Source organism: Bombina bombina, chromosome 7 (genome assembly GCF_027579735.1).
Source record: "Bombina bombina isolate aBomBom1 chromosome 7, aBomBom1.pri, whole genome shotgun sequence".
NCBI lineage: Eukaryota > Metazoa > Chordata > Amphibia > Anura > Bombinatoridae > Bombina > Bombina bombina.
In genome coordinates, this window is record NC_069505.1 from 484253005 (window position 1) to 484325093 (window position 72089).

Here is a 72089-nt window from a genome sequence, read left to right on the forward strand (position 1 = left end):
ATCTACATGTTTGTAGAAAGCCAAACCAGTACTGAAACGAGAATCAGCAGAGGTAATGGTATATATAAGAGTATATCGTCGATCTGAAAAGGGAGGTAAGAGATGAATCTCTACGACCGATAACAGAGAACCTATGAAATAGACCCCGTAGAAGGAGATCACTGCATTCAAATAGGCAATACTCTCCTCACATCCCTCTGACATTCACTGCACGCTGAGAGGAAAACCGGGCTCCAACTTGCTGCGGAGCGCATATCAACGTAGAATCTAGCACAAACTTACTTCACCACCTCCATCGGAGGCAAAGTTTGTAAAACTGAATTGTGGGTGTGGTGAGGGGTGTATTTATAGGCATTTTAAGGTTTGGGAAACTTTGCCCCTCCTGGTAGGAATGTATATCCCATACGTCACTAGCTCATGGACTCTTGCTAATTACATGAAAGAAATATGTTGGGTTTGAATCTGAAAGCGGATATTAAGGATATATGTATTTCAGATCATGCAATTATAACCTTAGAAATTCAGAACGTAATATCAGCAGGGGGTGGTAATGGTAGAATTAGATTCCCTAGACACCTATCGTACAATACACATTTCAAGAATTATATTTTAGAAAAATGGAAGGAAAATAAATTTTTTAACAGTAGTTATACTGGCAAATGGGAGATATATTGGGAAACAGCTAAAGCATATATTAGAGGGAGTGTAAAAGCATGCCTGTGTAAATGGAAAAAGAAAAATAGGGAACGAGAATGCCAACTTAATAATCAACTCAAGAACACATATAGAGCCTACATAAGCAATGTTAATCCACAGACTTGGCTGAAGTATCAAAATAGTAAACAAGAAAAAGATATATTCACAAAACAAATGGTTATACAACAAGAGGAAAAAGATAGAGCTAAATACAGAGGAGTCTATGGAAGATCCGCTAAATATATAGCTAGATTAAGTAAAATGCAGAGACAAAGGAGCTATATATCTAGTTGTTTTGGGAACAACTAGAAACTAGGAAACTTGAAGAGGCCGACAGAGAGGGGCTAAATCTACCAATAACAGAAGAAGAGGTAATTCAGACTATTAGGCAGATGAAAAGTAACAAAGCACCGGGACCTGATATGCTCCCGGCCGAATTTTACAAAATGCTAAGTAGTGAAATCACACCTACGCTTACTAATTTATATAATAGCTATTTTCTAAAAAGGGAAATGTACTCTAAGTATTTTGCGGCTTCCTCTATTACGTTAATTTTAAAAAAAGGCAGAGCCCCAGAAGATCCAGGATCCTACAGACCGATATCACTGTTAAACAGTGATTATAAGATACTAACCACTATCATAGCGAATAGACTTAAAAAAATACTACATAAAATAATTCACATAGACCAGGTAGGCTTTATGACGGGACGCAACCCAGCCAGAAATATCCGTAAAGTTCTCGTTACACTAGATCAGTGCTGTCAAGACACGAAGCAAAATCTCAATAAAGACTGCCCAGACTTAGCGGTGTTAGCAATAGATGTGGAAAAAGCATTTGATGCTATAACCTGGGACCATCTTTTTACAGTATTAGGGAAGTTTGGAGTGCAAGGGAATATTGAGTCCTTTATAAAACTTATATATAGAGAACCGACATCTAACTTAATAATTAACGGTGAAACTACTCCAGACATTGTGCTTAAAAAAGGTACAAGACAAGGTTGTCCCTTGTCTCCCATGTTGTTCAATCTATCAATAGAGCCATTAGCTATTAGGCTAAGAAAAGAGTTCGAAGGCATTAAAATTCACCAGCAGAAGATCGTTCTTTCTTTATTTGCGGATGACTTACTACTGTTTCTTTCGAATACTACCAATAGCATTAAAAAACTCCTGGACATTATAAAGCAATTTAGTGCATTTCCGGGCTATAAAGTCAATGTAGATAAATCAGAGATTATGTGGTTATATGGATCAAGCCAGAAGTGTAAAGACTGTCCATTCAGGGTAGTTGAACAGATTAAATATTTAGGCCTAACTATTACTAGGAATCTGAAGCAATGGTATGGCAAAAATATTACACCATGTCTGGATAAATGTATAGCAGATTGCAAAAGATGGTGTAACTTACCTATTAATATCTCTGCCAGAGTTATGTTAATTAAAACAATAATTTTCCCTCGAATATTGTATCTTCTGCAGAATTTACCTATTATAATAACACAGAAAGACTGCATTAGTTTTAATAGGATGTGTAATAGGTTTATATGGGCAGGAGGGAAAGTAAGATGCACTTCAGAAACAACAACTCTTCCCCTCAAAGCTGGGGGGCTGGCACTTCCAAATCTCCAAGCTTATAATATAGCCGCATTGGCAAAATATGCGATAGATTGGATTATTGAGGGAAACTATGTTTCCTATGGTCCGCTAGAAGCAGAGATACGCGCTCCCTATACGCTGAAAGCACTTCTGCATTGTGAATCCAAAAATCTCCCAAAAAAGATTAGGCAGCGGTTAACGTTTAACAACATTATAATAGCCTGGCATAAACTGGGTAAAGGAGTAGGAATAATCATGTATAAGTCAAGGTACTTATCGATACTAGGGAATCCGAAATTCCAAGCAGGATGTAGCGAAAGTGGAGTCTTTCATAGATGGCGTAGGAAGGGCATTGTTAATTTGATACAAATTGAGGAGAATACAACACATATAGTTAAATCATTTGATGAATTAAAAGATGAATTTCAGCTAAAGAATACAGATTTCTTTGCATATCTGCAAGTCAGGCACTTTCATAATGAGTTACAGGCTAAATATGGGAACGACTGGTCATTAGGAGGATTAGATAAAATTATTACAGTATTTGCACAAAAGAAATATGCGATCAGCATGATCTATAATTTCCAAATGAACTATAAAATAGAAATACATTTACAGACGTTGAAAGATAAATGGAGGAAAGTACATGTTATAGTGTCAAGGGAGGAGCTAGCAGATAGTCTCAACACCGTCCTAAGGACAACCAAGGTTACTACTTGGAGAGAGTCACATTTTAAAGTAATCAATCAACTATATGTCACACCTAGTAAAATAGCAAGATGGTACAAGAATATGGATAGGGCTTGTTATAAATGCGGCGCTAAAGAAGCTGACTTAGAACATTGTTTGTTTGTCTGCCCAAAAATTCGGCAGTTTTGGTATAAAGTACAATTTTGGTTGAATAGGTGGCTAGACCAGAAAATAAACAATAAAATGGTGCTCTTTTTATATCAGGGTACAGATTGGCACGAAAACCCCAGTCTTATTAACACAGCAATCCTCCTAGGCAGATCACTGATTTTGGGTAATTGGAAAACCTTAAAAGCACCAAGTATTTCACAGTTGGTAAGAGGGATGAAGAATCAGATGATCTTAGAACAATATGATATCTATCCAGATGTAGTGAGGGTGTGGGGGGCAAGAAAGTTTATGTTATTGCAAGAAGAACTGTATTTGTGTTGACAAAATGTGATTGACCCTTCAAACATATATATATCTGTATAATAATTTATAAAACAATAAAAAGATTTAAAAAAAAAAAAAACTTTGATTTCCTGACTTCCATCAGAAAAATCTTCATGGATATGGAATCATATCTTTTCTTAAGAAAGGTACCCTTGTAATTGTGAATAAGGAACTCTTCCATATTTTCCTTCCACCTGTGAAACTGCAGGAAGGATAACACCATGTCCATATAAGATCATGCTTGTTGAAATGACAGCGCCTGGACTACGATGTTGCCCCAATAGGGCGCCACTGCAATGCCCTGCACTTGAAGCACCGCCAACAGCGAAACCAGAATCTGTGAAAATTCTGGGAACTGTGGCAAGACCGAAGGGAAGAAACATGAACTGGAAGCGTTTGTCTAGAAAGGCAAACCCTAGGAACTTGTAATGCCCCTATAAATGGGAACATGCCGGTGCCCGTTTGTTAAATCCATTGTTGTCATAAATTGACCCTCTTTGATCAAAGGGAGAATGGCACGAATAGAGTCCCTCTTGAAGTTAAAATCATCCTGAAGGTTCCCTCCGTCTTTGGGAACCACAGAGAGAGTGGAATAAGAACCCAGACCCTGTTCCAGTACCAGAACAGGAACAAGCAGTCCCAGGTTGAAAAGGTCTCTTACGCCGAGTAAGAAAGCCCGTCTGTTTTGCAGATAATCTTGAAAACAGAAACCTGCCTCTGGTAGGAAAAACCTTGACCTCTAACCTGCATCCCTGGGACACGATTTCTATTGCCCAGTGATCCTGAACATCTCAAAACCTAGCCTGAACAAGGAAGGAAGTACTGTCCCACAACAATATCCAGTCCCGGATTGGGGCATGCCCTTCATTCATGCTGTCTGTGATTCAACAGCAGGCTCCTTCAATTGCGCCTTCTTTCAGGATTGATTAGATCCATGCAGGGTAGATTGTTCCTGTTTGGGACAGAAAGGAACAATTTCTCTCGAAATTCCGAAAGGAATGAAAATTATTCAGTCCTTGTTTGCTCCTCTTATCCTGGGGAATAAGATAACCCAATACCTCCCCAGCCTTGTAAAGAATAGCTATAAGCTTAGACTTAGAGAATACATCCGCAGACCAAGGCTATAACTATAACCTCTGCAGGCTAGAAGGAAGCATCCGTAATAAAGGAATTAGACCTTATTTAAGAGCTTTTATCCTATCCTCTCTCTCATCCAGGGGAGTGTCTGTCCTAATAGCTTCAGACAACTCAACTACTATGACGCCACACTAGTGATGGTAGCAATACACACAGCTGGTTGTGTAAACCCTGGTGTATATACACATTTTGAGTAACCCCTCTAATTTCTCTTATCTTGCAAGGGTACAGTAGTTCTAGTGGCAGGAATGCCCTGGGTAGCCAAAAACTCCTCAATTAATAAATGGAGGTATTCTAGCTGCAAAATTAAAAGCGAACAACCTCAGGATCAGATAAGAATCTTATTCCATCCTTACAGGGAAGAAACGTTCCGTATAGCATTACTGAATCAATCTTTCAAAATTGAAAATACGTCCTCTAGTACTGGTTTTCTAGAGGACATTGAAAAAAACAGAAAATGCATGAAATGCAGAGTAACTCCAGGTGGAGTGTGAAAGGAAGCGCAGGGCACTGCATGTGGGCCATAAATTATTTGGGATACTATAGGAGGAGAATTGTGGCATAGCTTGACGATTGTCAAACTCTTAAAACAACAAAAGTCTTAGAAGGAATAGGTTCAGAAAAAAGTTAAATTTTTCAATAAAAAACAGAATTTATGTTTACCTGATAAATTTCTTTCTCCTACGGTGTGTCCGGTCCACGGCTTTATCCTTACTTGTGGGATATTCTCTTCCCCTACAGGAAATGGCAAAGAGAGCACACAGCAAGAGCTGTCCATATAGCCCCCCTCTGGCTCCGCCCCCCAGTCATTCGACCAACGGTTAGGAGAAAAAGGAGAAACTATAGGGTGCCGTGGTGACTGTAGTGTCTGGAATAAAAATTTCTAAACCTGACTAAAAGCCAGGGCAGGCCGTGGACCGGACACACCGTAGGAGAAAGAAATTTATCAGGTAAACATAAATTCTGTTTTCTCCTACATTGGTGTGTCCGGTCCACGGCTTCATCCTTACTTGTGGGAACCAATACCAAAGCTTTAGGACACGGATGAAGGGAGGGAGCAAGTCAGGTTACCTAAAAGGAAGGCACCACGGCTCGCAAAACCTCTCTCCCAAAAACAGCCTCCGAAGAAGCATAAGTATCGAATTTGTAAAATTTGGCAAAAGTATGCAGAGAAGACCAAGTCGCTGCCTTACAGATCTGATCAACAGAAGCCTCGTTCTTGAAGGCCCATGTGGAAGCCACAGCTCTAGTAGAGTGAGCTGTAATTCGTTCAGGAGGCTGCCGTCCGGCAGTCTCCTAAGCCAATCGGATGATGCTTTTCAGCCAAAAAGAAAGAGAGGTAGCAGTAGCTTTCTGCCCTCTCCTCCTACCAGAATAAACGACAAACAAGGATGATGTCTGTCTGAAATCCTTTGTTGCTTCTAAATAGAATTTTAAAGCACGGACCACATCTAGGTTGTGTAACAAAAGTTCCTTCTTCAAAACTGGATTCAGACACAGAGAAGGAACAACTATTTCCTGGTTAATATTCCTGTTGGAAAAAAACCAGGCTTGGTACGTAAAACTACCTTATCTGTATGGAATACCAGATAGGGAGAAGTACACTGAAAAGCAGATAATTCAGAAACTCTTCTAGCAGAAGAAATAGCAACCAAAAACAGAACTTTCCAAGATAGTAACTTAATATCTATGGAATGCATGGGTTCAAACGGAACGCCCTGAAGAACTGAAAGAACTAAATTTAGACTCCAAGGAGGAGTCATGGGTCTGTAGACAGGCTTGATTCTAATGAACGCCTGTACATCTGGCATGGCTGCCAGACGTTTGTGTAACAAAACAGACAGAGCAGATATCTGTCCCTTTAAAGAACTAGCCGACAACCCTTTATCCAAACCCTCTTGGACAAAGGAAAGTATCCTAGGAATTTTAATTTTACTCCAAGAGAATCCCTTGGATTCACACCAACGGATATATTTTTGCCATATCTTACGGTAAATTTTCCTAGTTACAGGTTTTCTCGCTTGAACCAGAGTATCTATAACTGAATCTGAAAACCCACGCTTAGATAGAATCAAGCGTTCAATTTCCAAGCAGTCAGTAGAGGGAACGGTGGAAACACATAAGCTAGATTGAACGACCAAGGCGCCACTAATGCATCCACTAGTGTCGCTTTGGGATCCCTGGATCTGGACCCGTATCGAGGAACCTTGGAGTTCTGACGAGACGCCATCAGATCCATATCTGGAGTGCCCCATAGTTGAGTTAACTGGGCAAAGACCTCCGGGTGGAGTTCCCACTCCCCCGGATGGAAAGTCTGACGACTTAAATAATCCGCCTCCCAGTTGTCTACTCCTTGGATGTGAATTGCAGATAGGTGGCAGGAGTGATCCTCCGCCCATTTGATGATCTTGGATACCTCTCTCATCGCCAAGGAACTCTTTGTTCCCCCCTGATGATTGATGTACGCTACAGTCATGTTGTCCGACTGAAATCTTATGAATCTGGCCTTCGCTAGGTGAGGCCAGGCCAGAAGCGCATTGAATATCGCTCTCAGTTCCAAAATGTTTATCGGGAGGAGAAACTCTTCCTTTAAGTCCACGGTAGTCATATATTGACCCTCCTGGATTGTTGGTAAAATTGTCAGAATGGTTTCCATTTTGAATGATGGAACTCTGAGGAATTTGTTTAGAATTTTTAGATCCAGAATTGGCCTGAAAGTTCCCTCTTTTTTGGGAACTACAAACAGGTTTGAGTAAAAACCCAGACCTTGTTCCGCTGTTGGAACTGGGTGTATCACTCCCATCTTTAATAGGTCTCCTACGCAATGTAAGAATGCCTGTCTCTTTATCTGGTCTGAAGATAAGCGAGACATGTGGAACCTTCCCCTTGGAAGAAGTTCCTTGAACTCTAGAAGATACACCTGAGAGACTATTTCTAGTGCCCAGGGATCCGGAACATCTCTTGCCCAAGCCTGAGCAAAGAGAGAAAGTCTGCCCCCTACTAGATCCGGTCCCAAATCGGGGGCTACCCCTTCATGCTGTCTTGGTAGCAGCAGCAGGCTTCTTGGCCTGTTTACCCTTGTTCCAGCCTTGCAATGGTTTCCATGCTGGTTTAGGCTGGGAAGTGTTACCCTCTTGTCTAGAGGCTGCAGAGTTAGGAGTCGGTCCGTTCCTGAAATTGCGAAAGGATAGAAAACTAGATTTGTTCTTAGCCTTGAAAGGCCTATCCTGTGGGAGGACATGGCCCTTTCCCCCAGTGATGTCTGAAATAATCTCCTTCAATTCCGGCCCGAAAAGGGTCTTACCCTTGAAAGGAATATTAAGCAATTTTGTTTTGGACGACACATCCGCCGACCAAGATTTTAGCCAAAGCGCTCTGCGCGCCACTATTGCAAAACCTGAATTTTTCGCCGCTAACTTAGCCAATTGAAAAGCGGCATCCAAAATAAAGGAATTAGCCAACTTTAGTGCGTGAATTCTGTCCATGACTTCATCATATGGAGTCTCCTTTTGGAGCGAATTTTCTAGTTCCTCGAACCAAAAAGACGCTGCCGTGGTGACAGGAATAATGCACGAAATTGGTTGAAGAAGGAAACCTTGCTGAACAAATATCTTTTTAAGCAATCCTTCCAATTTTTTATCCATAGGATCTTTGAAAGCGCAACTGTCCTCAATAGGAATAGTTGTGCGCTTGGCCAACGTTGAAACTGCCCCCTCAACCTTAGGGACCGTTTGCCATGCGTCCCTTCTGGGGTCGACAATGGGGAACATTTTCTTAAATATAGGAGGTGGAACAAAAAGGTATACCTGGCTTCTCCCACTCCTTAGTCACTATGTCCGCCACCCTCTTGGGTATCGGAAAGGCATCAGCGTGCACAGGGATCTCTAAGAATTTGTCAATTTTGCACAACTTCTCTGGAATCACCAGAGAGTCACAATCATCGAGAGTAGTTAGCACCTCCTTAAGCAGGGCGCGGAGATGTTCCAACTTAAATGCCACAATATCAGGTTCTGCCTGCTGAGAAACTTTTCCTGAATCAGAAATTTCTCCCTCAGACAGACCCTCCCTCACTGCCAATTCAGATTGATGTGAGGGTATAACAGATAAATTATCGTCAGCGCTAACTTGCTCATCCTCTGTATTTAAAACTGAGCAATCACGCTTTCTGGGAAATGCAGGCAGTTTGGATAAAAGATTTGCTATAGAATTATCCATTACTGCAGTTAATTGCTGCATAGTAACAAGCATTGGTGCGCTAGATGCACTAGGTATCGCCTGCGCAGGCAAAACTGGTGTTGACACAGAAGAAGAGGATGATGAGCTATCCCCACTACCTTCATTTGAAGAATCATCTTGGGCAACCTTATTAAATGTGACAGTACTGGCCTTACTTTGTTTGGACGCCATGGCACAATTTGTACATACAATTAAAGGGGGAACCACCTTGGCCTCCATACACACAGAACATGCTATCTGAAGGTACAGACATGTTAGACAGAATTTGGCAGGCTATTAATGCAGTAAAAACGTTTTTAAACAAAACCGTTACTGTCTCTTTAAATAATAAAAAGAGCACACTTTATTTCTGAATGTTTGAAAAACTATGAAGGAAATATCCGATCTCTACACAATTTACACCCCAGTGTCTTAATGCTTTGAAAGTATTGCACACCAAATTTCAAGTCTCTAAACCCTTAAATGAGCAAACCGGAGCTATTTGTTCAATTTACCAGTTTAAACACACTACAGTCCCTGCCACAGACTTTGCTGCGGCTTTTAACTTCCTTCGGAAGGCTTATTTCTGTGGTGAATAACCCGAGTCTGTTTCTCAGCCACAGGACCCTCTCACATGAAGCTGCATGCACTGCCTTTGGAAGTAACTGCGCAACTGAGGCACGAAAATGAGGCCTCCTCCCTCTGCATACCAGAGTGAAGGGGCCTTTCTGACTAGATTAGGCGTCTAAACCAATGCCAGGCATAATTAAAACGTTCCCAAAAGTGTTTCTAAGTTCATAAAACACTACAAATGTCATAAGAATATGATATAAGCAAATCGATTTAGCCCACAATAGTGTCAACCAGTATAGAGCCCAATTTATAAGCCTTTAATCTGTTACTGAGTCTAAGAAAATGGCTTACCAGTCCCATAAGGGAAAACTGACAGTCTTCTAGCATTACTATGTGTTAGAAAAGAGACTGGTCATACCTGAAGCAGATAAGTCTGCAAACTGTTACCCCCAACTGAAGTTCAACAGTCCTGCGTGGTAACAGCAATGGATTTTAGTTACTGGTGCTAAAATCATACTCTTAACAGAACTCTTCATCACTTTCTGTTGTATAGTAAATAGTACAAACCGGCACTATTTTAAAATAACAAACTCTTGATAGAAGAAATAAAATTACAACTAACACCACATACTCTTTACCATCCTCGTGGAGATGCTACTTGTTCAGAGCAGGCAAAGAGAATGACTGGGGGGGGCTATATGGACAGCTCTTGCTGTGTGCTCTCTTTGCCATTTCCTGTAGGGGAAGAGAATATCCCACAGATAAGGATGAAACCGTGGACCAGACACACCAATGTAGGAGAAATGAACACATGAAAAACGTTACTGTCTCTTCAAATCTTAAAATGTAACTTTTTGTGTATAATTAAAATAAAACAGCACATAATCACTGCAGAACCTAGCTACACCTTGACTAAACCTTGCTGAGGTACCCAACTGCCTCTCTAATATCCAAAACATTCTTACATTTTTGGGCATAACGGCAGTTACCATAAAAACATAATTTATGTAAGAACTTACCTGATAAATTCATTTCTTTCATATTAGCAAGAGTCCATGAGCTAGTGACGTATGGGATATACATTCCTACCAGGAGGGGCAAAGTTTCCCAAACCTTAAAATGCCTATAAATACACCCCTCACCACACCCACAATTCAGTTTAACGAATAGCCAAGAAGTGGGGTGATAAGAAAAAAGTGCGAAAGCATATAAAATAAGGAATTGGAATAATTGTGCTTTATACAAAAAAATCATAACCACCACAAAAAAAGGGCGGGCCTCATGGACTCTTGCTAATATGAAAGAAATGAATTTATCAGGTAAGTTCTTACATAAATTATGTTTTCTTTCATGTAATTAGCAAGAGTCCATGAGCTAGTGACGTATGGGATAATGACTACCCAAGATGTGGATCTTTCCACACAAGAGTCACTAGAGAGGGAGGGATAAAATAAAGACAGCCAATTCCTGCTGAAAATAATCCACACCCAAAATAAAGTTTAATGAAAAAACATAAGCAGAAGATTCAAACTGAAAACGCTGCCTGAAGTACTTTTCTACCAAAAACTGCTTCAGAAGAAGAAAATACAACAAAATGGTAGAATTTGGTAAAAGTATGCAAAGAGGACCAAGTTGCCGCTTTGCAAATCTGATCAACCGAAGCTTCATTCCTAAACGCCCAGGAAGTAGAAACTGACGTAGTAGAATGAGCTGTAATCCTATGAGGCGGAGTCTTACCCGACTCAACATAGGCAAGATGAATTAAAGATTTCAACCAAGATGCCAAAGAAATGGCAGAAGTTTTCTGGCCTTTCTAAAACCGGAAAAGATAACAAATAAACTTGAAGTCTTTCGGAAAGACTTAGTAGCTTCAACATAATATTTCAAAGCTCTAATAACATCCAAAGAATGCAACGATTTCTCCTTAGAATTCTTAGGATTAAGACATAATGAAGGAACCACAATGTCTCTACTAATGTTGTTGGAATTCACAACTTAGGTAAAAATTCAAAAGAAGTTCGCAACACCGCCTTATCCTGATGAAAAATCAGAAAAGGAGACTCACAAGAAAGAGCAGATAATTCAGAAACTCTTCTGGCAGAAGAGATGGCCAAAAGGAACAAAACTTTCCAAGAAAGTAATTTAATATCCAATGAATGCATAGGTTCAAATGGAGGAGCTTGAAGAGCCCCCAGAACCAAATTCAAACTCCAAGGAGGAGAAATTGACTTAATGACAGGCTTTATACGAACCAAAGCTTGTACAAAACAATGAATATCAGGAAGAATAGCAATCTGTCTGTGAAAAAGAACAGAAAGAGCAGAGATTTGACCTTTCAAGGAACTTGCGGACAAACCCTTATCTAAACCATCCTGAAGAAACTGTAATATTCTCGGTATTCTAAAAGAATGCCAAGAAAAATGATGAGAAAGACACCAAGAAATATAAGTCTTCCAGACTCTATAATATATCTCTCTGGATACAGATTTACGAGCCTGTAACATAGTATTAATCACAGAGTCAGAGAAACCTCTTTGACCAAGAATCAAGTGTTCAATCTCCATACCTTTAAATTTAAGGATTTCAGATCCTGATGGAAAAAAGGACCTTGAGACAAAAGGTCTGGTCTTAACGGAAGAGTCCACGGTTGGCAAGAGGCCATCCGGACAAGATCCGCATACCAAAACCTGTGAGGCCATGCCGGAGCTACCAGCAGAACAGACGAGCATTCCTTCAGAATCTTGGAGATTACTCTTGGAAGAAGAACTAGAGGCGGAAAGATATAGGCAGGATGATACTTCCAAGGAAGTGATAATGCATCCACTGCCTCCGCCTGAGGATCCCGGGATCTGGACAGATACCTGGGAAGTTTCTTGTTTAGATGAGAAGCCATCAGATCTATTTCTGGAAGTTCCCACATTTGAACAATCTGAAGAAATACCTCTGGGTGAAGAGACCATTCGCCCGGATGCAACGTTTGGCGACTGAGATAATCCGCTTTCCAATTGTCCATACCTGGGATATGAACCGCAGAGATTAGACAGGAGCTGGATTCCGCCCAAACCAAAATTCGAGATACTTCTTTCATAGCCAGAGGACTGTGAGTCCCTCCTTGATGATTGATGTATGCCACAGTTGTGACATTGTCTATCTGAAAACAAATGAACAACTCTCTCTTGAGAAGAGGCCAAGACTGAAGAGCTCTGAAAATTGCACGGAGTTCCAAAATATTGATTGGAAATCTCACCTCCTGAGATTCCCAAACCCCTTGTGCCGTCAGATACCCCCACACAGCTCCCCAACCTGTAAGACTTGCATCTGTTGAGATTATAGTCCAGGTCGGAAGAACAAAGAAGCCCCCTGAACTAAACGATGGTGATCTGTCCACCATGTCAGAGAGTGTTGTAAAATCGGTTTAAAGATATTAATTGAGATATCTTTGAGTAATCCCTGCACCATTGGGTCAGCATACAGAGCTGAAGAGGTCGTATGTGAAAACGAGCAAAGGAGATCGCATCTGATGCGGCAGTCCTAAGACCCAACATTTCCATGCATAAGGCTACCAAAGGGAATGATTGTGACTGAAGGTTTTGACAAGCTGATATCAATGTTAAACTTCTCTTGTCTGACAAGGACAGAGTCATAGACACTGAATTCATCTAGAAACCTAAAAAGGTTACCCTTGTCTGAGGAATCAATGAACTGAATGGTAAATTGATCCTCCAACCATGAAATTGAAGAAACAACACAAGTCGATTCGTATGAGATTCTTCGAAAATGAGAAGACTGAGCAAGTACCAAGATATCGTCCAAATAAGGAAATACCAAAACCCTATTCTCTGATTACAGAAAAAAGGGGCACCGAGAACCTTTGAAAAAAATTCTTGGAACTGAGGCTAGGCCAAACGGTAGAGCCACAAAACTGGTAATGCTTGTCTAAAAAGAGAATCTCAGACACTAAAAGTGATCTGGATGAATCGGAATATGCAGATACACATCCTGTAAATCTATTGTAGACATATAATGCCCTTGCTAAACAAAAGGCAGGATAGTCCTACAGTAACCATCTTGAATGTTGGTATCCTAACATAACGATTCAATAATGACAGATCCGGAACTGGTCTGAAGGAATTGACCTTCTTTGGTACAAATGAAGAGATAAAATAAAACCCCAGCCCCTGTTCCAGAACTGGAACTGGCATAAATACTCCAGCCAACTCTAGATCTGAAACACATTACAGAAATGCTGAGCCTTTGCTGTGTTAACTGGGACACGGGAAAGAAAAGAATCTCTTAGCAGGAGGCCTTAACTTGAAGCCAATTCTGTACCTTTCTGAAACAATGTTTCTGAAACCAGAGATTAAGAACGGAATTGATCCAAATTTCTTTGAAGAAAACGTAATCTGCCCCATACCAGCTGAGCTGGAATAAGGGCCGCACCTTCATAGGTACTTAGGAGCTGGCTATAGGTTTCTATAAGGCTTGGATATATTCCAAACTGGAAATAGTTTCCAAACTGATACCGCTCCTGAGGATGAAGGATCAGGCTTTTGTTCCTTGTAAGGAAAGGAACTAAAATGATTATTTACCCTGGAAAGAAAGGGAAAGCAAAGATGACTTAGAAGACATGTCAGCATTCCAAGTTTAATCCATAAAGTTTCTCTAGCTAAAATAGCTAGAGACATATACCTGACATCAACTCTAATGATATCAAAAGATGGTATCATCAATAAAATTATTAGCATGTTATAGAATAATAATAATGCTATAAAATTATGATCTGTTACTTGTTGCTCTAAAGCTTCTAATCAAAAAGTTGAAGCTGCAGCAACATCCGCTAAAAATATAGCAGGTCTAAGAAGATTACCTGAACATAAGTAAGCTTTTCTTAGAAAGGATTCAATTTTCCTATCTAAAGGATCCTTAAATGAAGTACTATCTGCCGTAGGAATAGTAGTACATTAGCAGGAGTAGAGATAGCCCCATAACCTTAGGGATTTTTGTCTCAAAAAACTCTGTCAGATGGCACAGGATATAATTTGCTTAAACGTCTAGAAGGAGTAAATAAATTACCCAAATTATTCCATTCCCTGGAAATTACTTCAGAAATAGCATCAGGGAGATAAAACACTTCTGGAATAACTACAGGAGATTTAAAAACCTTATTTAAACGTTTACATTTAGAATCAAGAGGACCAGAATCCTCTATTTCTAATGCAAATAACACTTCTTTAAGTAAAGAACGAATAAATTCCATCTAGAACAAATACAAAGATTTATCAGCATCAACCTCTGAGACAGAAACCTCTGAACCAGAAGAACCATTATCAGTATCAGAATGATGATGTTCATTTAAAAATTCATCTGAAAAAAGAGAAGTTTTAAAAGACTTTTATGTATACTAGAAGGAGAAATAACAGACATAGCCTTCTTAATGGATTTAAAAAATAAAATCTCTTATGTTATCAGGAACACTCTGAAAATTAGATGTTGACGGAACAGCAACAGGTAATGTAACAGTACTAAAGGAAATTTTATCTGCATTAATAAGTTTGACATGACATGCAATACAAATAACAGCTGGAGAAACAGATACCAAAAGTTTATAGCAGATACACTTAGCTTGGTAGCTCCAGCACTGTGCAGTGACTTTCCTGAAGTAACTTCTGACTCAGTTGCAACGTGGAACATCTTGCAATATGTAAAAGAAAAAAACAACATATAAAGCAAAATTGATCAAATTCCTTAAATGACAGTTTCAGGAATGGGAAAAAATGCCAAAGAACAAGCTTCTAGCAACCAGAAGCAATAAAAAATGAGACTTAAATAATGTGGAGACAAAAGTGACGCCCATATTTTTTCGCGCCAAATAAGACGCCCACATTATTTGGCGCCTAAATGCTTTTTGGCGCCAAAAATGACGCCACATCCGGAACGCCGACATTTTTGGCGCAAAATAACGTCAAAGAATGACGCAACTTCCGGCGACACGTATGACGCCGGAAACGGAAATAGAATTTTTGCGCCAAAAAAGTCCGCGCCAAGAATGACGCAATAAAATGAAGCATTTTCAGCCCCCGCGAGCCTAACAGCCCACAGGGAAAAAGTCAAATTTTAAGGTAAAAAATGTTAAATTAAAATGCATTATCCCAAATATGAAACTGACTGTCTGAAAAATAAGGAAAGTTGAACATTCTGAGTCAAGGCAAATAAATGTTTGAATACATATATTTAGAACTTTTAAAAACAAAGTGCCCAACCATAGCTAGGAGTGTCACAGAAAATAAGACTTACTTACCCCAGGACACTCATCTACATATAGCAGATAGCCAAACCAGTACTGAAACGAGAATCATCAGAGGTAATGGTATATATAAGAGTATATCGTCGATCTGAAAAGGGAGGTAAGAGATGAATCTCTACGACCGATAACAGAGAACCTATGAAATAGACCCCTTAGAAGGAGATCACTGCATTCAAATAGGCAATACTCTCCTCACATCCCTCTGACATTCACTGCACGCTGAGAGGAAAACCGGGCTCCAACTTGCTGCGGAGCGCATATCAACGTAGAATCTAGCACAAACTTACTTCACCACCTCCATCGGAGGCAAAGTTTGTAAAACTGAATTGTGGGTGTGGTGAGGGGTGTATTTATAGGCATTTTAAGGTTTGGGAAACTTTGCCCCTCCTGGTAGGAATGTATATCCCATACGTCACTAGCTCATGGACTCTTGCTAATTACATGAAAGAAAGGAAAATTATGCTTACCTGATAAATTTATTTCTTTTACGATACGAGTCCACGGATTTCATCCTTACTTATGGGATATCGCCTCCTGGTCAGCAGAAGGCCAAGAGCTCCACAGCAGAGCTGCATAAATAGCTCCTCCCTTCCCTCCCACTCCAGTCATTTGACCAACGTTAGGAAAGAAAGGAAAAGCCAAAGCAGAGGTGACTGAAGTTTAACAAAAAATAAACACTTGTCTCAAGAAAAATTACAGGGTGGGCCGTGGACTCGTCATATCGTAAATAAATTTATCAGGTAAGCATAAATTTCCTTATGGAAAATAAGGTAAGGAGAATCACATTGTAATGCCGAAAGCTCAGAAACTTTGCGAGCAGAAGAAATAGCAACCAAAAATAAAACTTTCCAAGATAAACTTAACAATTTGGTCTAAAGCAATTGGTCTAAACACAGGCCGGATTCTAGTCAGGGCCTGACAAAAATATTGAACATCTGCCAGACGCTTGTGTAGCAAAATAGACAAAGCCGAAATATGTCCCTTTAAGGAACTTGCTGACAACCCTTTCTCCAATCCCTCTTGGAGAAAAGATAAAATCCTGGGAATCCTAACCCTACTCCATGAGTAGCCCTTGGATTCGCACAAATAAAGATATTTACGCCATATCTTATGGTAAAATTTTCTAGTAACAGGCTTGCGCACCTGAATCAAAGTATCAATGACCACATTCGAAAACCCTCGCTTAGATAAAAAGCGTTCAATCTCCAAGCAAGCAGTCAGCTGCAGAGAAATTAGATACGGATGATGGAAAGGTCCCTGAATGAGAAGGTCCTGCCTCAATGGAAGCTTCCACGGCAGCAGAGAGGACATGTCCAACAGATCGGCATACCAAGTCCTGCGCGGCCACGCGGGATCGATTAGAATCACCGAAGCATCATCCTGTTTGATCCGTGTAATCACCCGGGGAAGGAGAGCAAACTGTGGAAACACATAAGCTAGGTTGAACAACCAAGGCATCTATCAGTTCGGCCTGTGGATCCCTTGACCTGGATCTGTATCGCGGAAGCTTGGCATTCTGAGACACCATAAGATCCAATTCCGGTCTGCCCCACCGGCTGCAAAAACCTCCGGGTGGAGTTCCCATTCCCCCGGATGAAACTTGTTTTCTCACAAAATCCGCCTCCCAGTTGTCTACTCCTGGGATGTAGATTGACGACAGATAACAAGAGTGAGCCTCCGCCCACCGGATTATCTTGGATACTTCCGTGATCGCTAAGGAACTCCTTGTTCCTCCCTGATGATTGATGTAAGCCAAAGTCGTGATGTTTTTACATGTAAAGGAAGAAAAGACAGGCGCACAGGGCACAATTCAAGTGTAGAGTTTTATTGTACTGATGAGACACACAAATAAATAACACTTACTAGATTAAAATAAAAGTTCTGCATTGAGAGCATATGCTCTTGGGATTTTTGCAGCTCCTGTGGCACCAGGGAAATAGATGGTCCCTCTCCTCTCCGTTCCAAACAAGGACTGTTGGGCAGCGGTGTTCCGGATCCTGATGCCCAAGTCGTTGTCCCCCTGGTGCTGAACAGTACTCGTAACTGCTTTCCCTTTAATCCTTTTGCGGATGCCTGACGCGTTTCCCCCGACTCCGATCGGGCTTTATCAAAGGCTATGTGGATTTGAGTACTGTTCAGCACCAGGGGGACAACGACTTGGGCATCAGGATCCGGAACACCGCTGCCCAACAGTCCTTGTTTGGAACGGAGAGGGACCATCTATTTCCCTGGTGCCACAGGAGCTGCAAAAATCCCAAGAGCATATGCTCTCAATGCAGAACTTCTATTTTAATCTAGTAAGTGTTATTTATTTGTGTGTCTCATCAGTATAATAAAACTCTACACTTGAATTGTGCCCTGTGCGTCTGTCTTTTCTTCCTTTACATGTAAATACAACTGAGCCAAGACCAGTGGGATAACTGGCTGCGACCAGGCGGCACTCTAGCGGCACTCCAATCAAAATCCGATTGCTTCAAACTGAATATTTTTCCTGCATTAATTCAGGAACATCTATGGAATTCAGAAACATTCCCTGCCTTTAATATATAAGGTACTGTTTTCCCGCTAAAACCGCATTTCAGGATTTTAGAACTTTTAAAGACTCGAAAGCAATTTCTCTCTTGCTGCTATTTCATTTAAAGTCTTCAAAGCCTTTGGAACCTGTGTACAATATATGTTTAAATGCACAGCAAACAACAACAAGTGGGTTTTATGTGATTTCATTGTTTATATTACTATTATTATTTTTATAGTTGATATAACTTGTCATTATTTTATACTGAATTTTTAGATAGATTTTAATTATTTATAAAAATCTTTTTAACTGTTTGTAAAAGCAACCATATCCCCTATAAGTCACATTGTTTCCATGTGGTGACCACAGATAGCAATCCACATATTAGGGTTTTTTTATATCTTACTCATTGAGGAATAGCTGTTTTTGAGTCAGAACATAAGCGCATAAAATAACAGGTTTTTTGTTTTTAAAGTCGTGATGTTGTACGACTGAAAACGAATGAATTTGGCCAAAGCCAACTGAGGCCAAGCCTGAAGAGCATTGAATATTGCCCTCAACTCCAGAATATTGATTGGAAGTAGAGACTCTGCCCAAGTCCACACACCCTGAGCTTTCAAGGAATTCCAGACTGCACCCCATCCTAGTAGACTGGCGTCCGTTGTCACTATCACCCATGAGGGTCTGCGGAAGCACGTCCCTTGGGACAGATGCTCCAGCGACCACCAAAGAAGAGTCTCTTGCCTCCCGATCCAGATCTATCTGAGGAGACAATTTTGCATAATCTCCATTCCACTGACTGAGCATGCTCAGTTGCAGAGGTCTGAGATGAAAACGAGCAAACTGAATGATGTCCATTGCCGCCACCATCAATCGATTACCTCCATGCACTCTGACTTCCGTCAAAAAGATTTTCATGGATACCGAGTCTATTAGAGTTCCTAGGAAGGGAACCCTTGTCTGAGGAATTAGTGAACTAATTTCTAGTTTCGCCTTCCACCCGTGAGTCCTTAGAAAGACAAGAACCATGTCGGTATGAAACTTTGTCAGATAAGACGCCTGGAACAGAATATCGTCCAGATAAGTTGCCACTGATATACCCCGCTGCCTGAGAACCGCCAGCAGAGACCCTAGAACCTTCGTGAAGATCTTTGGTGCCGTGGCCAGTCCAAAAGGAATAGCCACGAACTGAAAATGTTTGTCCAGGTAGGCAAACCTCAGAAACACTGGTGATTATCCTTGTGGATAGGAATATGAAGATATGCATCCTTTAAGTCCACGGTAGATATATATTGACCCTCCTGGATCAATGGAAGAATTGTCCGAATAGTGTCCATCTTGTTTAGAATCTTGAGATCTAAAATGGGACGGAACTTTCCCTCTTTTTTGGGAACCACAAAAAGGTTTGAGTAAAATCCCTGCCCGTCTTGGAACGGAACAAATTACTCCCATAGTGGAGAGGTCTGTTACACAACATAAGAACGCCTCTTTATCTGGTCTACAGACAATCATGAAAGAAGAAACCTTCCCCTTGGGAAAGAATTTTTGAACTCCAACTGATACCCTTGAGAATTTCCAGGAATCCTGAATGTCTCTTTTCCAAGCCTGGGCAAAGAGAGAAAGTCTGCCCCCTACTAGATTCGGTCCCGGATCGGGGGCCACCCCTTCCTGCTGTCTTGGAAGCAGCAGCGGGCTTCTTGGGTTGTTTACCCTTGTTCCAAGACTGGTTGGGTCTCCAGACGGACTTGGCCTGTGCGAAATTCCCCTCCTTTGAAGCGGAAGAGGGGACTCCCTTGAAATTTCAAAAGGAACGAAAATTACCCCTCTGCTTAGATGTTTTATCCTGAGGTAGGAGATGACCCTTACCTCCCATAATATCAGAAATGATCTTTCAAGCCAGGCCCGATTTCCTCTAAAGAAGTCGGTCTTAAGATACTCTTTCCAAGGCATCAAACCAAAAGGCAGCTGCGACTGGTATAATGCAGGCCGTCTGTTGTAATAGAAACCCCTGATTAACAAATAACTTAAGACCCTCCAACTTTTTATCCATAGGGTCTTTGAAAGCACAACTGTCCTCAATAGGGAGAGTTGTACGCTTAGCCAGGGAAGAAAAAGCACCCTCCACCTTAGGAATCGTTTGCCAAGAGTCCCGAACGGTGTCAGGAAAAGGGTACATTTTCTTAAAATTAGGGGAAGGTGAGAACGGAATACCTGGTCTTTCCCATTCCTTGGAATTTCCGAAATTCTATTAGGAACTGGAAAAACATCAGAAGATGGAACTTCTAAATACTTGTCCATCTTACACAATTTTTCTGGAGGGACCACAATAGTCAGTCGTCCAGAGTCATCAAAACCTCCCGTAGTAATAAGCGGAGGTGTTCAAGCTTGAATCTGAAGGACATCACGTCCGAATCTGTCTGGGGTATTGCACTACCTGAGTCAGAGCCTCCCTACCCCCCCACCCTCAGAGCCCTGGGAGGGTACATTGGAGATTGCCATCAAAGAATCAGAAGTCGCATGGACCACTTGGGTTTCTTTTCCACTACGTTTGCCTGTAGTGCAGGCAACTTAGATAAGACTTCTGTAAGAGTGGATGACATAACTGCAACCATATCCTGCAGAGTAAATGAAGCAGACGCCGTTGAACATGGCATCCCCTGTGCAGGCGTTAAAGGCTGTGACACTTGGGGAGAAATGTGCGGTATACCCAGACTACCATCAGTCTGAGAACAGATATATCTTTATTAAAGAAAATCTGTTCTTTACACTGTAAAGCCCTTTCTATACATGAGGGACAAAGTGTAACCGGGGGTTCCACAATGGCATCTAAACATATGGCATGTGGTGTGTTCAAGATCATCCATGTTAAAGGGACAGTCAAGTCCAAAAAAACAACCTCATGATTTAAATAGGGCATGCAATTTTTAACAACTTCCCAATTTACTTTTATCACCAATTTTGCTTTGTTCTCTTGGTATTCTTAGTTGAAAGCTAAACCTAGGAGGTTCATATGCTAATTTCTAGACCTTGAAGACTCCCTCTAATCTGAATACATTTTGACCACTAGAGGGCATTAGTTCACATGTTTCATATAGATAACATTCAGCTCATGCACGTAAAGTGACCTAGGAGTGAGCACTGATTGGCTAAACTGCATGTCAAAAGAACTGAAATAAGGGGGCAGTCAGCAGAGGCTTAGATACAAGATAATTAGAGGTAAAACGTGTATTTTAACTGTTGGATATGCAAAACTGGGGAATGGGTAAAGGGATCATTTTTCTTTTTAAACAAATTCTGGTGTTGACTGTCCCTTTAAACAGAATGAAAGGCTACCTTGATCGTGTCTTTCACAATAAGTATAGAAAATAAAAAGCGTGTGCTACTGTACCTTTAAGAAGCAAAACAGTCCCAGCTTTTTAGCTAAGCGAAAATTGACAAAATACCCCTTGGAGTATAATATATATTAAATGTTTATACACAAACTTATTGTCACCTCGCAGTAGCTCTGCTGCGGCTCCTACCCAACTGACCAAGAAGCCTCCGCTAAATAACGGCGTGTCTAAGGATACTCTGGTTTATACTTCGGAACCGAAGAAACTATCCTTAGTAAGAACTGACTGTGCGGCTTTAGGCGCGAAAGATAGCCCCGCCCTTCAGCCTCCGTTCACCAGGTCCCCCTAGATATAGGATATGAAGTGAAATGTGCACATAAGCAGTGACTCGCCTGTTGCGTCAGCAATTGTGACTAACGCCGTTCCCAGTGCATCTAAGTTTATCTAATCTACCAAATGAGCTGGAAAGGTCTAACATGTTGGAATCCCTTTTGTAATAAAGACAGCCCACACATGCTACCCAGGGAAACCCTTACCGAGCCCTTCCCAAAATAAAAGGTATAGTACAGTCAAGTTCTGGGATATGTTGCAGCACCCCAGAAAAAAAAACAAAAAAAAAAAACGCACTTACCTCTATGCTGAGGAACAGCATATTAATCTTACAGTATCACGAGGTCCACTCTTCCTCCTGAGGTCCTGTAAGGTATAAGGGTCTTAGTCAATATTCGATGACTGCACAGAGAAGCAGCACAGTTGTGGGAGGCACAGTGAAACTAAAATCCACTAGTTCCCATAGCCAGTCAGCTATCTTCAGATGTTTCTCTGTAGAAAAATAGTACCATCGGCACCATATAAAATAAAAAAACTCTTGATAGAAGAATTCAAACACCTCACTTTACCTCTTCCTATCACTAACACAGGCAAAGAGAATGACTGGAATGGGAGGGAAGAGCTATTTATGCAGCTCTGCTGTGGAGCTCCTGCTGACCAGGAGGTGATATCCCATAAGTAAGGATTAAATCCGTGGACTCGCTCAGCAGGTTTAAGAGGTCCTCTCCCTCCCATAGCCCTGTGGATAATGATAAAGCCCGAGTAATCTTGCTTAGGTTATCAGGATAAGGGCAGCATAAATGTATGGGAGGCACAGTGAGAATGGTGTCCCACCAGTTCCCATTGCTCTAGAGACACCAATGCCCTACTGAAGAGACTGATATGGACTACAGCTACACCCTAGAACAAAGCAGCACAATCTTGTACTACTTAAGATTCTTCAGTCAAGAGTTTATTTTTAAAGACCTCACTTTACCACTTCCTATCTAATGTAGGCAAAGAATACCTGAAGTGGGAGGAGCTATTTAACAGCTTTGCTGTGGTGCTCTTTGCCTCCTCCTGCTGACCAGGAGGTGAATATCCCATTAGTAATTAAGATGATCCGTGGACTCGTGTCATAAAAAAGAAAAGCAGTTTTACTCAGTTTATTAGGCAGGTACTGAATAAACCCCTTATAGTCTGCCAGTAGGCATTTAGATGGTAACATTTACTTTAGGATTAATACAACACCTATGCAAAGTGACTGTGTAGGCTAGTACAATACACATTTTCAACTTTACCCATGCTTAGATACCCCCATATTAAAGCCTTACGTTACCCCCACTGATCATACATATGGGATCCTGCCCTTCCACAAAACATAGTAATGTTTGTCCAAATAGCCAACAATGTCCCTAACCTTAAGATCTACCATGTGTACCCCACCAGGTTAATGGGTCCAGATGCAAACTTGCCAGCAATATAACTTGTGACTAGTTTGCCCCACCATATACCTAGATGTCACATCTAATTGTATAACAGATACAGAGCAGCATATTAGGGCAAAAAGGTCTCTAACTTTATATTTCCCAATCATGGCACCATTTCCACACGTGCGTACCACCTAAACTATGTCAGGATCTACATTAGAGAATTCTATTGGCAAGCCTGGGGCTTGTGAAATGTCATGCACTGGGCACTACAGGATTTAAAGAACCCTTTTACACTGGTTAAATTGGCATGGAATAGCTATACATCACATAGCTCTGGGAGCCATGGAGTTAAATAATCCACAAACATGCTAAATAAAAAGGACAAAACTTGAGATATTAAATAAAGTTTTATGTATAGTAAGACTTGGCAATATACTTCATGATTTTGTCGTTTCAATATAATTTAGTGAGACTGCTCTTCCTGCTTTCTCAGCCCCTTCCAGTGGGTGTCCCAGCCTAAGTTCAACATCATTGCTTCTAAAGTCTTTTTAAAGTTTTTAAAAATGTTTTACACTGGATTTTTAGATCAGTGTCTGTGCATATTCTTCCTAGTAGCATCTATTGCATGCAGTTATATAAAAATTTGTATATACTATTTATTCCTTTAAATCTCAGGCCTAGAAAGGGAAACTGGAATTTCAAGATATGTAGCAGGGTCCTGCAAACGCACACATCAGGGATTCCCCATCAGCTTTACTCCAGATTTCAGATAAGTCACAAGACATATTGAGGACGACAGTGGAGTTGATATTTAGGATTTCATAGCACCATTTTTTCAAACAAGCAACATGGATAATACCTCAAAATTTTATTGAGATGTGCAAGTTCACCAGCACAAATGTACAATTAGATTTTTTTTCTAAAAAAAGTCACAGAAAAAAAACAAACATAAAAAGTGTCTCCCATGAGGAGACAAACTATATTAAACTATGATGGCAGAGGTTTAGCTGCGTCCGGTGTTAGGAAGCATGCTGGGCAGTGGAGAAGCACAGCTTCAGGGTGTAAGGGTAAGGTCCATCTGCAAGATAAGAGAGATCAATGCATCACGTATTTTCAAATAAAATGTTCAGAAACCATTGTAGCAACATTAATGAATACCTTACTGTATCAAATTAGGACTAAGCATATCAAATGTACTTCTTATCCCTAATATACATTCTCTTGGTATCCTTGGATGAAAATCATACCTAGGGTAGCCTTCTGAACAGCAATGCACTACTGCTAACTAGCTGTAATTGGTGGCTGTGCACAAGCCTCATTGGTTCACCCCATGTGTTCAGTTAGGTCAGAGTAGTGCATTGTTGCTCCAAAGATTACCAAGAGAATGATGGAAATGTAATCATTAATTGGAAAGTTATTAAACTATTCTAATTTGAATAAAAAAAGTTTGGTTTTATAGCACTTTAAAAGAAGCCACAAGTTATTTATACTAGATATGTGCATTCAGCTCTTTTCGGAACCTGATTAAATCTTAAGTAAAAATACACCAAGATCTGCATTTGCACAAATCTTAGTGTGTTAAACTTTTAAATCTGGCTTCAAAAAGAGCCGAACGCTGGGAGTGGCTGCCTTCTGAGGCAGTTTATACTTACTGGGATTCTTCATCTGGTGGTGATTAAGGAAGCTGAGAGTTTCAAGAGCATCACTCTTGTTTTCCCACTCCAGCAGACCAGAAGAACTCCGCTCACCTAAAAAAAAAAAAAAAAAAAAAAAAAAAAAAAAATTAAAAAAAAATTGTAGCCAGCAAAAGAAACGGTGTGAGGAAAAACACATCTGGCCACTAACAGCTTGCATGGAAGGGTTAGGACAAATACACTAATCTACTCACTCTTTCCAGAGAAAACTTTGATCGATGCAGGCTTCTTTGCTCCAAGCTCTTCACAAATCTGTAAAGACACAAAAACGTAAGTTAAAGGGACACTCAAGTCAAAATGAAACTTAGAGCAATTTTAAACAACTTTTTAATTTACTTCCATTAACAAAATCTACTCTTCGTTTGATGATCAGACTAAGTGCTTTTGCATTGTCTTATCTTGCATTTGTCGATTATGCAAATCTGTTTACTGGTCCTTTAATACATCACAAGCAAAACTACACATTAAGAGTAGATTACACAACCATCTTTCAGGCCGCTTACCTCCAAGAAGTTCTGTTCAGTCACCTCTGGGGGTGCATTGAAAAAGTGCAGCACGTTGCTTGGTTGTTGGATGCGGTTTTTGGCAGCCTGTTCTGGGGAGGAGAAACGATTGTTGCGGGAGCCGCTGAACACTTTGAAGCTGCAGGAGCCATCCTCAAGGCCATACGACTGTCCTGGTACAATGGATTGCTGCTTAGACACACTGAAAGAAAGGAAAGACCGCTTACTACAAGCGCCCTACCACACAGCGTTTGAGTGACCCTGAGCGCAAATATGGAGCAACTGGTGCCAGACACTGGAGAAGTAGTTAAACGAGTAGATGACAATCTTCAAGGGTGGAGTCAAATACAGAGCAGTTAAGAGACAGGTCAACAAGTGCCTTCAGAAAGCTAGAGAGCAACTACATTACTGAAAGGCTAGGTCTCTACTGCCCCCTCACATTCAAGCTCACACATCAAATGCATCATCCCCATTTACAAAAAAAAAAAAAAAAAAAAATATATATCACATGCAGCAACAAGACTAACATACCAAACGCTCAACTTCTGTCCAAACATGAAATTATTGTTCAGGTGAGTGAGTGCCCGATCAACAGCATATCCATCAGCCATTTCCACCATGGCAGCCCCTGGCTTACTCTTCATGAACTTCACCTGTAGGGGAGGAGGTCGGGGGGGGGGGGGGGGAAAGAAAAAAAAAAAAAAAAAAAAAAGTTAAAAAAAAAAAACTTGCTTCCAAGCCGAGAGGCCCTCAAGCCAACATAGAACCCATCTACCCCACTCACCTTCTCCAAATTGCCATAAAGACAGAAGACGTTAAACACACGGTCACAATTCATCTTGCTGGGATCCAGGCCATACACCATCAGAACAGGGCTTTCAGCGTGTGGGCCATACTCTGGGGGTGGAGGTGGCGGGTGTCCATACTGAGGAGTGTAGCGTGCAGGGCCACCTCCTCTGCGTGGAGCTCCAACTGGAGGAGGTCCCATCCTGCGACCTTCATAGTGTGGAGGTGGTGGACCATATGCTTCTTCATGATAATGACCATGGTAGGCTGCGTGAGGAGGACCCCCTGCTACAAAAATAAGACATGTTAAATGTAATATTACATTTAACTTATTTCTAACCTAAGAACCAATTATACTTTTTCGGAACATACTGCACTCATGACAAAATGGTTGGCAAACAGCGATGTATAAATATGATCTTTAGTAGGAAGTAGCTTGAGACTAATCCATTGTTAAAGGGACACTTTCATGATTCAGATAGAGCATGCATTAAGAGACTTGCCAATTTACTTCTATTATCAAATTGTGCACATCTTCAATACAGATGTTGAGGCAGGGTATACATATACTAGCCTATTTGGCTGTTCGCTATCACATGATACAAGGGGCCAGTAAACAGCAGGGGTATTTTATTTAGAGGTCCTTTAAGAGCAGAATCATTTAGTCTGCAACAGTTACACAAAGTAACGATAGTGCTGTTCTTACCATACTCTGCAGGATGATCTCCCAGTAATGGTGGGTTTCTCTGGCGCTTGTTGTTGGGGTTAGCAGCAGGGTCACCTATAAGCAGACATCAGAATGATCAAGCTGGTAGTGATAGTAAAAGACCATTATAAATCAGAAAAGGCTAGAAACCCTGCCGGCTGCCCAGAAGGGAGATTATGCTTGAGGTCTGTGTAGCAAGGTGTCAATTGCCAAAATTTACAGAGGTATTTTGTTTAATACAATTTTGTCTACACAATCACTCTAAACTATAAGCATATAAAAGCACAGATAACCCACCAGCCCCCAAACCACTAAGCATTAAAAAAAAAAAAAAAAAAAAAAAAACACAAGAGAAACTAAGCATTGTTTAAAGGGTTATTAAAGCCAAATTTTATTTCATGATTTAGAGAGAATGCAATTTTAAGCAACTTTTTATTTTCTTTGTTCTCTTGGTATCTATTTGATAAAGCAGGAATGCAGGTTGTCAGCCCATTTTTGACTCAACACCCTGGGTAGCGCTACATTTAGCCACCAATTGGCTAGCGCTACCCATTTGCTGAACCAAAAATGGGCTGGCTCATAAGCTTACATTCCTGCTTTTCCAATTAAAGATACCAACAGAACAATTAATAGGAGCACATTAGAAAGTCGCATGCTCTATCAGAATCTGAAAGAAAAAATAATTGGATTTCATATCCCTTTAAAAACACATTAAACCACCTTGCTTCACAGCCCCTTCCCACTTAGAGAATACCCAAAAGGAAAAGCAAAATTGTATATCAGATTTGAAGGGAAAGGTATCACAAAGATTGATAAAAGTTACTTACAGAAGAGCACAACGTCCCAAAAACATATCTGTATTTCTCTTACCATTGGATACCTCATGTGTGCGTAAGCAGAGCTCTGAAAGGTGACGCCCCGCCATACACACGCAGCGACCCTGCATCACATGGTTTTACACTGATCAGTTACATGGAAGGGCAAACAACAACAAATCTAAAAAATATATATATTCACGTGTTGCTAACGTGTTTCCGTGTTGTGTGCACTCCATGTACATGTTCTTGTAATGTGCGCTATTGCGCTGGTACTGTGTGCTTCCTGTTATGGCGCCCGCCTCCCCTCACAATGGAGGGGGCTGCAGGGAAGCCTGTCCTCCTTGATAAAAAGGAAAGTAAGGTATGTTCGGATCTTCTGAGCTTGGCGCATTGTGATTTTGGTGAGAAGACTGCTGTGGGATTGAGGCTCTCGTAGTGTTAATGTGGCATGTTCCGCCCAGTCTCTGCCTGCCGTGGCATGTTGAAACCCATTTCTGTACCTGTTACATGACTGTGTTGCTCAATTACATGCCTATAGCGTGTGGCTCAGTTTGCAGTGGCATGAATAAGCCCCGTTCTGTGCTTGTAACGTGTAATGTTGAGAGCGGTCACTGTACTTGTAACGTGCCTGCATCGTGTTGGGAGCGGTCTTTATACTTGTGGCATGTTGGGAGAAGCCTCTGTGCTGTGGCATGTTGAGAGCCCCCATTTCAGCGAGTTTCTCTTGGTCACCGTGTGTGACGTCTGCAGATGGCCTGTCATTGCTGCGATGAGTGTCTTCATGCTCACTACTCTGAGTGTTAGTTAAACAAATGTGTAGGCCAAGGCCAGTCTGTCCTGGACCCCAGGGGGGATTCGGGAAGTGTCCCATTAACGGGAGGCCCCTGAAAACAAAACTGCCACCTCTGGGGTCAGTTTGAGACACAGCGGGCAGCACTGAGCTGGCCTGTGCACAATGTCTTCTAGTATGTACCTTGGAAAAGAAATGTGTTATAGGCTAGTCGTGTAATGCCATCGCTTGATCTGGGTATAAGGCACAACAGGGGTCAAATAATTTGCACAACTCACATCGGCATGGGCTTAAAACTACTTAAGCAGTAGGAAATGACGTGCATTACATACTTCTGTTCCTTCAGATTTAGAAAGGGAACTGAGCACTGTTTATAATAAATGCCCTGTGGGGTCAGTGCCCAGTATGACAACCAGGAATCAGTGCAATGGCATTACAGAGCGTGGAGTGCCACTTAGGTGCTTTATATCAGGCTAGTGAAAGTCATGTATACATAGCAAAGAGTGAGACAGATTAATTACCTTGTCCGCTCAAGGCAGGGTTGGTGTAATCCCAGGTGTCCTGATCATTCTTGAAAACATTAAGTCTTGTGGGCTGGAAAACAAGAGAAAAAGTGAGCCAAAGAGAGAGAGCGAGAGAGAGAGCGAGAGAGAGAGCCAGAGAGAGAGCGAGAGAGAGAGCCAGAGAGAGAGCCAGAGAGAGAGCCAGAGAGAGAGCCAGAGAGAGAGCCAGAGAGAGAGCCAGAGAGAGAGCCAGAGAGAGAGCCAGAGAGAGAGCCAGAGAGAGAGCCAGAGAGAGAGCCAGAGAGAGAGCCAGAGAGAGAGCCAGAGAGAGAGCCAGAGAGAGAGCCAGAGAGAGAGACAGAGAGAGAGCCAGAGAGAGAGCCAGAGAGAGAGCCAGAGAGAGAGCCAGAGAGAGAGCCAGAGAGAGAGCCAGAGAGAGAGCCAGAGAGAGAGCCAGAGAGAGAGCCAGAGAGAGAGCCAGAGAGAGAGCCAGAGAGAGAGCCAGAGAGAGAGCCAGAGAGAGAGCCAGAGAGAGAGCCAGAGAGAGAGCCAGAGAGAGAGCCAGAGAGAGAGCCAGAGAGAGAGCCAGAGAGAGAGCCAGAGAGAGAGCCAGAGAGAGAGCCAGAGAGAGAGCCAGAGAGAGAGCCAGAGAGAGAGCCAGAGAGAGAGCCAGAGAGAGAGCCAGAGAGAGCCAGAGAGAGAGCCAGAGAGAGAGCCAGAGAGAGAGCCAGAGAGAGAGCCAGAGAGAGAGCCAGAGAGAGAGCCAGAGAGAGAGCCAGAGAGAGAGCCAGAGAGAGAGCCAGAGAGAGAGCCAGAGAGAGAGCCAGAGAGAGAGCCAGAGAGAGAGCCAGAGAGAGAGCCAGAGAGAGAGCCAGAGAGAGAGCCAGAGAGAGAGCCAGAGAGAGAGCCAGAGAGAGAGCCAGAGAGAGAGCCAGAGAGAGAGCCAGAGAGAGAGCCAGAGAGAGAGCCAGAGAGAGAGCCAGAGAGAGAGCCAGAGAGAGAGCCAGAGAGAGAGCCAGAGAGAGAGCCAGAGAGAGAGCCAGAGAGAGAGCCAGAGAGAGAGCCAGAGAGAGAGCCAGAGAGAGAGCCAGAGAGAGAGCCAGAGAGAGAGCCAGAGAGAGAGCCAGAGAGAGAGCCAGAGAGAGAGCCAGAGAGAGAGCCAGAGAGAGAGCCAGAGAGAGAGCCAGAGAGAGAGCCAGAGAGAGAGCCAGAGAGAGAGCCAGAGAGAGAGCCAGAGAGAGAGCCAGAGAGAGAGCCAGAGAGAGAGCCAGAGAGAGAGCCAGAGAGAGAGCCAGAGAGAGAGCCAGAGAGAGAGCCAGAGAGAGAGCCAGAGAGAGAGCCAGAGAGAGAGCCAGAGAGAGAGCCAGAGAGAGAGCCAGAGAGAGAGCCAGAGAGAGAGCCAGAGAGAGAGCCAGAGAGAGAGCCAGAGAGAGAGCCAGAGAGAGAGCCAGAGAGAGAGCCAGAGAGAGAGCCAGAGAGAGAGCCAGAGAGAGAGCCAGAGAGAGAGCCAGAGAGAGAGCCAGAGAGAGAGCCAGAGAGAGAGCCAGAGAGAGAGCCAGAGAGAGAGCCAGAGAGAGAGCCAGAGAGAGAGCCAGAGAGAGAGCCAGAGAGAGAGCCAGAGAGAGAGCCAGAGAGAGAGCCAGAGAGAGAGCCAGAGAGAGAGCCAGAGAGAGAGCCAGAGAGAGAGCCAGAGAGAGAGCCAGAGAGAGAGCCAGAGAGAGAGCCAGAGAGAGAGCCAGAGAGAGAGCCAGAGAGAGAGCCAGAGAGAGAGCCAGAGAGAGAGCCAGAGAGAGAGCCAGAGAGAGAGCCAGAGAGAGAGCCAGAGAGAGAGCCAGAGAGAGAGCCAGAGAGAGAGCCAGAGAGAGAGCCAGAGAGAGAGCCAGAGAGAGAGCCAGAGAGAGAGCCAGAGAGAGAGCCAGAGAGAGAGCCAGAGAGAGAGCCAGAGAGAGAGCCAGAGAGAGAGCCAGAGAGAGAGCCAGAGAGAGAGCCAGAGAGAGAGCCAGAGAGAGAGCCAGAGAGAGAGCCAGAGAGAGAGCCAGAGAGAGAGCCAGAGAGAGAGCCAGAGAGAGAGCCAGAGAGAGAGCCAGAGAGAGAGCCAGAGAGAGAGCCAGAGAGAGAGCCAGAGAGAGAGCCAGAGAGAGAGCCAGAGAGAGAGCCAGAGAGAGAGCCAGAGAGAGAGCCAGAGAGAGAGCCAGAGAGAGAGCCAGAGAGAGAGCCAGAGAGAGAGCCAGAGAGAGAGCCAGAGAGAGAGCCAGAGAGAGAGCCAGAGAGAGAGCCAGAGAGAGAGCCAGAGAGAGAGCCAGAGAGAGAGCCAGAGAGAGAGCCAGAGAGAGAGCCAGAGAGAGAGCCAGAGAGAGAGCCAGAGAGAGAGCCAGAGAGAGAGCCAGAGAGAGAGCCAGAGAGAGAGCCAGAGAGAGAGCCAGAGAGAGAGCCAGAGAGAGAGCCAGAGAGAGAGCCAGAGAGAGAGCCAGAGAGAGAGCCAGAGAGAGAGCCAGAGAGAGAGCCAGAGAGAGAGCCAGAGAGAGAGCCAGAGAGAGAGCCAGAGAGAGAGCCAGAGAGAGAGCCAGAGAGAGAGCCAGAGAGAGAGCCAGAGAGAGAGCCAGAGAGAGAGCCAGAGAGAGAGCCAGAGAGAGAGCCAGAGAGAGAGCCAGAGAGAGAGCCAGAGAGAGAGCCAGAGAGAGAGCCAGAGAGAGAGCCAGAGAGAGAGCCAGAGAGAGAGCCAGAGAGAGAGCCAGAGAGAGAGCCAGAGAGAGAGCCAGAGAGAGAGCCAGAGAGAGAGCCAGAGAGAGAGCCAGAGAGAGAGCCAGAGAGAGAGCCAGAGAGAGAGCCAGAGAGAGAGCCAGAGAGAGAGCCAGAGAGAGAGCCAGAGAGAGAGCCAGAGAGAGAGCCAGAGAGAGAGCCAGAGAGAGAGCCAGAGAGAGAGCCAGAGAGAGAGCCAGAGAGAGAGCCAGAGAGAGAGCCAGAGAGAGAGCCAGAGAGAGAGCCAGAGAGAGAGCCAGAGAGAGAGCCAGAGAGAGAGCCAGAGAGAGAGCCAGAGAGAGAGCCAGAGAGAGAGCCAGAGAGAGAGCCAGAGAGAGAGCCAGAGAGCGAGCCAGAGAGAGAGCCAGAGAGAGAGCCAGAGAGAGAGCCAGAGAGAGAGCCAGAGAGCGAGCCAGAGAGCGAGCCAGAGAGCGAGCCAGAGAGCGAGCCAGAGAGCGAGCCAGAGAGCGAGCCAGAGAGCGAGCCAGAGAGCGAGCCAGAGAGCGAGCCAGAGAGCGAGCCAGAGAGCGAGCCAGAGAGCGAGCCAGAGAGCGAGCCAGAGAGAGAGCGAGCCAGAGAGAGAGCGAGCCAGAGAGAGAGCGAGCCAGAGAGAGAGCGAGCCAGAGAGAGAGCGAGCCAGAGAGAGAGCGAGCCAGAGAGAGAGCGAGCCAGAGAGAGAGCGAGCCAGAGAGAGAGCGAGCCAGAGAGAGAGCGAGCCAGAGAGAGAGAGAGAGAGAGAGACAGAGAGAGCCAACAAGAGCGAGCCCAGCCTTACCTTAGCATACTCTATCTTGAGAGTGCAGCACCCAGAGTAGATGTCGGCTCCATTCAATGAAGCCTTTGCTCGCTGAGCACTTTGCACAGAATCAAATGTGGCAACTGTTAAGGAAAAAGCTTTTCCTACATGTAACACATGACAGCTTCACAAGAAACAAAAAAGGGATGACTGGAGTCCTTATAGGCAGAAGACAATGTTACCATTTAGAATATAATAATTATAGGGAATAGTTCAGCCTTTCACAAAGCTGTTTAGTGGCTCAGCCCTTGTTGGCTAAAGGCTATATCTGGAATTATTTAACCATTTGGGTGAACTGTCCCTTTAACTTAGATTTTCAGTTCTGTGCATTGTCCCTGTAGCATTTTCTAACTGTTGAATTCTCACAACAAAATAGTGAGTGGTCATATTTATGAAGTCCTTGAATTATACTTCTGCCTGGTCCAGCCCACAAGGGACACTGGTAGAAAAACTTTGCAATATACTTTATTTTGCCCCTTTAAATGTGAACACATGTAGATTTTCTAGTGGAAACTGGTACTGGAAACGCCCCCAGCAGGTTTCTCAACAGCTAACCCTGCTACATATACACAGCTATCTTATACACAAACTTTTCCCTAACTGGCTTTAACACCTAACACTGCAAAACAATGTACTGTATACATGACCATAGCTAGCCTTTGTAGACTGCCTCATCCATACAAGACAAGTGCTGGGTGGAGTTTAGCTACTGAAAAACAATTGCAGTAACCAAGACTTTTATAGACCAATGTTATTCTATAGCAATTCAGAGGTCTTGTAATTACAAAGTGTTAACTGTCCCTTTAAGGACAGAGCATTTGTATTGCTTTAATAGACTGACCATTACAAATTATATACTTTGTGCCATTGGGTTTTGGAATGCTTAAAGGGACACTGAACCCAAACTTTATTTTGCGATTCAGATAGAGCATGAGATTTTAAGCACCTTTCTAATTTACTCCTATTATCAAATTTTCTTAATTCTCTTGGTATCTTTATTTGAAATGCAAGAATGTAAGTTTCGATGCCAGCCCATTTTTGGTTAACAACCTGGGTTGTTCTTGCTGATTGGCGAATAAATTTATCCGCTAATAAAAGTCCTGTCAAAGTACTGGGAAAAAAATAAAAAATTAGATGCCTTCTTTTTCAAATAAAGATAGCAAGAGAAGAAAAAAAATTAATGAGTAAATTAGAAAGTTGCTTAAGATTTCATGCGCTGATTCAGGAAAGAAATTTTGGGTTCTGTGTGTCCCTTTAAGCTCTCATAAGATAAGCTCTAATAAAATGTTAGTTGAAAAACTAAATCAGACAAAAAGGATATTCAACCATTGCTTGGACACCGTTCTTCCTAAAGATAACGATGCGCTGGACAGGGCCACATGGGTTGCAGATGGTATACAGCACGTCCTGCAATGAGAAAAGAATGCAACATCAAGAGACTGCTCAAAAAGCCCCAGAATGAGTATAATACACACATTTATATTTTGTATCAACTGTACCGTTGTGATAGAGTATATTGGGTTGAGGATGGTGAAGAGAAGAACGTTGTTGACACCCCTGGAATCATCCCCTGAATCCACTGGACGAGAGATCTTCTGGCTGGTGGAATAGTTGACAAATGCTGGGTGTCCAGCAACATAGATCTGGTTGTCTGCGGCATAGTTAACAGCATTGCAGGCTCCCAGGATATCTTCATACTCTACTAGAGCCTGCCTTTTCTTGGGCATTACCACTACATAACTGTAAGAGGTTGCATGTTAGACTCCAAGCTAATGAAAACTTTACATTTTAATAATACCATGCCCACTATTAAACTGACAGTGTACTGAAAAGTATTACCCCTTATGCATTTCCAGTAAATAGATATGCCATATGTATAATACATTGATCCATTATATTGTATATGAAATAACGGACCTTGTTCTTTGACAAACCATTAAACTGGGCTGAGCTTGCAGGGAAGTCAGATGTTAGGTTAATATATGCTGTACACTCAAATGCTTCCTTATCTCTTTGGTCTGAATACAAAAGCCCAATGCTTTATTACTACAGTCTCCTACTTCCCACTGGGACTGTAATTTATGCTGTCTAAACAGATTTTCTATAGCCAATATGCAAGAGTAGACATTTTCAGCATAATTTAGGATATTGATCAAAAGCGGTCATGTCAAATACCAAAATTAAACAAGCTATTTATAAACCATTTAATTCACAACAGCTGGTAAAATGGATAATGAGGGAAAAAATTAAGTGGGTGAAATTTTCCAGTACACTGTCCCTTTAACAGACCGATGTCACCTCTCAAATATACCTGATGGTCCCGAACTCCTGAAGAGCTTCAACAAGGTCTGCTTCCAGCACGCCATCGATTAGTCCCCTCACATGGACCACCGGGGATGCCGGTGTCTTGTGAGGGTCCTCGTAGCCTTCCTGATGGAGACAAAGCTTAATGAGCATGGAACATTAACAGAAAACACCTCAAACTTTTAATATATTTAAGCGACAAACCCAAGCATAAAATAGTTATAAATGTTTAATGCATTATGTCCCTTTAGGTATAAGGTTAGACACATTTAACAAAATTAAACTTTCATGTTTCAGATTTTTTTTTAAAATTCCAGTTAACTTCCCATTATCGTAATGTGCAGTCTTTATATACAAACTTTCTGGGGCCCCAGCTCCTACTGAGCATGTGTAATTTTCACAGAATACATGTATATGCATTTCTGATTGTTGTCACATGATATAGTAGTGGTGGAAATAGTCATGTTTGGGGGGGGTCTACTCATTTGATTTTCATACAGTGCTATTGCATAGTCTTGATATTATTTTTATACTTTATTAAGCGCCAACATATTCCGCAGAGCTGTCCATGGATACAATTCATTTAGATAAAATACAAGACTTGTAAGATACAGGACAAAATTTACAAACACATACAGGAGGGATATCATGCATTTGTTGATTATGCAAATCTTCTGTATTTATTGGTCCTTTAAAAAGGACATGTAACTAAAAGTTTTTCCTTCATGAGTCAGAGAGAGCATACAATTTTAAACAACTTCTCAAATTAGTTCCGTTACCCAATTTGTTTATCTATATTGATATCCTTTGTTGAAAAGCATACCCAGGTAGGCTCATGAGCTAGATGTTTGGTGGATGCATAGATTTGCATCTCGCCTCTGGCTTACCAATGTGTTCAGCTAGCTTCAACTAGTGTCTTGCTGCTCCTTCAATAAAGGATACCAAGAAAAAAAAGATATATAGATATACCCACAAAATGCACTCAGGTCTTTCACAACAAAGTTACTTTATTCCTGTAACGTTTTCGGAGGTCTTGCTGATGAAGGAGGCAAGACCACACACACACTAAAAAATTTAGTATTTTGTTAATGAAATTGAAAAGTTGTTTTTAACCGCTGCTCTGAATCATGAACGTTACATTTTGACTTGAGTGTCCCTTTAAACAAATATCTTTTGCAGCTGTAGCCATATTAACACGCACCACACCAGCTAAAACCAGTGTTCTCCACAGAAAACTTTGCCAGTCAGGCAGCATTATGAAGTAGCCAGGTGGGGGCAGTGTACTATTTTATCATCTCATACGGTTTTTAGCTGCATTGACTGATAATATGTGCAAAACTAATCAATCACTTAATAGCACATTTTAAGTTAATATTGGCTGAAATTCTAGCTGGTGGTAAGTAAAATTGGCTGGATGGCGCGTCCTCTAAAAAAGTTTTGAGGAGAACACTATAAAACCCCTTTATTTAAATAAAAATATTGAATATCTAGGAAACCTACAGCCTCCATTAAACACAATTACTCCAGCATAGAAATAGTTATTTTAACAAAGAACTACAATTAGTATTGATGTGTTAAGTGGGTGATATTTTAAATGTTGTCCAAAAAATACTCCACGGATTTATTGACAAAAAGGACTGAACCAGATAAAACAACGGGGGGGGGGGGGGGGGGGGAAGAGAAACAAGGGCTGGACACGGGGGAGGGGGTGCACCTGGCAACAAGAGGAACCTAAACAGATGGGGTGGTTAGCGAGAAAGTAAATTAATCCATAATGGACGGGGGGGAGGTGCATGCTGGAACTAGGTTATCAAGGAGTCCTGAGAAGACAAGGCAGCTGGAGATACTATGGCAAGATTATGAATGGGGACAAAAGGTGTCGCAAGGGCAATAACACAGTTTGAGAAACAAAGAACATATATAAAAGCACTAGAATAAACACTAATTTAGAAGACTCAGATTTAGCACTCCGCTACTTGACTGTACGCATTCTAGAAATGTAAACCTATCCTATGTGTACCCAGCCACAAGAGGTTAGCGGGCTCTATAATCTGGCACTGAAAAGGACCCCAATGTCCACAGACAGTCCATAGGGATACTATACAGTGCAATCTTTAAATATACAGAGCATCAACACATGATTATACAACCAAGATGCTGTTTTACCAATGTTTACAGACAAATATTTTTCAAATAAAGCATGAAACTAACAGTCAGCAAAAAATGTGTCCAAAGAATAGGATTAAAATACCAACTTTCACCCCCTACCAAAACCCCAAGGGCCTAATCTTTTAGTTACCCAATAGATACAAAAAGGGGAGCAAATGGATCAATGGTCATGCTGGGAAATATTCTAGGACGCAAACAAAGATACATTTAATAAATACATAAACAAGAATATCCAGATAAAATGACCAAAACCGTGTTTATAAAATCACTCAGCCATGCAGTAAACAAATGTTATAATAAAAATTGCAGGGATGTGAGATAGTAATTGAGTTTGTGCTCATTTATTTTAAAAAAAATGGGGAGGGGGGGGGGGGAAGACTTATTTACAAACATTTGCTATAGGGGGTTTACAAAACCAATATACATATTACACAGTGCTCTCCCTGTGATCTATTTAGTAGGCACACCACCCAGCTAATTTATTGACTGCTCAGCTAAACTAAGCTAAAATCAGATAATATATTCCAAAAATCAACATTAAATAAACGTATGCTATATTTTGTAATTGATGTGCGTTGGATATTAAATATATATATTTTTAAATGATGTATATTTATATACATTGTATAAGCCATACACTTTTGCATCGGTACAGAGGAACCTCCTGAAGGTCCAGACCATTTACTACACCATATGCATAATACACGTATTGATCCCTCCATTAATATACAAACATATGCTAACTGCGTATACTGCTTTTCCTTAGCTTATAATTAAAGAAAGTACACTGGCAATCATAATGTTGCAAATAACCATTAAGATGATAAATATAGGAGGCGCGTGAGAACTATTCGTGCACAATCACGGTCGTCTATGGCGGCGGCGGCCGCCACCTCCACACGTGGATAAACGCACAACACACAAAATAATTCCTAAGATTTAGTAAGGTATTGCTTAAAATGCCCTGCATACGCACCGCTGTGGCCGCCACGCTTTCCTCGGTTCCGTCGGTTTTCTGTCGTTTTGGGGCTCGGCCCTCAGTCCCGTAATAATTTTGCCTGGCTCCAACTGCTGCAGCTGCCGCCATCTTCAGCGCTCCGCCGGGACTGTGGGCTCCCCAACATGGCGCCGGGGCTAAACCCGATACACCCCGCCCAATAGCAGCAAGTGGATAGGTCAGAAAAACTGCCACTCCTACAACTCAACCGCTTACTGGTTACAATATCACGTCAATCTAACACCTATGCGTTTAATTGGTTGGATCGCAAAGAGTAGGCGGTAAGGAGAGAAAAACGGTCATATTGTGGATTGGTTCAATGCCACGTCCTTCAACAAAGCGACGAACGCTTTAATTGAACCTATTGGCTAAACAATTCTCCCCTCCAACTATGATTGGCTGCAATTGTTAGGCGTTAAGGTGATGAAGAATCTGTCTGGCCGCCATCTTGTGGACTGCTCATAATGGCGGTTTACGAAAAAGCGTCTTAGAGAGTAATAACCAAACAAAAATATTTACATTCGGTGTTTCTCGTTTTCCTGACCGAACACTAATAACTTATTTAACTGTAACAACCTAATAACTAAGAAAACATAGACCTTTTTTGGCACATAATGAACAAAAGGTACATCACGCTTCATCTGATCTTTTCCCATTAATAATTATTTCACATAATTACAGAAATTAATATAGCCGAACACCAATCCTTTTTGCATTGTATTTCCTTAAAACCTTCACGTGCAGTCTGCTTCTATTTAATATAATCAGAAATATAATGGCGTCTTATCAAAATCACATATAGGGTTGTCAGGTGTCCAGTATTTTAGCAGACTGGCCAGGAAATCTTTACAATATTTTTAAAGTCCCCTGTTAGCTAAATGTAAAGGGATTTCTAGGCCTCTATGCAATACAAATATGGTTACAAAAGAGTTACACTGCATTTTCTATTCTATGTGTTACAGTAAGGCGACCAGATTTTTAAAATGAAATCCGGGGACCTTTTTTATTGACAAATGGTAAAAAAAACTATTATCATATTTTCCTCAAATTATAGATGCAGTGTATTTGGTATGGGTTTATGGAGTGATTGTACTATATATATATATATATATATATATATATATATATATATATATATATATATATATATATATAGGCTTACCATAATTTTTAGAGGTGAAACTGGGACCACCTGGTGCGGTGCCAGTGGGGGTGTGGTCAGGAGCGTGGTCAAGGGGGCGTGGCAATTACCGGTCCTTTTAAAGTAGTAGCTTTTATGTGTTTAATGTTTCGTGGATACTCTACCCTTCCTCAGTCAAACAAGTGAATCACACAGTTTAAATAGACCATAACACCACCCCCTAGTAAAAAAATGGCACCATTACGTTGTCATGGTAAATAAATCATTAATCTACATCTCAGATTCTAAATAATGCCAAACATCAAGCATAATTATCACTTTCATAATTATCAATTTCACAATTTAATATCTGCAGTGTAATATGTGTTTTATGTGTCTAATTAAGGAACAGAGCCAGATACCGATAAGGCATAAATACAACATTGAATGAAAGTAAAAAAGAAACACGTACCTGCTAAAGCTGTTTAAGAGGCTACTCTATACCATAATGCAGGAAGATTATAGCCAAAATGCTATCCTGCATGAAGTAAAGCAAGATCCAGGCCAAAAATCCTGCCTGTCTGTACTTCCTAGTCATACCCATATGATTCCCCTAAAGGTGTATTACTGGCAATGACATCAGGGGTCAGGGGGGTGTTAAATTCTTAGAAAAATAAACCAAGTAGTACTACAAAATTACAAAAAAACCTACGCTGCTCACTCAGTCTGTACTACTAAATGTAAACTTTGAAGGACACGAATGTTAAGCTAAGCAGGGCTGTATGTAACAAAGTACCAGCATCCAACTATGCTGGAGAGCCACAGTCCAGTCATTTTGAATAATGTGTCCGGGTTTCAGGTGGTCTGAAACCCGGAAACATGATTTAAAACCTGGAGGTGGCAACTCTACTGGGACAGAATGAACAACTGGGTGGGACACTGGGACAGCGCCTCCAAACCGGGACAATCCCAGTAAAAGTGGGACTTCTGGTAAGCCTATATATATATATATATATATATATATATATACACATATACACATACACGTTTTTTCTCACACACTAATACATATACACACACAAGCATACATATACACAGACACAAGCCTACATACACGCATGCATGCATAAATATACACACATGCACATATAAACATACAGGTATACCTCACTTTACAGCGCTTCACTTTACAGTGATTCGCTAATACAGCGCTTTGTGGAGCTGAAGTTCAACTTCCAAGGATTATGAAATAGTGCTGTAATCATTGTGAGTTTGCGAGAAAAGTGAATGGCACCATTTTGTTATGCGCAATTCACTCTGTTTACAGCTTTACAGTGCAATCTGTGTCTCAGTGCTATAGTTTGGCAAATTTTACTACAGTAATTGTCACTATTTTACAAGTACAGTATTTATTGAATTATGTGCTGTGCTAGTGTTAAACTAAACTTAGCCCTATTGCACCCCTAATATATGCTAGTTCAAACATGTTTTCAAGTTTTTAAACACACTGGCAAGTGGAAAGAAAGCTAAAACTGCCTTGTTTCACTTTAAGGCAGTTTTCACCTTACAGCGGGGCTCCGGTCCCTAACCCGCTGTATGATCGGGGTATACCTGTACATATATACACATACACACAAGCATAAATATACACACATGCACATACACACAAACATAAATATACACACATGCATATAGACACACACGCATAAATATACACACATGCACATACACACAAGCTCTTCCCTCCTGACCTGCGCGCTGCCTGCCATACGCTCTTACGAAGTGAAGTTGTTAGGACGATCACTTCCACCCAGCACTTGGCTGCAGTGCAACAGGGGCCAGGACAGTTCCACAGGAGCCAGGGACATTTCCTCAATCCAGGGACTGTCCCCTAAATTCGGGGACATCTGGGGGTGTTAAATCATTGTGCTGCTGGCAAACAAGGGGGTCAAATCACTACTGCATATCGTTGTTACTGGTAATAAAGGGGATAAAATGATTATTCAGCTGTAAAAATATATGTGGTGGGATCAAGGTTCAGATTTTATGGGGACATTGTGTGACCCCCAGATACCACCCGTGTATAGTCACCTATAGGTTGTGCAGTATTTTTATGGAGTTCAGCTGCCAACCCTATACATAGTGGGCTGGCTAATAAATAAAAGTGAAAAACAGACAAAGCATAACTCATCCCTAGACATAGTAATTGTGCGTATCACTGCGGAATCTATTAGCACTTTACAAATAAATTATAATAATAATATAATCAATTATTGAATTTTTTTCACACTTGAAATGATGGTAAACTCTCTCCTTTATAAAAACAGATCCGGAATGTTATTGATATTTAAGATGAAGTTTAATTCATCAGTTGTAATGAAGATGCTCAAAAACTTAAATACTTTGCGTTCCAGCTGCTCACTTCAAAAGTATTTTTTGGTGAGCTATTGGTTTGAACTGTTCTCCAATAGGTGCTTTAGCTACAACAAAAGTGCCATAAGGCTAGAGAGCCAATTGGAGAACAGATCAAACCGTTCGCTCAAAAAAAAAGTGCAGGGTATTTGAATTTCATATATACGGGTCAATTTATCAAATGCTGGTTGGACATGATTCGCTGTAGGGAATCATGTCCACCCAACATCGCTAAATGTTCAACATCGCCCCCTGCACATTTGCGGACAATTGGCTGCTAGCAGGGGGTATCATAAGTTAAGGAGCAGCGGACCTAAAACTTTGGAGGTAGAAAGCAGCAGCCGCTGCTTGTTAAATCTACTCCATGGCATCAAAAAAGTTACCAATGTGGGCACCATGAGCAAAATTACTGGGAAGAAGCATTAAAGGGACAGTAAACACCAGAATTGTTGTTGTTTAAAAATGTAGATAATCCCTTTATTACCCAATCCCCAGTTTTGCATAACCAACACTGTTATATTAATACACTTGTTACCTCTGTGATTACCTTGTATCTAAGCCTCTGCAGACTGCCCCTTTATCTCATTTCTTTTGACAGACTTGCATTTTAGCCAATCAGTGCTGACTCCTAGGAGTTTCACGTGCCTGAGCTCAATGTTATCTATGTGAAACACATAATCTAACACCCTCTAGTGGTGAAAAACTGTCAAAATGCTTTCAGATTAGAGGCGGCCTTCAAGGTCTAAGAAATGAGCATATGAACCTCCTAGGTTTAGCTTTCAACGAAGAATACCAAGAGAACAAAGCAAAATTGGTAATAAAAGTAAACTGGAAAGTTGTTTAAAATTACATGTCCTATTTAAATCATGAACGTTTTTTTTTTTTACTTGACTGTCTCTTTAAACCTCTCACTTGTATGTCCATGACTATAATATGGTTTGCACCTCCTTTTTGTGCCTTGCAGCTATATCGTACAATTAGATTCTACACTTCTTAATTCAACTAATTGTATGATTCTTTACAGTAAGTTCCACTGTGTTGTCACTATATTGTATGCTTCTTGGGGTAAGTATATCCCATAATACCAGTAGACTGTAAACACTTCGAGACATGCTTTCACAAAAGTTCACTAGACTCTAAGCTGTTTGATTCAGTATCTCCCAGTATACTACTAAACTGTAAGCTCATGCAACTAGATTGTAAGCTACTTGGGAAAGGCTCTCCCATTAAAGGGATAGTAAAGTCCAAATTAAACTTTCATGATTCAGATAGGGCATGTCATTTAAAAAGAACTTTCTAATTTACTTTTATCATCAAATTTGCTTTGTTCTCTTGCTATTCTTAGTTGAAAGCTAAACCTTGATAGGCTCATATGCAAATTTCTAAGCCTGTGAAGGCTGCCTCTCATCTAAATGCATTTGACAGTTTTTCACAGCTAGAGGGCGTTAATTTGTGTGTTTCATAAAGATAACACTGTGCTCACGCACTTGAAGTTATTTAAGAGTCAGCACTAAGTGCCTGAAATACAAGTCTGTCAAAAGAACTGAAATAAGAAGGCAGTTTGCAGAGGCTTAGATACAAGGTAATCACACAGGTAAAAAGTGTATTTATATAACGGTGTAGGTTGTGCAAAACTGGGGAATTGTAAATAAAGGGATTATCTATCTTTTTAAACAATAACATTTTTCGTGTTTACTATCCCTTTAACCATCTGTGCTACACGTTTATTGGAACAGGGTCTCCCTTTATACAACTAGATTGTAAGCTTTTTGGGAGAGGCTCTTATACCATTAGATTGTAAATTCCTTAGACAGGGTTTACCAATATTTTGCAAGACTAACATTCTTAAATAAGGGTCTCCCATTATACCACAAGACTGTAACTTCACTGGATCTCATTTTATGTCACTAGATTGTAAATTCTCAGAAACAAGGTATCCCTTCATACCATTAGATTTTAAAGGGACATGAAATCCAAACATTTCTTACATGATTCAGACAGAGCATGCATTTTTAAACAACTTTACAATTTAATTATCTTATTTTTTTCATTCTCTTGGTATCTTTTGTTGAAGGAGCAGCAAAGCACTACTGGGAGCAAGCTGAGTACATTGATAAGTCAATGACAAGAGGCATATATGTGCAGCAACCAATCAGAGCTAGCCACAGCTCCTGAGCCTACTTAGGTATGCTTTTCAACAAAGGATACCAAGAGAACTTAGCAAATTAAATAATAGAATTAAATTGGAAAGTTGTTTAAAAATGTGTCCTGAAAGAAAACATTTGGGTTTCATGTCCCTTTAAGTGTATGAGATAGTATCACATTATTTCACTTGATTTCATGAGTTATCAAACTACCTTTTTACTACAGTTCTCATTGCTTTATTTTCCCTCATTGTTACTAGGTGTTTATTAAACAGGACACCACCCCATCTGTCTCCACCCAAATCATTCACACGTCTGTAACATCCTTGGTAACTGACAATGGAAATCCTCAGAATGAACATCTCCCCCTCATACATATGCTAATTATAACAAAAAGTTCTACAGGAAATATACAAGAGGTGGGAGAAACGCACACACACACACACACACACATATATATATATATATATATATATATATATATATATATATATATATATATAGAGAGAGAGAGAGAGAGAGAGAGAGAGAGAGAGAGAGAGAGATATAGATAGATAGATAGATAGATAGATAGATAGATAGATAGATAGAGATAGATAGATATATATATATAGATACATATAGATAGATAGATAGATAGATATATATATAGAGAGAGAGATAAATAGATACATATAGTTAGAGATATAGATAGATATAGATACATATATACATATATATATATATATATATACTGTAGATAGATACATATAAATAGATAAATAGAGATATATATATATATATATACAGTATATATAGATAGATATAGATAGATACATATAGATAGAGATAGATAGATACATATAGAGATAGATATATATAGGGCTGAAGGATGAAGCACTCTGGTCTTATCAAGTGTACAACACAATTTTATTTACAGTGACGTTTCGGGGTATTCACCCATTCATCAGACCAACTGTGCTTCGTCCTTTAGCCTTATCTACTACTCTTATCACCCTGGCATATGAAGCTTGTTAGTGGGAGTGCACCTATCTCTACATGTTTATAAATATATATATATATATATATACACACACACACACACACAAAGAGCTTCCCAAAACCTTACAAAGTCTCTTTTTCACATGTACAGTGATTTCCTAACTAGAGGCAAAGCGGTGAAAGGTCCCCCAATTTCAACAGTGCCCTTTCTTGCTGTTTGCAACAAACAGCCACATAGGAAAAAGAGGAGTTGCTTCTCTGTCAGAGAATATGCAATTGTGCAGCCTTCTTGTACAAATATGTCTACATGGTTTTTTTTCTGTAAAACAACACTGTGGCAGCCATTTTGGAAATACTGCCACTGTTCTATCAGAAGAGCAAATTCATCAGACTAGCGAACAGAAGTGACGTTCCGTCAGCTGTTGAATAACAAATACATACAGCGCATGTGCTCCTTAGCGTAGTCGCATTCGAAAGCGACTACGCCACAACACAGCACATTCTTCAACAATGAACGGCCATGCGTACTAAAGTTCGCTCTTCTGATAGAACCCCGGGCAGCTGCTAAAGCTGTTTCTGGGGAGGCGAGGGTACGTTGCGTGAAATATCAATACATTACCCCAGATTGCATAGTAGTTGTTTAAAGTCACTAGACAATTAGGAATCATTATTTTTTATAATAATATAACTTAGTTAAAACAATTAGAAAGCGTAAGAGTAGGAAGGCATTGTGATATAGAACTAAGCCTCAAAAACATAATTTATGTAAGAACTTACCTGATAAATTCATTTCTTTCATATTAACAAGAGTCCATGAGCTAGTGACGTATGGGATATACATTCCTACCAGGAGGGGCAAAGTTTCCCAAACCTTAAAATGCCTATAAATACACCCCTCACCACACCCACAAATCAGTTTAACGAATAGCCAAGAAGTGGGGTGATAAGAAAAAAAGTGCGAAGCATATAAAATAAGGAATTGGAATAATTGTGCTTTATACAAAAAAATCATAACCACCACAAAAAAGGGTGGGCCTCATGGACTCTTGTTAATATGAAAGAAATGAATTTATCAGGTAAGTTCTTACATAAATTATGTTTTCTTTCATGTAATTAACAAGAGTCCATGAGCTAGTGACGTATGGGATAATGAATACCCAAGATGTGGATCTTTCCACACAAGAGTCACTAGAGAGGGAGGGATAAAATAAAGACAGCCAATTCCTGCTGAAAATAATCCACACCCAAAATAAAGTTTAATGAAAAACATAAGCAGAAGATTCAAACCGAAACCACTGCCTGAAGTACCTTTCTACCAAAAACTGCTTCAGAAGAAGAGAACACATCAAAATGGTAGAATTTAGTAAAAGTATGCAAAGAGGACCAAGTCGCTGCTTTGCAAATCTGATCAACTGAAGCTTCATTTCTAAACGCCCAGGAAGTAGAAACTGACCTAGTAGAATGAGCTGTAATCCTCTGAGGCGGAGTCTTACCCGATTTAACATAGGCAAGATGAATTAAAGATTTCAACCAGGATGCCAAAGAAATGGCAGAAGCTTTCTGGCCTTTTCTAGAACCAGAAAAGATGACAAATAGACTAGAAGTCTTTCGGAAAGATTTAGTAGCTTCAACATAATATTTCAAAGCTCTAACAACATCCAAAGAATGTAACGATTTTTCCTTAGAATTCTTAGGATTAGGACATAATGAAGGAACCACAATTTCTCTACTAATGTTGTTGGAATTCACAACCTTAGGTAAAAATTCAAAAGAAGTTCGCAACACCGCCTTATCCTGATGAAAAATCAGAAAAGGAGACTCACAAGAAAGAGCAGATAATTCAGAAACTCTTCTGGCAGAAGAGATGGCCAAAAGGAACAAAACTTTCCAAGAAAGCAATTTAATGTCCAATGAATGCATAGGTTCAAACGGAGGAGCTTGAAGAGCTCCCAGAACCAAATTCAAACTCCATGGAGGAGAAATTGACTTAATGACAGGTTTTATACGAACCAAAGCTTGTACAAAACAATGAATATCAGGAAGAATAGCAATCTTTCTGTGAAAAAGAACAGAAAGAGCAGAGATTTGTCCTTTCAAGGAACTTGCGGACAAACCCTTATCTAAACCATCCTGAAGAAATTGTAATATTCTCGGAATTCTAAAAGAATACCAAGAAAAATGATGAGTAAGACACCAAGAAATATAAGTCTTCCAGACTCTATAATATATCTCTCTAGATACAGATTTACGAGCCTGTAACATAGTATCAATCACAGAGTCAGAGAAACCTCTTTGACTAAGAATCAAGCGTTCAATCTCCATACCTTTAAATTTAAGGATTTCAGATCCGGATGGAAAAAAGGACCTTGCGACAGAAGGTCTGGTCTTAACGGAAGAGTCCATGGTTGGCAAGATGCCATCCGGACAAGATCCGCATACCAAAACCTGTGAGGCCATGCCGGAGCTATTAGCAGAACAAACGAGCATTCCCTCAGAATCTTGGAGATTACTCTTGGAAGAAGAACTAGAGGCGGAAAGATATAGGCAGGATGATACTTCCAAGGAAGTGATAATGCATCCACTGCCTCCGCCTGAGGATCCCGGGATCTGGATAGATACCTGGGAAGTTTCTTGTTTAGATGAGAGGCCATCAGATCTATCTCTGGAAGCCCCCACATTTGAACAATCTGAAGAAATACCTCTGGGTGAAGAGACCATTCGCCCGGATGCAACGTTTGGCGACTGAGATAATCCGCTTCCCAATTGTCTACACCTGGGATATGAACCGCAGAGATTAGACAGGAGCTGGATTCCGCCCAAACCAAAATTCGAGATACTTCTTTCATAGCCAGAGGACTGTGAGTCCCTCCTTGATGATTGATGTATGCCACAGATGTGACATTGTCTGTCTGAAAACAAATGAACGATTCTCTCTTCAGAAGAGGCCAAAACTGAAGAGCTCTGAAAATTGCACGGAGTTCCAAAATATTGATCGGTAATCTCACCTCCTGAGATTCCCAAACTCCCTGTGCCGTCAGAGATCCCCACACAGCTCCCCAACCTGTGAGACTTGCATCTGTTGAAATTACAGTCCAGGTCGGAAGAACAAAAGAAGCCCCCTGAATTAAACGATGGTGATCTGTCCACCACGTTAGAGAGTGTCGAACAATCGGTTTTAAAGATATTAATTGATATATCTTCGTGTAATCCCTGCACCATTGGTTCAGCATACAGAGCTGAAGAGGTCGCATGTGAAAACGAGCAAAGGGGATCGCGTCCGATGCAGCAGTCATAAGACCTAGAATTTCCATGCATAAGGCTACCGAAGGGAATGATTGAGACTGAAGGTTTCGACAAGCTGTAATCAATTTTAGACGTCTCTTGTCTGTTAAAGACAGAGTCATGGACACTGAATCTATCTGGAAACCCAGAAAGGTTACCCTTGTTTGAGGAATCAAAGAACTTTTTGGTAAATTGATCCTCCAACCATGATCTTGAAGAAACAACACAAGTCGATTCGTATGAGACTCTGCTAAATGTAAAGACTGAGCAAGTACCAAGATATCGTCCAAATAAGGAAATACCACAATACCCTGTTCTCTGATTACAGACAGAAGGGCACCGAGAATCTTTGTGAAAATTCTTGGAGCTGTAGCAAGGCCAAACGGTAGAGCCACAAATTGGTAATGCTTGTCTAGAAAAGAGAATCTCAGGAACTGAAAATGATCTGGATGAATCGGAATATGCAGATATGCATCCTGTAAATCTATTGTGGACATATAATTCCCTTGCTGAACAAAAGGCAATATAGTCCTTACAGTTACCATCTTGAACGTTGGTATCCTTACATAACGATTCAATAATTTTAGATCCAGAACTGGTCTGAAGGAATTCTCCTTCTTTGGTACAATGAAGAGATTTGAATAAAACCCCATCCCCTGTTCCGGAACTGGAACTGGCATAATTACTCCAGCCAACTCTAGATCTGAAACACAATTCAGAAATGCTTGAGCTTTCACTGGATTTACTGGGACACGGGAAAGAAAAAATCTCTTTGCAGGAGGTCTCATCTTGAAACCAATTCTGTACCCTTCTGAAACAATGTTCTGAATCCAAAGATTGTGAACAGAATTGATCCAAATTTCTTTGAAAAAACGTAACCTGCCCCCTACCAGCTGAACTGGAATGAGGGCCGTACCTTCATGTGAACTTAGAAGCAGGCTTTGCCTTTCTAGCAGGCTTGGATTTATTCCAGACTGGAGATGGTTTCCAAACTGAAACTGCTCCTGAGGACGAAGGATCAGGCTTTTGTTCTTTGTTGAAACGAAAGGAACGAAAACGATTGTTAGCCCTGTTTTTACCTTTAGATTTTTTATCCTGTGGTAAAAAAGTTCCTTTCCCACCAGTAACAGTTGAAATAATAGAATCCAACTGAGAACCAAATAATTTGTTTCCCTGGAAAGAAATGGAAAGTAGAGTTGATTTAGAAGCCATATCAGCATTCCAAGTCTTAAGCCATAAAGCTCTTCTGGCTAAGATAGCCAGAGACATAAACCTAACATCAACTCTAATAATATCAAAAATGGCATCACAGATAAAATTATTAGCATGCTGGAGAAGAAGAATAATATCATGAGAATCACGATTTGCTACTTGTTGCGCTAGAGTTTCCAACCAAAAAGTTGAAGCTGCAGCAACATCAGCCAATGATATAGCAGGTCTAAGAAGATTACCTGAACACAGATAAGCTTTTCTTAGAAAGGATTCAATTTTTCTATCTAAAGGATCCTTAAACGAGGTACCATCTGACGTAGGAATGGTAGTACGTTTAGCAAGGGTAGAAATAGCCCCATCAACTTTAGGGATTTTGTCCCAAAATTCTAACCTGTCAGGCGGAACAGGATATAATTGCTTAAAACGTTTAGAAGGAGTAAATGAATTACCCAATTTATCCCATTCTTTGGAAATCACTGCAGAAATAGCATTAGGAACAGGAAAAACTTCTGGAATAACCGCAGGAGCTTTAAAAACCTTATCCAAACGTATAGAATTAGTATCAAGAGGACTAGAATCCTCTATTTCTAAAGCAATTAGTACTTCTATAAGTAAAGAGCGAATAAATTCCATCTTAAATAAATATGAAGATTTATCAACATCAATCTCTGAGATAGAATCCTCTGAACCAGAAGAGTCCAAAGAATCAGAATGATGGTGTTCATTTAAAAATTCATCTGTAGAGAGAGAAGATTTAAAAGACTTTTTACGTTTACTAGAAGGAGAAATAACAGACAAAGCCTTCTTTATGGATTCAGAAACAAAATCTCTTATGTTATCAGGAACATTCTGCACCTTAGATGTTGAGCTTTGGTAGATCCAGCAGGCAGTGATTTTCCTGTAGTATCTTCTGGCTCAGATGCAACGTGAGACATCTTGCAATATGTAAGAGAAAAAACAACATATAAAGCAAAATAGATCAAATTCCTTATAAGACAGTTTCAGGAATGGGAAAGAATGCCAAATATCAAGCTTCTAGCAACCAGAAGCAAATGAAAAATGAGACTGAAATAATGTGGAGACAAAAGCGACGCCCCAAATAAGACGCCCACATTATTTGGCGCCTAAATGCTTTTGGCGCCAAAAATGACGCCACATCCGGAACGCCGACATTTTTGGCGCAAAATAACGTCAAAAAATGACGTAACTTCCGGCGACACGTATGACGCCGGAAACGGAAAAGAATTTTTGCGCCAAAAAAGTCCGCGCCAAGAATGACGCAATAAAATGAAGCATTTTCAGCCCCCGCGAGCCTAACAGCCCACAGGGAAAAAAGTCAAATTTTTGAGGTAAGAAAAATATGATAATTCAATGCATAATCCCAAATATGAAACTGACTGTCTGAAATAAGGAATATTGAACATCCTGAGTCAAGGCAAATAAATGTTTGAATACATATATTTAGAACTTTATAAATAAAGTGCCCAACCATAGCTTAGAGTGTCACAGAAAATAAGACTTACTTACCCCAGGACACTCATCTACATGTTTGTAGAAAGCCAAACCAGTACTGAAACGAGAATCAGTAGAGGTAATGGTAAATATAAGAGTATATCGTCGATCTGAAAAGGGAGGTAAGAGATGAATCTCTACGACCGATAACAGAGAACCTTATGAAATAGACCCCGTAGAAGGAGATCACTGCATTCAATAGGCAATACTCTCTTCACATCCCTCTGACATTCACTGCACGCTGAGAGGAAAACCGGGCTCCAACTTGCTGCGGAGCGCATATCAACGTAGAATCTAGCACAAACTTACTTCACCACCTCCCTTGGAGGCAAAGTTTGTAAAACTGATTTGTGGGTGTGGTGAGGGGTGTATTTATAGGCATTTTAAGGTTTGGGAAACTTTGCCCCTCCTGGTAGGAATGTATATCCCATACGTCACTAGCTCATGGACTCTTGTTAATTACATGAAAGAAATGTGTAATTAGGATTGCATCGTTAGCGTGAATAGTTAAATATTTTATATTGTATTAATCGTTAGCGTGAATAGTTAAATATTTTACAGAAATTCAAAGTTACAAACTTTGAACAACTACTATGCAATCTGGCGTAATGTATTGATATTTGACACAACGTTGCCTCCTCCCCAGCAACAGCTTCAGCAGCTGCCCAGTGTTCTATCAGAAGAGCGAAATTTAGTGCATGCGGCCGTTCATTGTTGAAGAATGTGCAATGTTGTTACGTAGTCACTTAGGAATGCGACTGCTGAGGAGCACATGCGCGGTATGTATTTGTTATCATACAGCTGACGGAACGTCACTTCCGTTCGCTAGTCTGAAGAATTCACCCTTCTGATAGAACACCACCAATATTGTAAAATTACACTTACCTTAAACTGTGATCCATGCTTTGCAGCCAGACATGGTGCAGGTGACACTAATACTGATTACAGGGCCAACTGGGCCCAGTCTCTATTGAGACCTCTGTAATTACACCCCTATTGGTAACCTCACAGGCCCAGAAGCAGAGACAAAAAATAGTAATTTTATACAGCAGTGCCTTGCCATTAACCCTTTCTTTTTAGTTTCTGAATTGTACAGCTCTAACTCCCCCCACACATTTCCTTCTATGGCTGTATCTATCTATATTGTTGTTTTGGTAGAATGCAAAAGTGAACAGGGATTATCTGCTGGAGCATGCCTAGAAGCTGTAAACTCAGTTGAAATACAATGCCTGTGTCTAAACACTGATAAGGGGAGTGGAGCACAGTGCTCCAGACAGCATGGCTATGTAAGTAATTTTGCTTATTTTTGAAAATTATTTTAAAATACTTGCCAGCAATTTTTAAACAATTTTTTTTATGCAAACTATTTTTTTGATTAATTAGCCCTTTTAGGATATGCACAGATCTCAACCTGTTTTATGTCCCTTTAAAGGGACAGTCAACAACTAAATTTTTGTTGTTTAAAAAGATAGTTAATCTCTTTATTACCCATTGCCCAGTTTTGCATAACCAACACAGTTATATTAATATACTTTTTACCTCTGTAATTACCTTGTATCTAAGCCTCTGCATACTGCCCCCTTATTTCAGTTCTTTTAACAGGCTTGCATTTTAGCCAATCAGTGCTGACTCCTAGGTTATTCCACGTGTGTGAGCTCAATGTTTTCTATATGACACACATGAACTAACCCCCTCTAGTGGTAAAAAACTGTAAAAATGCATTCAAATAAGAGGCAGCCTTCAAGGTCTAAGAAATTAGCATATGAGCCTACCTAGGTTTAGCTTTCAACTAATACCAAGAGAACAAATTAAAATTGGTGCTAAAAGTAAATTGGAAAGTTGTTTAAAATTACATGCATTACATTATTTTGAACTTGACGGTCCCTTTAAAGTACAAAATAGTAAGTGCAAAGCTTAAATGTAATAAAACTTAAAGCACAAAATATACGGTCATATTGAGGATTTGTTTCCCTTATCCTAAACCAAAATCTCATGTCAAATCCAGAAATGCAGGAACACCCCTTAGAGAAGTATAGCAACATTTGCTTTTCTAGACTCTTGTGAGTGGTGTTGCAGTGCTCGATGATCATTTTAGATTGTCTCATCTGATCGGAGAGCTTTAGCTCATCGGGCCCTTAGTAAAGAGGCAGAGATAAGGAGGCTTTGTGTGTGCATATAAGGAGAATGGATCTCCATGAAAGCACAGCACACCATTTAAATGGGTTGTAGTTTCAAAGAGCAAAAACAGCTAGTGGTATGCCAAAATAAACCTAAAGGAATAATTTCCTATATACATTGTATACTGTTCATGTGGTATAACAAGTCATTAGAAACACATTAAAGGGAATCCAGTGTTCCAGTCCATAACTCTTACTTACAAAGCCTTTTACATTGTCCCTCCTTTTATATATCACTGGGGCCGATTTATCATGGCCTGAATGGGGCAGTATACCCCTGTTTCCGTGCGAGCCTGCAGGATCGCCGGAAACAAGAGTTAAGAAGCAGCGGTCTTAAGACCACTTCTCCTTAACTCGTCCGCTGCCTCTGAGGCTGCGGAAATCAATCCGCCCGATCTCATACGACCGGGATGATTGACACCCCTGCTAGCTGGCGATTGGCCGCGAATCTGCAGGGGGCGACACTGCACACGCAGTTCACCAGAACTGCTTGTGCAATGATAAATGCAGACAGCATATGCTGTCGGCATTTATCCATGTCTGTCGGACATGATACGGTACAGCGGATCATGTCTGCCAGACACTTGATAAATCGGCCCCTTTGTCTCTACTCTATCTGACCTCTTTGTTACAGTTTTGAGCTACGTCTCTTCTCTCACCCTTCTAAGACTTCTGTATAGCCAAACCTTATAGAACTCTCTACCTTGTGCTCTCAGGTTCTCACAAAGCTTTACAATGACATTCTAATGCACAAAAAATGATGCTTGAATATTTGTGTTGCTTGTATTATAGTTTTGCAGCTAATGTTCAATCACTAGAAAAAAAATCAAGAAAACGGAGAACGAGTAAAAAGCAAAATAAGGGCATATATTGATCATAGAACTGTAAAAAAAAAAAAAAAACTACATGTAGAGAGAGAGGTGACGACGCGTTTCGGCTCACGCCTTCATCTGTGACCTAGTTCCATTAAAATACTGAACATGTATATACCCTTGGTAACATCTGATTGGGCTATACAAATTGGAGGGGAACCTCCCATTTAACTCTTTTAATACTAGAAAAAGCGAGAGGACTTATATTGAGGGTGCACATAAACAAAACATAAAATCAGCTTGAATGAACATTGCTATATTGTAACCAAGTGTTGCTTGTATTATATTTTTGCAGCTAATTTTCAATTACTATCATATTAAAAATTATATTTTTTTATACTTTAACTTCTGGTCAATGGATTTAACCTCATAAATATTTTTTCGATTTTATTGTAATCAGGGGTAGTCAAACGTGAAAGAGAGGCCTTTTCAGGGCTATGTAGAAATGCGCATTTTGCTTTGGATGTAAAATGAATTACTGAATAAAATAGGGAACACAACTAATGAAGAATTAACAAATATGTTTGTTTGCTCTTTGTTAGGTGCCATACAAAGGGGCAGGAAAGGGCAAAGGAGATGTTATTGTTTGACTAATTAACTCCTTTGTTTGCACTGATGTAGAGGGGGTCTTTTAATACATGTGTCCAACATCCCCTGTGCAAACATGCCATAGTATTACTAATGATTCAAGGGACGTTAAACACAAATTGTAACTAAATGATTATAAACCTTCCTCTATAAGAATAATTTTGCAATATAAACTGCAGCTTTGTTTTGTCAAATGAGTATATTGTTTTATGTTGATTCTTTTCACTGATTTCCCTGTCCCCCAGAACAAAAGAACCCTTGCTAACCAATCAAAAACTAGTATTCAGATATAACATAAACTCTGTTTGCACATGTGCAGACTGGAGTAGCCTGCAAGCTTGTATTCCCTTAAAGGGACACTCAAGTCAAAATTAAACTTTAATTATTCAGATAGAGCAGCAATTTTAAACAACTTTCCAATTTACTTCCATTAAAAAATGTGCAGTATTTTTATATTTAAACTTTTTGAGTTACCAGCAGCTACTGAGCATGTGCAAGAATTTTACAAAATAAGCGTATATGCATTTGTGATTGTCTGATGGCTGTCACATGGTACGTGTATGCATTTGTGATTGGCTGATGGCTGTCACATGGTACAGGGGGAGTGAAAATAGACATAACTTTTAAAATTGTCAGAAAAAAACGGTTGGTCTTGGGGGTCTGTAGCTGCTTAGATGCCTGAGATACAGGCATCTAAGCAGCATGCCTCATTTTCCTATACTGTCTATTGTATTTTTAAAATAAGGTTGCACGGTGACGTCATAACGTCATTGCACGTGACTTCATCATGCAAAACGTGAAGCACCGGCGATGCCTGTCACTATACATGCCAGATTGCCGGGGTAGGAGCGGGTGGGAGCCCCCAGATCTCCCTCAAGGTGGGAGAGTGCTAGCGAAGGCTCTGAGGTGTCATTAGCACCTGACTGAGACAATTTGTGAGGGCTCAGAGCAGTCGTTAGCACTCAAGGGGTTAAGTAAGGTTTAGCACTGATCCAACTTAGTTACTATTGCAAAGAATGATTTTCCTATTATGATTGCTAATGCAAAACTCATAATCAACCTTTAAAAAGCATGTGACCCAATAGATGCTTAGAGAGGGAGGGAAAAGTAAACACAAGCTCACATAAATTGCCTAAATTTATTAACCCAAGCCTCCCTGGAAAAAAAATGAAACAAGCATAATTTTTAGATGTATTTTGCAGCAAAATTAATATATAATGCAATAAGGTTTAATTTACAATAATGAAACATTTTATAGATTATTGGAATGTCAAGTTTAATGGTCCTATAATGTTAGGGACAGCCAGTCAGGCACTAAATATTGACGTTAGTCATACAGGCCTATCAAACCTTAGCCTGGCATGGGGAGGTAAGGAACTTGGGGGGAAGTCCTGTCATTTTCAAATTACTAACTAGAGCTAAAGTGCAGTTGTGTGTTCCTGGAGACTTTCCACTCATTTACCATCTCTTTGCTCCCCTCAAATAATATTTTGACAAATTTCCAGTATGTAACTACTTAGACTTACTCCCAAAGTTAAACAAATTTGGAAGAGTCAATTAACGCCTGCTTTACCTATGCAAGAATGAAGGGATGAAGCTGCAGAGAAAGCTGTAGTAAGTGTAAATACATGTGACATCTGGTGATATAAAAAAACTAAATTTATGCTTACCTGATAAATTAATTTCTTTCCGGATATGGAGAGTCCACAATTCAATTACTAGTGGGAATATCACTCCTGGCCAGCAGAAGGAGGCAAAGACCACCATAGCAAAGCTGTTAAATGACACTCCCCTACCCATAATCATCCGTCATTCGACCAAAGGGAAATGGAAAAAAGGAATAACACAAAGGTGTAGAGGTGCCTGAGGTTTAGACAAAATAGCTGTCTGAATTATTTAGGGTGTGGTCGTGGACTCTCCATATCCGGAAAGAAAGAAATGTATCAGGTAAGCATAAAACATAATTTATGTAAGAACTTACCTGATAAATTAATTTATTTCATATTGGCAAGAGTCCATGAGCTAGTGACATATGGTATATACAATCCTACCAGGAGGGGCAAAGTTTCCCAAACCTCAAAATGCCTATAAATACACCTCTCACCACACTCACAATTCAGTTTAACGAATAGCCAAGTAGTGGGGTGATAAAAGAAAGGAGTAAAAAGCATCAACAAAGGAATTTGGAAATAATTGTGCTTTATACAAAAAAATCATAACCACCATAAAAAGGGTGGGCCTCATGGACTCTTGCCAATATAAAATAAATTAATTTATCAGGTAAGTTCTTATATAAATTATGTTTTCTTTCATGTAATTGGCAAGAGTCCATGAGCTAGTGACGTATGGGTAGCAATACCCAAGATGTGGAACTCCACTCAAGAGTCACTAGAGAGGGATAAAATAATAACAGCCATTTTCTGCTGAAAATTAATCCACAACCCAAAATATAAGTTATTCTCATGATGAAAAGAAAAAACTTAATCATAAGCAGAGGAATCAAATGGAAACAGCTGCCTGAAGAACTTTTCTACCAAAAACTGCTTCTGAAGAAGCAAATACATCAAAACGGTAGAATTTAGTAAATATATGCAAAGAAGACCAAGTCGCTGCTTTGCAAATCTGATCAACTGAAGCTTCATTCTTAAATGCCCACGAAGTCTGATCTAGTAGAATGAGCAATAATTCTCTGAGGCGGGGCCTGGCCCGACTCTAAATAAGCCTAATGAATCACAAGCTTTAACCAGGATGCCAAGGAAATGGCAGAAGCCTTCTGACCTTTCCTTGAACCTTGATAACAAATAGACTAGAAGTCTTCCTGAAATCTTTAGTACCTTCAACATAATATTTCAAAGCTCGAACCCCATCCAAATAATGTAAGGATCTTTCCAAAGAATTCTTAGGATTAGGACACAAAGAAGGGACAACAATTTCTCTATTAATGTTGTTAGAATTCACAACCTTAGGAAGAAATTTAAATGAAGTCCGCAAAACTGCCTTATCCTGATGAAAAATCAAAAAAAGGAGATTCACAAGAAAGGGCAGACAATTCAGAAACTCTTCTACAGAGATGGCCAAAAGGAACAACACTTTCCAAGAAAGTAGTTTAATGTCCAAAGAATGCATAGGCTCAAACAGAGGAGCCTGGTAAAGCCTTTAAAACCAAATTAAGACTCCAAGGAGGAGAGATTGATTTAATGACAGGCTTGATACGGACCAAAGCCTGTACGAAACAGTGAATATCAGGAAGCTTAGCAATTTTTCTGTGAAATAAAACAGAAAGAGCCGAGATCTGTCATTTCAAGGAACTTGCAGACAAACCTTTATACAAACCATCCTGAAGAAACTGTAAAATTCTAGGAATTCTAAAAGAATGCCAGGAGAATTTATGAGAAGAACACCATGAAATATAGGTCTTCCAAACTCGATAATAAATCTTCCTAGAAACAGATTTACAAGCCTGCAACATAGTATTAATCACTGAGTCAGAGAAACCTCTATGACTAAGCACTAGGCGTTCAATTTCCATACCTTCAAACTTAATGATTTGAGATCCTGATGGAAAAACGGACCTTGAGACAAAAGGTCTGGCCTTAATGGAAGTGGCCAAGGTTGGCAACTGGACATCTGAACAAGATCCGCATACCAAAACCTGTGAGGCCACGCTGGAGCTACCAGCAGCACAAACGATTGTTCCATGATGATCTTGGAAATCACTCTTGAAAGAAGAACCAGAGGCGGAAAAATATAAGCAGGTTGGTAACACCAAGGAACTGCTAATGCATACACGGCCTCAGCTTGAGGATCCCTGGACCTGGACAGGTACCTGTGAAGTTTCTTATTTAGATGGGAAGCCATCAGATCTATTTCTGGAAGTCCCCATATCTGAACAATCTGAGAAAACACATCTGGATGGAGCGACCACTCCCCCGCATGTAAAGTCTTGACGGCTGAGATAATCCGCCTCCCAATTATCTACACCTGGGATATGAACCACAGAAATTAGACAGGAGCTGGATTCCGAGATACTTCTTCATAGCTTGGGGACTGTGAGTCCCACCCTGATGATTGACATATGCCACAGTTGTGATATTGTCTGTCTGAAAACAAATGAACGGCTCTCTCTTCAATAGGGGCCAAACCTGAAGAGCCCTGAAAATAGCACAGAGTTCTAAAATATTGATTGGTAACCTCGCCTCTTAAGATTTCCAAACCCCTTGTGCTGTCAGAGATCCCCAGACAGCTCCCCAACCTGAAAGACTTGCATCTGTTGTGATCACGGTCCAGGTTGTATGAACAAGAGAGGCCCCCTGAATCATACGATGGTGATCTAACCACCAAGTCAGAGAGAGTTGAACATTGGGATTTAAGGATATTAATTGATATATTTTTGTATAATCCCTGCACCATTGATTCAGCATACAAAGCTGGAGAGGTCTCATATGAAAACGAGCAAAGGGGATTGCGTCCAATGCTGCAGTCATGAGACCTAAAACTTCCATGCACATAGCCACTGAAGGTAACGATTGAGACTGAAGGTTCCGACAAGCTGAAACCAATTTTAATTGTCTCTTGTCTGTTAAAGACAGAGTAATGGACACTGAATCTATGTGGAAACCTAAAAAGGTGACCCTTGTCTGAGGAATCAAAGAACTTTTTGGTAAATTGATCCTCCAACCATGTCTTTGAAGAAACAACAATAGTTGATTTGTGTTAGATTCTGCAGAATGTAAAGACTGAGCTAGTACCAAGATATCGTCCAAATAAGGAAACACCACAATACCCAGTTCTCTTATTACAGAGAGAAGGGCACCTAGAACCTTTGAAAAGATTCCTGGAGCTGTGGCTAGGCCAAACGGAAGAGCGACAAATTGGTAATGCTTGTCTAGAAAAGAGAATCTCAGAAACTGATAGTGATCTGGATGAATCAAAATATGAAGATATGCATCCTGTAAGTCTGTTGTGGGCACATAATGCCCTTGCTGAACAAAAGGCAGAATAGACCTTATAATCACCATTTTGAAAAATTGTCACTTTTACATATCGATTCAAAATTTTTAGATCCAAAACTGATCTGAATTAATTTTCTTTCTTGAGACAATGAATAGATTTGAATAAAACCCCAGACCCTGTTCGTGAAATGAAACTGGCATGATTACCCCAGATAACTCCAGGCCTGAAACACACTCCAGGAAGCCTGAGCCTTACTGGGTTTGCTGGAATGCGTGAGAGAAAATATCGTCTCACAAGCGGTCTTACTCTGAATCCTATTCTGTACCCCTGAAAGACAATACTCTGAATCCAATGATTTTGGACTGAATTGATCCAAACATCTTAGAAAAATCTTAATCTGCCCCATACCAGCTGAGCTGGAATAAGAGCCGCACCTTCATGCAGACTTGGGGGCTGGCTTTAATCTCTTAAATGGCTTGGATTTATTTCAATTTGAAGAAGGATTCCAATTGGAAACAGATTCTTTGGGGAAGAATTAGATTTCTGTTCCTTATTTAAGAACGAAAACGGTTAGAAGCTTTAGATTTACCCTTAGATCTTAATCTTGAGGCAAAAAAAAAACTCCCTTCCCCCCAGTGACAGTTGAAATTATTGAATCCAACTGTGATCCAAATAATTTATTACCTTGGAAGGAAAGAAATAGCAATCTCGACTTAGAAGTCATATCAGCATTCCAAGATTTAAGCCACAAAGCTCTTCTAGCTAAAATAGCTAGATTTAACATCAATCTTGATAATATCAAAAAAGGCGTCACAAATTAAATTATTAGCATGTTAATAATGCTAGACAAATCATGATCCGATACTTGTTGCGCTAATGTCTCCAACCAAAAGGTTGAAGCAGCTGCAACAATAGCCAAAGACATTGCAGGCCTAAGAAAAAGACCTGAAAATAAATAAACTCTCCTTAGATAAGATACAAGTTTCCTATCTAAAGGATCTTAAAATAAATACTATCTTCCATAGGAATAGTAGTACATTTAGCAAGAGTAGAGATAGCCCCATCTTTGGGGATTTTTTCCTAAAACTCCAATCTTAACTGCTGGCAAAGGATACAATCTTTAAAACCTTAAAGAAGGAATAAAAGAAGTACCAGGCCTATTTCATTCCTAAGAAAACATATCAGAAATAGCATTAGGAACTGGAAAAACCTCTGGAATAACCACAGGAGGTTTATAAACATAATTTAAAAGTTTACTAGTTTAAATATCAAGAGGACTAGTCTCCTCAATATCTAATAATGAACACTTCTTCAACAAAGAATGAATGTACTCAATTTTAATTAAATAAGTAGATTTGTCAGTGTCAATATCTGAGGAAGGATCTTCTGAATCAGATAGATCTTCATCAGAGGAGGATAATTCAGTATGTTGTCGGTCATTTGAAATTTCATCAACTTATGAGAAGTTTAAAAAGAGCTTTACATTTATTAGAAGGCGGAATGGCAGACAAAAGCCTTCTGAATAAAAACAGCAATAACTTGTTATAAATTCACAGGTATATTTCGTACATTAGAAGTTTAAAGAACAACAACAGGCAATGCACTATTACAGATGGACACATTCTCTGCATGTAAAAGTTTATTATGATAACTTATTACAAACCACAGCATTACAACAAATGTACTTAGCTTTGGAAGAACTGATATCAGTTAGCAGGATTCCAACAGTGACTTCTGAGACAGGATCAGAATGAGACATCTTGCAAATGTAAGAGAAAAAACAACATATAAAGCAAAATTATCAATTTCCTTATTATGTCAGTTATATGCCAAGTATGACGCACAACAAACAGAATTTTTTTTGGCTCTAACAACATTCAAAAATGACACACTCGCGTCATTGAAGACGCAACCTTGTGAAAGGACTTGGCGCCAACAAAGACGCCGGAAATGACGAATTTGCGTAATTGAAAGTAACTTTGCGCCAAAAAAATCTTGCGCCAAAAATGACGCAATATAGTTTGGCATTTTGCACCCTCGCGAGCCTAATTCTGCCCACGAATTTAAAATGTCAGTCAATTTGGAAAAAGACTATACCCCAGGTAAGAAATACGTTTTCCTAAAATATTTATTTCCCAAATATGAAACTGACCGTCTGCAAAAGGAAATATACTGAAATCTGAATCATGGCAAATATAAGTACAATACATATATTTATTACTTTATATTAATGCATAAAGTGCCAAACCATAGCTGAGGTTTCTTAAGTAATAAAAACATACTTACCAAAAAGACACCCATCCACATATAGCAGATAGCCAAACCAGTACTGAAACAGTTATCAGTAGAGGTAATGGTATATATGAGCGTATATCGTCGATCTGAAAAGGGAGGTAGGAGATGAATCTCTACGACCGATAACAGAGAACCTATAAAATAGATCTCCCGTGAGGAAAACCATTACATTCAATAGGTGATACTCCCTTCACATCCCTCTGACATTCACTGTACTCTGAGAGGAACCAGGCTTCAAAAATGCTGAGAAGCGCATACCAACGTAGAAATCTTAGCACAAACTTACTTCACCACCTCCATAGGAGGCAAAGTTTGTAAAACTGAATTGTGGGTGTGGTGAGGGGTGTATTTATAGGCATTTTGAGGTTTGGGAAACTTTGCCCCTCCTGGTAGGATTGTATATCCCATACGTTACTAGCTCATGGACTCTTGCCAATTACATGAAATAAATTTTCTTTTCTAAGATATGGAGAGTCCACAACGTCATTCAATTACTAGTGGGAACCAATACCCAAGCTAGAGACCACAGAATGAAAAGGAAGGGAGAACAAGACAGGCAGACCTAAACAGAAGGCACCACCACATGAAGAACATTTCTCCCAAAAGAAGCCTCAGCCGAGGCAAAAATATTGAATTTGGAAAAAGTATGAGAAGACCAAGTTGCAGCCTTTCAAATCTGTTCCACAGAAACTTTATTTTGAAAGCCCAAGAAGAGGAGACAGCCCTAGTGGAATGAGCTGTAATTCTCCAGGAGGCTGCTGACCAGCAGACTCATAAGCAAAACGAATCCTACTTCTCAACCAGAAGGAAAGAGAAATAGCAGTAGCCTTCTGACCCTTGCACTTCCCAGAAAAATAAACAGGGCAGAAGACTGGCGAAAATCCTTAGTCACCTGTAGATAGAATTTTAAAGTATGCACAACATCCAAGTTGTGCAACAGAAGTTCCTTATGAGAAAAAGGATTAGGACAGAAAGAAAGAACAACAATTTCCTGATTAATATTTCAAACTGAAACCACTTTAGGGAAAACCCCCAATTTAGTACGAAGAACCGCCTTATCCGCATGAAAGATAAGGTAAGGAGAATCACACTGCAAAGCCAAGAGTTCTGAAACTCTCCGAGCAGAAGAGATAGCAATAAGAAAACAAAACCTTCCAAGATAACAACTTAATATCTATGGCATGCATTGGCCCAAATGTAGCCTGCTGCAACACTAAAGAAAAAGGTTAAGGGGCCCATTTATCAAGCTCCGGATGGAGCTTGAGGGCCCGTGTTTCTGGTGATCCTGCAGGCTCACCAGAAACACCAGTTATGAAGTAGCGGTCTAAAGACTGCTGCTCCATAGCCTATCCGCCTGCTCTGAGCGCCGCAATTCAACCCGATCGAGTACGATCGGGTTGATTGACACCACCTTGCTGGCGGCCGATTGGCCGCGAATCTGCAGGGGGCAGCGTTGCACCAGCAGCTCACAAGAGCTGCTGGTACAATGCTAAAAACGGAGAGCGTATTGGTCTCCGCATTCAGCGAGATCTGGCAGATCTGATCCTCACTGTCGGATTAGGTCCGCCAGACCTTTGATAAATATCCCCCTAAGGCTCCAAGGAGGAGTAACAGATTTAAACACAGGCCTGATTCTGACCAAGGCCTGACAAAAGGGACGAACATCTGGCACATCTGTCAGACGCTTATGTAACCGAATAGATAAAGCAGAAATCTGACCTTTCAGAGAACTAACCGACAATCCTTTTTCCAGACCTTCCTGGAGAAAGGACAAAATCCTAGGAAACCTGACCCTACTTCAAGAGTAGCCATTTGATTCAGAAAAGAAAAGAAAAAAAGAGTTTGACTAGGAAAGAAAATCTCAGGAACTTGTGATGATCCCTGAAAATGGGAACATGAAGATATGCATCCTTCAGGACTATAGTCGCCATGGATTGACCTCTTGGACCAAAAGAAAAATGAAACGAATGGTTTCCATTTTGAAGGACGGTACTCTGAGAAACTTGTTGAGACACTTTAGGTCTAGAAAGGGTTGACAAGTTACCTCTTTTTTTGGGAACCACAGATTTGAAAAGAATCCTAGGCCCTGTTACCTTACTGGAACTGAAACTATCACTCCCCAGGGAGGAAAAAATCCTGAACGCAGTTCAAGAATGCCTCTCTTTCTCTTGTAAGGTGTATCCAGTCCACGGATTCATCTATTACTTGTGGGATATTCTCCTTCCCAACAGGAAGCTGCAAGAGGATCACCCACAGCAGAGCTGTCTATATAGCTCCTCCCCTAACTGCCACCTCCAGTCATTCTCTTGCAGCTCTCGACAAGGGAAGTAGCTAGAGAGATGTGGTGAATTAGTGTAGTTTATCTTCAATCAAAAGTTTGTTATTTTTAAACGGTGCCGGCGTTGTACTGTTTTTTACCTCAGGCAGAAATTAGAAGAAGAATTTGCCTGAGGTTTTTGATGATCTTAGCAGGTTGTAACTAAGGTCCACTGCTGTTCTCACACATAACTGAAGAGTATGAGGAAACTTCAGCTGGGAGAACGGCCTGCAGAATTAACTGCCCTGAGGTATGTTCAGTATATTATTTTCTAGAGGATGATAAGAACTAGAAAATGCTGACAGTGCCTGATATAGTTAAGGTAAGCCTGATTGCAGTGATTTAATAAACGACTGGCATCATGCTTGCAGTAAAAAGTAATTTTCATATTACTTTCTATTATGGCTTAGTATGTAAAACGTTTGCATATATATAAAGAACGTTTTTTACTGAGGTGATAAATCTTTGTTTGGGGCCTAGTTTTCCACATGGCTGTTATTTTACTCCTAGGAATAGTTTTTTAAGGCCCTCTGACTTTGAGTGCATGGTGGGAGGGGCCTATTTTCGCGCTCTAATTGCGCAGTTGTTTTTACATTCTGAGACATCCAGCTTCCCTGAAGGAATCCCCTGACATATTGGGCCTCTGTAAAGGGTTTTTGTGCCTACAAAAGTCGTTTTATGGGAAGGTAGGAGCCACAGTAGACCTGTGGCAGTTTGCTTGTGACTGTTTTAACGGTTTTTACAGTTTTTTTGCTTCGTTTTTGAACCTGAGGGGTTAATCATCCATTTGCAAGTGGGTGCAATGCTATTTTAGTCTATTATATACACTGTAAAAATTTCATAGAGTTAACTGCTTTTTTCGCTGTTTTGCAGTTTTTGTGTTTGTTTTTTTCCCTTAAAGGGACAGTCTACACTTATAACAACCTTAGTCCATCCGTTAGATTATTTTCCGATTTTCATTACACACCCCTGCAGCAATATTGAGTCATCTACACATCCAGAGTTATTTACAATGAAAAGTTATATTCCAACGGTTAGAAATGGCCGCTCCACTCCGCCTACCCAATACATCACTAACTCTCTTATTTTCCACTGTCCAATCAAAAATTACTCACCGATTAAAATACTGTATCGCGCTTTCAGTGCTTCGCGCATGCGCAACGGCCCTAGGAACCAACTATCCGGAACCAAACTTTCTCTCAATGTTTCTGCTGCTTTCAAATATCATAAATACCCGTTATTATGTGTTTGTTTATTAAGAGTGTTTGATAATCGCTGCAAAGGTTGATTAGATTAGCAGTTGACAATTACCTAAAAGAAACTTCGGAGTGTCAGAATTGCTGCAACTGCAAACAAAGGGAGCGTTTTTGGGTTTGCTCCGATAACGCTGACAGACTTCCGGTTTCGAGCTGTATCTCTATGCGCATGTGTATTAGAGTCCTATTACGTCACTTAGTGCTCCGTGCACGAGTGTGATAGGGAAGGAGAACCACTCGATAAGTTAGGAGGAGAAGCTATTGGGAGGAGTTTGGCGGCCATATTTGAATAATAAAATATAAACTTCTTTTAAGAAAATGTGGGTGAGTGAAAAAGTGAAAATACGGATGCAGGGGTTCAATAAAGTTGTTAGCTAGAGATCGTAGCTATGGGATAAGGTTGTTATAGGTGTAGACTGTCCCTTTAAAGGCTCAGTACCGTTTTTTATATTCTGCTTTTTCACATTAATTAAAGTGTTTTCAAAGCTTGCTGGTCTCATTACTAGTCTGTTAAACATGTCTGACATAGAGGAAACTCCTTGTTCATTATGTTTAGAAGCCATTGTGGAACCCCCTCTTAGAATGTGTACCAAATGCACTGATCTTACTATAAGTTATAAAGACCATATTCTGGCTTTAAAAGATTTATCACCAGAGAAAATTGACAAGGGGGAAGTTATGCCGACTAACTCTCCCCACGTGTCAGAGCCTATAACTCCCGCTCAAGGGGTGCCAAGTACATCTAGAGCGCCCATTGCGTATACTTTACAAGACATGGCGGCAGTTATGAATCATACTCTTACAGAAGTATTGTCCAAACTGCCAGGGTTACAAGGAAAGCGAGACAGCTCTGGGGCTAGAACAAATACAGAGCTCTCTTGATGCTTTAGTAGCTATGTTCGATATACCCTCACAATGTGCAGAAGCCGAAGAAGGAGAGCTTCTATCTGTGGGTGATTTTTCTGACTCAGGGAAGACACTTCAACCTGATTCTGATATGTCTACATTTAAATTTAAGCTTGAACACCTCCACATGTTGCTCAGGGAGGTTTTAGCAACTCTGGATGACTGTGACGCCATTGTAGTCCCAGAGAAATTGTGTAAATTGGATAAATACTACGCAGTGCCTGTTTACACTGATGTTTTTCCAATACCTAAGAGGTTTTCAGAAATTATTACTAAGGAATGGGATAAGACCAGGTGTACCGTTCTCTCCCCCTCCTGTTTTTAAAAAGATGTTTCCCAAAGATGCCGCTACACGGGACTTGTGGTAAACGGTCCCTAAGGTGGAGGGAGCAGTCTCTACTCTAGCGAAGCGTACAACTATCCCTGTCAAGGACAGTTGTGCTTTTCTTGATCCAATGGACAAAAAATTAGAGGGTTACCTTAAGAAAATTTTTATTCAACAAGGTTTTATTCTCCAGCCCCTTGCATGCATTGCCCCTGTCACTGCTGCTGCGGCCTTCTGGTTTGAGTCTCTAGAAGAGGCTCTACAGGTAGAAACCCCATTGGATGATATCCTTGACAAGCTTAAAGCTCTTAAGCTAGCCAATTCATTTGTTTCTGACGCCGTTGTACATTTAACCAAACTAATGGCTAAGAACTCAGGTTTTGCTATTCAGGCGTGTAGGGCGCTATGGCTTAAATCCTGGTCAGCTGACGTTACTTCAAAGTCTAAGCTTCTCAACATTTCCTTCAAGGGGCAGACCCTATTCGGGCCTGGACTGAAGGAGATCATTTCTGATATTACTGGAGGAAAAGGTCACGCCCTTCCTCAGGATAGGTCCAACAAATTAAGGACCAAACAGCCTAATTTTCGTGCCTTTCGAAACTTCAAGAGTGGCGCAGCTTCAACTTCCTCTAATACAAAACAAGAGGGAAATTTTGCCCAGTCCAAGCCGGTCTGGAGACCTAACCAGGCTTGGAACAAAGGAAAGCAGGCCAAAAAAACCTGCTGCTGCCTCTAAGACAGCATGAAAGATCAGCCCCCGATCCGGCAGACGTTCTCTCTTCGCCCAGGCTTGGGCAAGAGATGTCCAGGATCCCTGGGCGTTGGAAATCGTGTCCCAGGGATATCTTTTGGACTTCAAAGCTTCTTCCCCAAAAGGAAGATTTCATCTCTCACAATTATCTGCAAACCAGATAAAGAGAGAGGCGTTCTTACATTGTGTTCAAGACCTCCTAGTTATTGGTTGTGATCCACCCAGTTCCAAAGGAGGAACAGGGGCAAGGCTTCTATTCAAATCTGTTTGTGGTTCCCAAGAAAGAGGGAACCTTCAGACCAATCTTAGATCTCAAGATCCTAAACAAATTTCTCAGGGTCCCATCCCTCAAGATGGAGACTATTCGAAACATCCTACCTATGATCCAGGAGGGTCAATATATGACTACCGTGGACTTAAAGGATGCTTAATCTGCACATTCCGATACACAGAGATCATCATTAGTTTCTCAGGTTCGCCCTTCCTAGACAGGCATTACCAGTTTGTGGCTCTTCCCTTTGGGTTAGCTACGGCACCAAGAATCTTTACGAAGCTTCTGGGGTCACTCCTAGCGGTCCTAAGGTCGCGGGGTATAGCAGTAGCCCCTTAGCTAGACGACATTCTAATACAGGCGTCAAATTTTCAAATCGCCAGGTCCCATACAGACATTGTTCTGGCATTCCTGAGGTCGCATGGGTGGAAAGTGAACGAAGAAAAGAGTTCTCTATCCCCTCTCACAAGAGTTTCCTTCCTAGGAACTCTGATAGATTCTGTAGAAATGAAGATTTACCTGACAGAGGCCAGGCTGTCAAAACTTCTAAATTCCTGCCATGTTCTTTATTCTACTTCTCGCCCTTCAGTGGCTCAATGTATGGAAGTAATCGGCTTAATGGTAGCGGCAATGGACATAGTGCCGTTTGCCCGCCTACATCTCAGACCGCTGCAACTCTGCATGCTCAGTCAGTGGAATGAGGATTACACAGATTTGTCCCCTCTACTAAATCTGGATCAAGAGACCAGGGATTCTCTTCTCTGGTGGCTATCTCGGGTCCATCTGTCCAAGGGTATGACCTTCCGCAGGCCAGATTGGACAATAGTAACAACAGATGCCAGCCTTCTGGGCTGGGGTGCAGTCTGGAACCCCCTGAAAGCTCAGGGCTTGTGGACTCAGAAGGAGACACTCCTTCCGATAAACATTCTGGAACTAAGAGCGATATTCAATGCTCTTCAGGCTTGGCCTCAGCTAGCTGCGGTCAGGTTCATCAGATTTCAGTCGGACAATATCACGACTGTAGCCTACATCAACCATCAAGGGGGAACGAGGAGTTCCCTAGCAATGTTGGAGGTTTCAAAAAAAATTCTATGGGCAGAGGTTCACTCTTGCCATCTAACAGCTATCCATATCCCAGGAGTAGAGAACTGGGAGGCGGATTTTCTAAGTCGACAGACTTTTCATCCGGGGAGTGGGAACTCCATCCGGAGGGTGTTTGCACAGTTGATTCAACTTTGGGGCAAACCAGAACTGTATCTCATAGCGTCTCGTCAGAACGCCAATCTTCCTTGTTACGGATCCAGGTCCAGGGATCCCATGGGCAGCGCTGATTAGATGCTCTAGCAGCGCCTTGGTCTTTCAACCTGGCTTATGTGTTTCCACCGTTTCCTTTGCTTCCTCGTCTGATTGCCAGGATCAAGCAGGAGAGAGCTTCAGTGATTTTGATAGCACCTGCGTGGCCACACAGGACTTGGTATGCAGATCTGGTGGACATGTCATCCCTTCCACCATGGACTTCTACCGGCTGAGGCAGGACCTTCTACCTTCAGGGTCCTTTCAACCATCCAAATCTAATTTCTCTGCGTCTGACTACTTGGAGATTAAACGCTTGAATTTATCATAACGTGGTTTCTCTGAGTCGGTCATTGATACATTAATTCAGACTCGAAAGCCTGTCACCAGGAAATTTATCATAAGAATATGGTGTAAATATCTCATTGGTGTGAATCCAAGGGTTACTCATGAGTAAAGTCAGGATTCCCAGGATATTATCTTTTCTCCAAGAAGGATTGGAGAAGGGATTGTCAGCTAGTTCCTTAAAGGGACAGATTTCTGCTCTGTCTATTCTTTTGCACAAGCGTCTGGCGGATGTTCCAGACGTTCAGGCATTTTGTCAGGCTTTAGTTAGAATCAAGCCTGTGTTTAAACCTGTTGCTCCGCCATGGAGTTTAAATTTAGTTCTTAAAGTTCTTCAAGGGGTTCCGTTTGAACCTCTGCATTCCATAGATATCAAGCTTTTATCTTGGAAAGTTCTGTTTCTGGTAGCTATCTCTTCGGCTCGAAGAGTTTCAGAGTTATCTGCCTTGCAGTGTGATTCTCCTTATCTGATCTTCCATGCAGATAAGGTAGTTTTGCGTACCAAACCTGGGTTTCTTCCTAAGGTGGTATCTAATAAGAATATCAATCAGGAGATTGTTGTTCCGTCACTGTGTCCTAATCCTTCTTCAAAGAAAGAACGCCTTTTACACAATCTTGACGTGGTTCGTGCTTTAAAGTTTTATTTACAAGCTACTAAAGATTTTCGTCAAACATCTGCATTGTTTGTTGTCTACTCTGGACAGAAGAAAGGCCAAAAGGCTTCAGCAACTTCTCTTTCTTTTTGGTTAAGAAGTATAATCCGCTTAGCTTATGAGACTGCTGGCCAGCAGCCTCCTGAAAGAATTACAGCTCATTCCACTAGAGTGGTGGCTTCCACATGGGCTTTTAAAAATGAGCCTTCTGTTGAACAGATTTGTAAGGCTGCGACTTGGTCTTCGCTTCATAATTTTTCTAAATTCTACAAATTTGATACTTTTGCTTCTTCGGAGGCTATTTTTGGGAGAAAGGTCTTACAGGCAGTGGTGCCCTCAGTTTAAACGCCTGCCTTTTCCCTCCCTTCATCCGTGTCCTATAGCTTTGGTATTGGTATCCCACAAGTAATGGATGAATCTGTGGACTGGATACACCTTACAAGAGAAAACAAAATTTATGCTTACCTGATAAATGTATTTCTCTTGTGGTGTATCCAGTCCACGGCCCGCCCTGTCATTTTAAGGCAGGTGTTTTTTATTTTTAAACTACAGTCACCACTGCACCCTATAGTTTCTCCTTTCTCTTGCTTGTCTTCGGTCGAATGACTGGAGGTGGCAGTTAGGGGAGGAGCTATATAGACAGCTCTGCTGTGGGTGATCCTCTTGCAGCTTCCTGTTGGGAAGGAGAATATCCCACAAGTAATGGATGAATCCGTGGACTGGATACACCACAAGAGAAATAAATTTATCAGGTAAGCATAAATTTTGTTTTTCAACTGGTTTGCAGATAATCTAGAGGTGGAAACTGCCCCTGGAAGGAAAAGTTTTGAATTCTAATTTGTAACCCTGAGATACTATGTCCACAGCCCAAGGATCTGGGGCATCTCTTATCCATGCTAGATAAAACAGAAAAAGTCTGTCCCCCACTTGATACGATACGATCCTGGACCAGGAACAGACCCTTGGACTGTTTCTGTTTGGAAGAGGGAGAGTAAGACTTTCTTTTGAAAGTACTCTGACGTCCTTTAGGTCTGTTCTTCTTGTCTAATGGTAGAAAAGACCCTTTTCCACCCGTAATATCAGAAATTAAGTCTGCCAGACCCGGTCCAAACAAGGTTTTACCCTTGTAAAGAAGCACCAGAAGCTTGGACTTAGAGGTAACATCAGCTGACCAATATTTTATCTTGGCTCCCAGTCTAATAACCTGCATATTAACATAAAAAAAATGAATAGTTTGAAAGCCTTAATCCTAACTTGAATCTCCTCTAACGGAGTTTCTCTAAAAATGATTCAGACAAGGCGTTGCACCAATAAGATGCCACACTTGCTACAGTGGCAATACAAACTGCAGGTTGCCAACATCTTCTACAAAAAAGCCCCCAGCTTTTTCACCATGGGATCCTAAAAAGAGCAGCTATCCTCTAGAAGGATCGTACTTCTCTTAGCCAGAATAGAAAAAGCCCCTTCTACTTTAGGCACCGTGCACATGAATCTTTAATGGAAACAGCAACGGGAAACATCTTTTTTTTTTTTTTTTTTTAAATGGGAGACAGGGAGAAAGGTATCCCTGGCTTCTCCCATTCCTGTGAAAAATCTCCATCACACAGTCTGGAACAGGAAAAACACTTCCACAGAGGAAGTAACATCATAGTAAATTTTAAGTTTAGTAGATTTCTAAGGGTTGATAACGACAGAAGTATCAAAGTCATCCTAAGTAGCCAAAACTTACTTTAACAGTACACAAAGGTGATCAAGCTTAAATTTGAAGTACACTTCTTCAGCATCAGATGAAGGAATTATACTGTCCAAATCTGAGATTTCACCCTCAGAGGCTACCGACATATCCTCCTCGTCAGATTTATGAGGGAGGGCAACCTGCGTAGCAGTAGGTGGAACAGAAATATTACTATCTTAAAGTCTAATTTCCCTCTAGCGTTTTCCCAGCATAGGAAAAACAGATAATGCCGCAGATACCACAGTAGATACCTGCGCCGCAATTTCTGCAAGCAAATATACGCCTCTAGGAGGCTGAGAGGAACCGCAGGGCACTGCATGTGATACCATTGAAGCTTGGGACGTTTGAGGAGAAAGCTGTGGCATTGCTTGAACAGCATCATCCTAGGAGACATTAGGATCAGAGGGCAACAATCTATAAATGGACATCCAGCACCAGCACCTGGAATCAAACCAACAACCTTTGAGTTGCAAAGCCACAAAGCTAACCACTAGGCTACATTGGCTGCTTACTTTACACTCAAGAAATCTAGCTAAGCATACAGAACAAAATTGAATAGACAAAACAATTTTTGCCTCAAAACAGAA

General features: G+C 40.9%; 1 protein-coding gene and 1 non-coding gene across 2 annotated transcripts; both read right to left on the reverse strand.

The window, feature by feature from the left end:
• Window positions 1-24150: 24150 nt before the first annotated feature.
• HNRNPL (heterogeneous nuclear ribonucleoprotein L) lies at window positions 24151-38232 on the reverse strand. Its single transcript, XM_053721594.1, has 13 exons — window positions 38082-38232; window positions 34944-35062; window positions 34132-34372; window positions 33952-34039; window positions 32612-32706; window positions 29116-29188; window positions 26987-27061; window positions 26279-26568; window positions 26026-26147; window positions 25495-25696; window positions 25186-25243; window positions 24950-25045; window positions 24151-24375 (listed from the first exon to the last, which is right to left on the reverse strand). Exons 1-13 carry the CDS (start codon window positions 38190-38192, stop codon window positions 24317-24319), a joined length of 1629 nt encoding a protein of 542 aa, XP_053577569.1. The 5' UTR covers window positions 38193-38232; the 3' UTR covers window positions 24151-24316.
• On the reverse strand, window positions 36949-37047 carry LOC128637122 (small nucleolar RNA SNORA35). The gene has a single exon (XR_008398986.1). It is a non-coding gene; the product is annotated as a small nucleolar RNA SNORA35 (small nucleolar RNA).
• Window positions 38233-72089: the final 33857 nt, after the last annotated feature.

Coding starts and splice junctions, on each gene's coding strand:
- HNRNPL (XM_053721594.1), bottom strand. CDS start 38,192: ATGGCGGCAGCTGCAGCAGTTGGAGCCAGGCAAAATTATTACGGGACT. Junction 34,373..34,943: donor CAGGAGTTCGGGACCATCAG/GTATATTTGAGA, acceptor AACCTCTTACAG/TTATGTAGTGGTAATGCCCA. Junction 25,046..25,185: donor CAAAGTTTTCTCTGGAAAGA/GTGAGTAGATTA, acceptor TTTTTTTTTTAG/GTGAGCGGAGTTCTTCTGGT.